The 70,061-nt window shown below is 38.2% G+C and overlaps 1 protein-coding gene, 2 long non-coding RNA genes and 25 other non-coding genes across 31 annotated transcripts; 27 read left to right on the top strand and 1 right to left on the bottom strand.

Moving 5' to 3' along the window:
* Positions 1-26,690: 26,690 nt before the first annotated feature.
* Positions 26,691-27,453, top strand: LOC149694728 (uncharacterized protein F54H12.2-like). Its single transcript, XM_089867426.1, has 2 exons — positions 26,691-26,751; positions 26,813-27,453. Exons 1-2 carry the CDS (start codon positions 26,691-26,693, stop codon positions 27,451-27,453), a joined length of 702 nt encoding a protein of 233 aa, XP_089723552.1.
* An 11,316-nt stretch (positions 27,454-38,769) lies between these two features.
* TRNAP-UGG (transfer RNA proline (anticodon UGG)) lies at positions 38,770-38,841 on the top strand. The gene has a single exon. It is a non-coding gene; the product is annotated as a tRNA-Pro (tRNA).
* Positions 38,842-38,929: 88 nt separating this feature from the next.
* TRNAP-AGG (transfer RNA proline (anticodon AGG)) lies at positions 38,930-39,001 on the top strand. The gene has a single exon. It is a non-coding gene; the product is annotated as a tRNA-Pro (tRNA).
* Positions 39,002-39,089: 88 nt separating this feature from the next.
* TRNAP-AGG (transfer RNA proline (anticodon AGG)) lies at positions 39,090-39,161 on the top strand. The gene has a single exon. It is a non-coding gene; the product is annotated as a tRNA-Pro (tRNA).
* An 88-nt stretch (positions 39,162-39,249) lies between these two features.
* TRNAP-AGG (transfer RNA proline (anticodon AGG)) lies at positions 39,250-39,321 on the top strand. The gene has a single exon. It is a non-coding gene; the product is annotated as a tRNA-Pro (tRNA).
* A 249-nt stretch (positions 39,322-39,570) lies between these two features.
* On the top strand, positions 39,571-39,642 carry TRNAP-UGG (transfer RNA proline (anticodon UGG)). Its single transcript has one exon. It is a non-coding gene; the product is annotated as a tRNA-Pro (tRNA).
* An 88-nt stretch (positions 39,643-39,730) lies between these two features.
* Positions 39,731-39,802, top strand: TRNAP-AGG (transfer RNA proline (anticodon AGG)). Its single transcript has one exon. It is a non-coding gene; the product is annotated as a tRNA-Pro (tRNA).
* An 88-nt stretch (positions 39,803-39,890) lies between these two features.
* Positions 39,891-39,962, top strand: TRNAP-AGG (transfer RNA proline (anticodon AGG)). The gene has a single exon. It is a non-coding gene; the product is annotated as a tRNA-Pro (tRNA).
* A 730-nt stretch (positions 39,963-40,692) lies between these two features.
* On the top strand, positions 40,693-40,764 carry TRNAP-UGG (transfer RNA proline (anticodon UGG)). The gene has a single exon. It is a non-coding gene; the product is annotated as a tRNA-Pro (tRNA).
* A 248-nt stretch (positions 40,765-41,012) lies between these two features.
* TRNAP-UGG (transfer RNA proline (anticodon UGG)) lies at positions 41,013-41,084 on the top strand. The gene has a single exon. It is a non-coding gene; the product is annotated as a tRNA-Pro (tRNA).
* Positions 41,085-41,973: 889 nt separating this feature from the next.
* Positions 41,974-42,045, top strand: TRNAP-UGG (transfer RNA proline (anticodon UGG)). The gene has a single exon. It is a non-coding gene; the product is annotated as a tRNA-Pro (tRNA).
* An 88-nt stretch (positions 42,046-42,133) lies between these two features.
* TRNAP-UGG (transfer RNA proline (anticodon UGG)) lies at positions 42,134-42,205 on the top strand. The gene has a single exon. It is a non-coding gene; the product is annotated as a tRNA-Pro (tRNA).
* Positions 42,206-42,773: 568 nt separating this feature from the next.
* TRNAP-UGG (transfer RNA proline (anticodon UGG)) lies at positions 42,774-42,845 on the top strand. The gene has a single exon. It is a non-coding gene; the product is annotated as a tRNA-Pro (tRNA).
* Positions 42,846-42,933: 88 nt separating this feature from the next.
* Positions 42,934-43,005, top strand: TRNAP-UGG (transfer RNA proline (anticodon UGG)). The gene has a single exon. It is a non-coding gene; the product is annotated as a tRNA-Pro (tRNA).
* A 729-nt stretch (positions 43,006-43,734) lies between these two features.
* On the top strand, positions 43,735-43,806 carry TRNAP-UGG (transfer RNA proline (anticodon UGG)). Its single transcript has one exon. It is a non-coding gene; the product is annotated as a tRNA-Pro (tRNA).
* An 88-nt stretch (positions 43,807-43,894) lies between these two features.
* On the top strand, positions 43,895-43,966 carry TRNAP-AGG (transfer RNA proline (anticodon AGG)). The gene has a single exon. It is a non-coding gene; the product is annotated as a tRNA-Pro (tRNA).
* An 88-nt stretch (positions 43,967-44,054) lies between these two features.
* On the top strand, positions 44,055-44,126 carry TRNAP-AGG (transfer RNA proline (anticodon AGG)). The gene has a single exon. It is a non-coding gene; the product is annotated as a tRNA-Pro (tRNA).
* An 88-nt stretch (positions 44,127-44,214) lies between these two features.
* TRNAP-AGG (transfer RNA proline (anticodon AGG)) lies at positions 44,215-44,286 on the top strand. The gene has a single exon. It is a non-coding gene; the product is annotated as a tRNA-Pro (tRNA).
* Positions 44,287-45,497: 1,211 nt separating this feature from the next.
* On the top strand, positions 45,498-45,569 carry TRNAP-UGG (transfer RNA proline (anticodon UGG)). The gene has a single exon. It is a non-coding gene; the product is annotated as a tRNA-Pro (tRNA).
* Positions 45,570-45,657: 88 nt separating this feature from the next.
* TRNAP-AGG (transfer RNA proline (anticodon AGG)) lies at positions 45,658-45,729 on the top strand. Its single transcript has one exon. It is a non-coding gene; the product is annotated as a tRNA-Pro (tRNA).
* Positions 45,730-45,817: 88 nt separating this feature from the next.
* TRNAP-UGG (transfer RNA proline (anticodon UGG)) lies at positions 45,818-45,889 on the top strand. Its single transcript has one exon. It is a non-coding gene; the product is annotated as a tRNA-Pro (tRNA).
* Positions 45,890-47,100: 1,211 nt separating this feature from the next.
* On the top strand, positions 47,101-47,172 carry TRNAP-UGG (transfer RNA proline (anticodon UGG)). Its single transcript has one exon. It is a non-coding gene; the product is annotated as a tRNA-Pro (tRNA).
* An 88-nt stretch (positions 47,173-47,260) lies between these two features.
* On the top strand, positions 47,261-47,332 carry TRNAP-AGG (transfer RNA proline (anticodon AGG)). The gene has a single exon. It is a non-coding gene; the product is annotated as a tRNA-Pro (tRNA).
* An 88-nt stretch (positions 47,333-47,420) lies between these two features.
* Positions 47,421-47,492, top strand: TRNAP-UGG (transfer RNA proline (anticodon UGG)). Its single transcript has one exon. It is a non-coding gene; the product is annotated as a tRNA-Pro (tRNA).
* Positions 47,493-47,900: 408 nt separating this feature from the next.
* Positions 47,901-47,972, top strand: TRNAP-UGG (transfer RNA proline (anticodon UGG)). The gene has a single exon. It is a non-coding gene; the product is annotated as a tRNA-Pro (tRNA).
* An 88-nt stretch (positions 47,973-48,060) lies between these two features.
* On the top strand, positions 48,061-48,132 carry TRNAP-AGG (transfer RNA proline (anticodon AGG)). The gene has a single exon. It is a non-coding gene; the product is annotated as a tRNA-Pro (tRNA).
* A 4,076-nt stretch (positions 48,133-52,208) lies between these two features.
* LOC149694702 (uncharacterized) lies at positions 52,209-54,631 on the top strand. 2 transcript variants are annotated; one of them, XR_016382520.1, is made up of 3 exons: positions 52,209-53,856; positions 53,931-54,321; positions 54,389-54,631. It is a non-coding gene; the product is annotated as an uncharacterized LOC149694702 (long non-coding RNA). The 2 variants fall into 2 exon arrangements; XR_016382519.1 differs by having other exon boundaries at positions 53,931-54,631.
* A 4,746-nt stretch (positions 54,632-59,377) lies between these two features.
* On the bottom strand, positions 59,378-61,800 carry LOC149694701 (uncharacterized). Of its 3 annotated transcripts, none has more exons than XR_016382517.1 (3): positions 60,153-61,800; positions 59,688-60,078; positions 59,378-59,620 (listed from the first exon to the last, which is right to left on the bottom strand). It is a non-coding gene; the product is annotated as an uncharacterized LOC149694701 (long non-coding RNA). The 3 variants fall into 3 exon arrangements; XR_016382518.1 differs by having other exon boundaries at positions 59,378-60,078; positions 60,153-60,754; positions 60,822-61,800; XR_016382516.1 differs by having other exon boundaries at positions 59,378-60,078.
* Between the last annotated feature and the right edge of the window lie 8,261 nt (positions 61,801-70,061).

Below are 70,061 nucleotides of genomic sequence, written 5' to 3'. Positions count from 1 at the left end.
CACTTTCAAATTTACCAATGAAAGAAAATCTTCACTAGTGCATAGCTTTTCGACGCCTTTAACAGTGCTAAAACGTTTTCCCGAAACCTCTAATTGATTCTTAAAGTGTTAGTGCCATAATTTTCGTCATCCACAAACCTGAAATGCGAAAAAATCCTTGAAAAATCAAGTTTATATTATATGGTTACTTTTGTATTTGGTTTCGTAGAAATTTATAAAATTGCAATAAAAGTATTGTGTTTAAAATTTTGTTAGTGTCTCAGCCTATTTTATTCAGATTCATGCGGCATTTGTAGACTCGGGAGTAACGAGCGCTCGCGCTTGGCTTTTCGCGAGATGCCGTGAGTGACGTAGCAAGGAGAAAAATCCGCCAAAAATCTTCTCGGCAAATTCGCTTCTGCCCCCAAATTTCAAGTTTTCGAAGTGTTTTTCCCTCATATTTAAATATTTATCAAGCATATTTTTGGAATCAGAAGAGTTTAAACTCTCAAAAAAGTAAGGTTTTCTTTAGATTCGAGATAATTTTTAAATCAGTTCGCTATTCCTTTAAATAGAAAAATACCCAATAGCTCATTTAACAAGATGGTCTAGCCCATAATTAAGCCACATCGTTTACGTACTCTCGCTATCCCTACTACATTAAATATACTTCTAGTGAAATATCCCCTAATATACCGGTCAAAGGAAATAATTTTTCAATGTCTGCTTGGCAAAGAGAATCAAATATCGCCACCGCCCGTTACTAAATTACTAATACTACTACTACTACCACTCACTGATGGGCGCTCTCATCTCCTACTCATAATTTTGAGTAATTTCTGAGTAAGGGAGAGGGCTTTTTTGAGCTTGTGATATGAGCAGGAGAGGAGAGGTACTACTAAAATTTGAAATTGGAGGTGAGTTTGAGATGAGAGGTGGTTTTTCAACCTCCACGAGTAACCTTTGTGGTGAGATATTTTATTTTCAAAACTCGGATAGATAACCTAGTGTTGAGAGCAATTTTTTGGATCATGAGGAGAGTAGTTGGATGTGAGATATGATTTTTTCGGTAGTCCATGAGTGGAGTGATAGGTGAGAGGCTGTAAAAAGGGCATTTTTTTTCTTGAAGTGAGTGTATGATATAAGTTTTTGGTTTTCCATGGAATGAGTGGTTGATATGAAATTGGTTTTTTAATGTGCTTTTAAATGAGTGGTTGATGAGAAGTTCTTATACTCGATGAAAGGAGTGGTTGACGAGATGTCGTTATACTTGATTATAGAAGTGCTTGGTGAGATACTGGATGAAAGTAGTGGTTGATGGGAGACTTATTTTGGGCAGTAGGTAAAAAATACAACAACTGAAAAATAGAAAAGAGAAACTTTGCACCGCCTGAAATTTAATTGAGTTACTTTCAAAGGCGAAGCCCTACTATCTCAACCATAAAATTATTTAATTATGTCGTGGCTGTCAGTTTTTTTCCAGCTAAACGGAAATTACGGGATAACGTGTTTTGAGTTTGTACTTTTGATAAATTTTGAGATTATCTTTGAAGCGACTTATGTTATTTATAGGTGTTCAAAGAATTTAAAACACGCGTTAATAAGAAAAGCTTTAGTATTCTAAGAGAGTGGTAGATTACCGACTACTGGTAATGAAGCTAGATTACCGATGGACGCGCAACGCCCTAATACGTTTTCTTTCCAATGATTCTAAACAATTTTAAATAATATTAAGACTGAATTAGAAGATATTAATAAAAGCTGCATTTGTAGACAAAAAAGGGAAAGTGTAAAAGATAAGTGCAGAAAATTAATTGCCTGAAGTACAGATATTCAAATTTTCCTTTTTGAAGAAATGATTATAAATCATCAATTATCTGAAAAAAAATTTTATCCTAGTTTTTTCACCTAAATTTCATTTGCAAAAAAATTTAAACACAGTATTTTTCTAGTAGTTCTAGAAAATAAGTCACCTTCAAGAATTTTTTAAGGGATAACTTTATACTTTGCTTATAGAAGATTCAAATACTCAGATATCGGAAAAAATGTAGCTTGATCAGATTAAAGTTTTATATTATAAAATTGGAAATATTGATATGGCATATATATCAGTTTAAATTTTTAGATTTTAAAATTAGAAATATTACTAAGCGGAAAATAACATAGGCATTTTTATTGTGATTTCACTCTTAGTGTCGAAAAAATCGGTAGATTGATCGTGATATCTTGAGAGCTACACAACACGTAAATTTTTGAAACTTCGAAAACTTTACAATTAACGAAAAGTTTTTCTGTCCATTTTATTCTCCTTATAGGGCCAAATTCTCAACCTAATTGTAAATGTTTGAGAGAAAATAAAATGCAAACGTGTTTTTTTTTAAAAATTATGCATATCTTTCATGTTAAATTATATTTAATGAAGTAAATTTGGTGAAAAAAATTAAGATAAGAATTTTATCAAATAATTGATGTTTTATAATCATGTTTTCAAAATGGAAAATTTGAATATCTGTTACTTCAGGCAATTAATTTTCTTCACTTATCTTTTACACTTTCCCGTCTTTGTCAAAAATGACATTTTTTATTAATAGAGTTTGACTTCGTCTATTTTAATTTTGCCTTTCATTATTTTTTTATCTGATTAGCTTTGATAAAACTCTATTAGATGCTCACTGAGAACAAGTACTTTGCGCCTTATTTTATAGCATTGGTGCATAAACGAACACCAAATGCTCATATATAAAAACAAAAAGTACACTTCATTGAAGCTTGCTCGAGCCATGTAATATAATAAAACACCCTTTTACAATGAGATAAGTGCTTATTTAAAAATGAGATGAGCGCTAAAAATAAAATGATGTGAGATTGAAGAAATAGTTTTGAGTTCAAAACTAAGACTTCATGAGTGTTTAAATGAGATGAGTGAATAATACCAGATGACATTGCAGGTGCTTAAAATGAGATGATATACAAAACCCGGGATAAACTCACCGAGAGATATATCTACCAGAAAAAAAACTGAAAGAAGAGGAGGAGAGGAGAGGAGAGCCAAGCTAAGGCTCTGATTTGAGGGCTTCCACGAAATGAGAGAAAATGTATATTACTGAAAGGAGAGGACTCAAAAATGAGTTTTCAATAACACTGTCGAACAGTAGTGCGCTTGATATTTGGTTCCATTTTACAAAATAAAAGAGGTGAGCCATAGAGGAGATGTTTCTATAGAAAAGCGCCATTTTGATCACGCGAGATGAGATGGCATTAAATTTGAATTTGATAAAATAAGGAGAGGAGAGGTTTAAAAATATTTCACCATCTTATGAGATGGGAGAGGAGAGCGGCGCTTTGATCAATATTTGAAAAAAGGTGTGAGTGGGAGAGGGAATAAAAATATCAAAAATGCCCATCACTGCTACCACTACTACTCGGATAAAACTATTAGTCCCATCGATACCTTGTAGCTAAGAAGAAACTAAAAAATTTCCAAAGCGCGCTTCCAGAATTCTTGCCCGCTCGGACTTTCTTTTAAAATTCTTCTCGATTTGTGGAGAAATACACGTAAATTCTAATAATAAACACCATTCTATATAGAAAACGTCGGAATTTACTTGCTTTTGCTTCTTAAAAATCCCACTCGATTTCTTTGAATTTTGAAATCGGGGAGCGGGATGATTGATGGCGTGAAACCCTTAATGTCCACGGGTGACCGGAATTTTAAAGGGAGTATTAAACCTTACATTTAAATTAAGGCATTACTAAAATCCTCTCTCTCTAGCTTTAAATATATCGAGGAAAGGTAAACCACAATTCACAAAGCTTAACCTTACCTGTACAATTAAATTCAATGCTTAAACATACAATTATAATCCCCATCCTTTTAAAATACACGAACGAAAAATATCACCTTACCACAATTCTCTCACGTTCACTCTCCCTCCCTTCAATGACGAACGAAAAGTTTTATAAAATAACCATTTCTTCGGTTAGCTCTGACATAACCATTTCTTTGGGTAACTCTGACCACATTCCAAATCGCGAAAAACTACTACCACGACCACCACTACCACCACCACCGCCGCCACCACCACCACAGGCTCGCGGGACAAACTAATAGCCTCATCGTATATATACGGTGTGGCTAAAAATTGGATTCAAAAATTGCGTTTTAAATGAGACTCGCCCCTTATAAGGAACCAGAGCTACGAGTCTACAATGCTTTTGGATCCAAAGAAAACTTTGTAACAAGAAGAGTTGTTACAAATAGGACCGTAGAACAGTGACATCTAGGGACAAATTTGAGTGGAAAATGTTCTATGACCTTCTGCTACAAGGAATACACTAAGTAAGTTACGATTAGAGCGTTTTAGGGATGACCCTTTGATTAAACTAGAATTGCCTTTCAATTTCTTAGCTTTATTTCAGGGGTGATCCCTTAAGGTTCAGTTCCATTGCTCTGAGTCCCAATCAACCGAACTCAATCCCATTCGACTGAAAAACCCGCACTTCGGGTTTTTCCGGATGTAATTTAAATAAATAAATTCCCGGGAATTAAATTAACTTAAAACAATTTAAGCCCTATGTAAAATTAACACTAGATCCAAACATTTTCTAAGTAATTATTTTAAAACTAAGGATTGTAAGAACAAAATAGTAATAAATCAGCAAAATATGACTTACATAAACCAATTGCTAATAGTTGTTTATTTTTTTATGTTATATACATCATGAAAATAATTTCTGCCAGCCGTTTTAATGTACCTGAAGTGTATAACCGCTCCAAAGAGGAAGAGACGTCCTCCTAACCAAACCTAACTTAACAGTAATTGTTTCGAAAAGGCATATTATTTGAGAAGTCAATGAAGACAAACGTCAATATTTTGGAAAAGGTGTAACATTGTTAAGTGATTTATAAAATATTACTAACCTAGCTTAACCAAATACTGGCGTTTCCAAGTCAGTAAAATTGAATTTAAAACGCGTTCATTAAAAAACGACATTTATAGAAATTAAACTACATATCATTTTTGGGGTCGCTGTTTTCGACAAATAGAGTCGTTTTAATTATAAATACCAAACCCGCCGTTGGACTAAATTCATTAAAAATATTGGCGGGATTCGGTCCAATGGGATTCTGCGCAATGGGAAGATACCACGATGAACTACATTGCGAGTTTGAACTGTCGCTCTCATTTAAACTGTAGATAACAAAAGGAAAAAAATTATAAATAGAACAGGCTAGTATATTTCTCGTAAATGCTCAGCTTCATGGAATACATGTAGAATGGGCATAAAAAGAATACAAAAAATATATAATCACTAAATCAATTGAGGATGATGTATTCCATCCTATTAGTCCTTAATTAAAATCAAAATCTAATCGTGATCGTCAATCACAACCACTTCTAAACAGGAATTACAAGATCATGCTTATATTGTGATCCGATATAACAATAATCAAAGGTTCATCGCGAAGATTTACTGCACATTTTGTCCGCGGAACACTTAGGAAATACTCGTCTAACACACTGAGTTTGTAAACAATATTCAAACATTCTAATAAAGCACATATAGGTCTTATAACCAATAGTACAATCGATTAAAAATCACTTTAATTTCAATTTCACCCTCCCTTTAACACCACAAATACGGTGTTTTTACTAGTATACGGTTGAATTCTGAAGAAAGTGAAATGGTTTGTATTAATAGGCCTAACATTTAAATAGCAATATTTAGGGTGGCCTACTGGCGTATAGTTAATGTAAGCTAAATATTATGTGTGTTATTTCAATACATTTTTGGTAACAACCTTTGGATGGTGGCTATTAAAAGGGCCGTTTGGGGGGCAGTTTAATATGTCGTGCCCAGGAGCAAAAATTAGCTTGCCTTTTCAATATAAAAAGGGCAAAAATGATATAAGGTGGCCCTCAAAAGGGCCGTTTTGGAAGTTTGTTTCCCGAACTTTTCGTTTTGGTGTGCGCCTCTGGCATCCTCCTTCCATTTGTTTTTACCCATTCTTTTGCGGGGGGGGGCTGGGTTGGTTGAAAAGCTTGTCAAAATCCAGGGACCAAAAGCTTTCAGGGGTGCGTGGTCTTTTTTTGACCGATCTATGTCGTGAACATACCTTCTGCCGCCGCTTCTGCTCATTTTCGGGTAAAGATGAGTAGTACTACCAGAAGGGAATAAGAGAGAAGGGAGACATTAGACTCTGCTTTGGTAACGAGAGTCGGACCAACCTCAAGAAAACCGCGAAAACTTTGCGCAAGTACACAGCTTTTAACCAATTTACTGCAAATATAGTTCTTTAAGTTCTCCGCGGTATCAGGCGGCCTTTTTGTCTGCTAGATTTTCAATCTCCAAAGGCTTAGGGCTGTCGATGTTTCGTTCTTGTGTAATTATAACCTCAAGTATGTATTTTGTTAAAACTAATTCTTATTTTTTAATATTTATTCAGAATAATTAGTTTCATCTATTTATTACCTTCAAATTATCTGATTTTGGTATGTTCTCAATTCCCGTGTATCTAAATTAATTGCACTGCTTGATTTCGTTTATCAACATGAAATTCGGCCATTTTTATCTCCTTCAATGTAAAGTTGCAAACAAAACTACTTTTTATTCGTCAACCGAGACGTCACCTTCTTATGTGACGTCACAGCTAAGACAGAAGTTAGATAGCCAATCAGTGAAGGGTAGTTAATTTGAGGTTAGTAGACTGTTGTTACAAGTGTAAAGCATTATGTAGATATAAAGTGTGTCCCTTCTCTCTTATTCCCTTCTGGTACTGCAAAAATATTTTTAAACACTGAATATGATTACTAATAAAAAATCCATATACCCCAACGCAGTCTTCGCAAGAATGGCCAGGTAATTGCATCCTAGCCTTTCCCCGCACTGGAAAATTCAAGTTTTTCTCCTCCACTTTCGCTTTATCTGGACTGCAAAAATAGTAAAAACGATTTTACTGCGCTTAAAATTCGCCATTGTTAAATATAATTACTCATCAAAACTCTCTTATCGCGGCATTTTCGCGGCTTTCCTCTGATCCAAGGGAACAGAGCCCCAACGGCTAGCGGACGCCTGTTTCTGCGTGTGAAAAGTTGGTTTCCGATTCTGCCAAGATAGTTTTTTAATGAAAAATACAAAAGAAAAAACCTAATGAGAACATTTAATTAAAAATATTTACGTCTTTGTTTAAGAGCTTCCAGCAGGTTGTTTACTTGCGCCTTCAAGGACTCGTTTTCCACAGACAATGTGTCAACTTTATCCGACAGCTGAACCATTTCTTGGGCCAACCTCTCGTTAGCCGTGGACAAAACTGTACAGATAATATAGGCCAGGACAGATAGGCTAAAAAAGGGCTTGACCTAGAACATTTGAACATAAAGATGAAAATTGGTACATGTGTTGTTTTTGATCTAACAAAAAATATACTAAAATTCCCCTGCTGTAGAGCACGAGCTTACGCCGCCATCTTGGAAAATGGCCGCCGGGAGTGCCAGCTACAATGTATTCCACATTCTTCTTCAAAAATTATGAAAATTGGTACACATTATGACTGCAGGGACCACATGAGCATCATAGAAAAATCTTACAGCTCTGTGTTCGATAGTTTGGTCGCCATATTGGAAAAAGGCCGCCATCAATGCTAGGTACAGTATATTTCACCATGTTGTTGGAAAATAATGAAAATTGATAGATATTATAATCAGAGCTGTGATATATTGAAACCATTCATGAGATAGTTTGGCCGCCATGTTGGAAAATGGCAGCCGGGAATGTCATTTAGATACAGTATACTTTTCAAAAAGTATGATAATTGGTAAATTTATTGTTGAAGACCGTCTAAACATCATTATTGAATATTGAAGACGTGCTGATAGTTTGGTCACCATCTTGGAAAATGACTGCGTGAAATGCCTAATATATCACCGATATATAAATTTTTTTGATATTTCTTTAGTCTTTACTGAGTAGATTATTTTCATGAACGTATTAAACACCATAAAAATAACTATTTCCAAGTCTAAGTTATCGACCCCATCTTTAAAAATAGTCACTGAAGCTATATCTGATGCAGGAATCAGAGTGGTGTGAATGGGTCTTTGACCGAAATAGCGATAGCGAACCCATCCCCACTGTTCGGGATTAAATCGTTTCCTAGCTATTGTTGACTTAATCTTTTCATTAAAAACTCTCAACGTATTTGTAAGATGTTGAATTTATGTCATTACTTTAAACCCCACCTTATCATAACCACATCCAGTTTCAGCATGTAAATGAAAGAAGTGTTCTCTGAACCTTTTATCTCAAATGCCTCCATTTGAGATTCTCTTCTTGGTGTAGTTTTGGTTTCAGATTTAAGAATGAAGACGTTCCATTTTCGGGTGTGATAGTCTAGCAAAAGAACCAAGCTATTCCGCTACTACAATAGCTAGGAAACCATTTAAACCGCGAAGAATGGGGATGGGTTCAAGATCCCGAATCCTAAGTCCCATTCACGCCACCATGAGTTAATAATATGTTAGCTCCCTATAAGTTACTCAGGCTCCATAGGCGTAATGTATCCAGCGATTTCTTCTCATTTCGCCCGCGCGGGAGAAAAACCGAATGTTGCGCTCTCTCTTGTCGAAAAAAAAATCCCGCTCGTACGGCTCCTCGACCTTGAGTCGTCGGCTGATTTTTCACCAAGGGAGTGTTTTAACAATTTTACATTAAATCATGGCGTTTGTGTCAGTACCGAGACAAAAAAAATGCAGGAACTCAATGCAATTTGCCGATATTGATAAAGAATGCTAAAGATAAGAGTTGTTATTGTGACTTGAAACCAATTATACAACTGAGCTAAATCCGATCCATTGATCTCTTAACTGTTTTCTTAATCGATGCTACTGAGCGAAATATTCGGCTGCTTAAATAGCTCCGATATCATTGGCTAGCTTCCACTACACGCGCTTCCGGGGAAAAACCGGAAAGAAGAGTAAATAAGATTTTCGTTCACATGGCGGCCGCAGAGCGTCGCATATAATCGGGAAGCCGGCGGCGCGGGAGATAACGCTGGAGTATAAAAATGAGTTGCTTGAGTAACTTATAGGGAGCTAACATATTATTAACTCATGACGCCACTCAAGACCAACGTTTAATACTCATTATCTGTAACTGCGGAACCTCTTGTGTAAAGAACTGTGGCAAGGCAAAAGGGCTTCTTGTGGCGGAGGGGGCCCGAGTTCGGTGTGCCGGTTGGTTCAGACCGTTCCTTGTCCCGTTCCCTGAAGGTTTTGCTCGGCCGCTTTGCCCCCGCCCAGGTGTTACCTTAATTGGCTCACCCCGCTATTGGCAACCCTCTGAGGGTCGCGGATACATTGTTTCGGTCGTGTGGCATTGATGTTCTTGGAGGGAAATCCTACGTCCCTTCGAGTCTCCTACTGCCTTAATCCTTCCCTGTCACCGACTACCATCTGGCTGGGGTCGCCGCTGACGGTGTCCAGCTTTTGTCACTTGCTCAAGGGGTGTTTGTTGGGGCCGCTGACCGATCCCGTGTGCCTTGATGGCGTTTCCGCAGGTTCAATTTGGAATATGATGAGCCCCCAGCTAGGTACTGCGCCTAATCAAGGCCTCTGATATGCAATTATTGTGAAAAAAATCTTCAGGCTGACGAAATGAATATGAACGAACTGTTAGAGATTTGTATTAAATCCTTAAATCTAATCTTTAACAACACGAGAATGTTTAAACCCCCATATTAAATTATATACCCTAATCAACATGTTCAGAATTACAGCTTTGAATAACTTTTCTTTCTATCAGAATTTAGGATAATAATTTTCGAGTGGCCATTTTCAAAGATGGCGTCGATAATATTGACTCGGAGATGGCTATTTTTTGGTGTATATTACGTTAATGAAAATCATCAACTCAATATAGGAATTTCGAAAAGATTTATTTGTTTGAATATATTTAGTATTTCAAGCAGTCATTTTCCAAGATGGCGCCCAAACTATTAGTAGCACGTCTTCAATATTCAATAATGATGTTTAGACGGTCTTCAACTTAATTATTACCAATTTTCATAATTTATGAATAATATACTGTATCTAAATGACATTCCCGGCGGCCATTTTCCAACATGGCGGCCAAACTATCTGATGAATGGCTTCAATATTTTATTATGAGGTTCACACAGCTCTGATTATAATATCTATCAATTTTCATAATTTTACAACAACATGGTGAAGTATACTGTACCTAGCATTCACGGCGGCCATTTTCCAATATGGCGACCAAACTATCGAACACAGAGCTGTAAAAATGTTTTATGATGCTAATGTGTACCAATTTTCATAATTTTTGAAAAAGAATGTGGAATACACTGTAGCTGGCACTCCCGGCGGCCATTTTCCAAGATGGCGGCGAAAGCTCGCGCTTTACAGCAGGGGACTTTTAGTATATTTTTGTTGGCTCGAAAATAACACATGTACCAATTTTCATCTTTATGTTCAAATGTTTTAGGTCAAACCCTAAAAGTCCTGGGCTAATATATATATTTTCTAATTTACCCAAAATCATAAAAAGTATAAAAATAAGTTATTTACCCTTCTTGTTTAAATTTATGGACATCTTGCATCCCGCGTTAAAAATTCAACAACTGATCCCTCTAATAAGTTAAATACGTAAATTGGGGATATTAGGAATTTCATTCACAGAGCAAGTAAAAGTGAAGGGTTGAATAAGTATATTACCTTAAAAAAGCAGAACTCCTGAAAATCTTATACAGACTATTAGCGGACGTTACTGAATGAGAAGTGCTGACTGCAAACCAAGACCGAACGAGAAATGTAAAATGGGGGGGGATTTTGGGAAGGAAATGGGTTCGTTTCACCTATTCTGAAGGGACTTCCAAGTGGGGGAAGTGATATTTTTGGTCGGATTTAATTTATACGTTGAAATTTTAAATCCCTCTTAAAGTCCCAAATCTCTTTCTAATTTCGAAGGGTTTATTAAGCTAATCACTCTATGTATTTAAATTTGGAAAATTTGACGGGAAATACTAAAATACAGTACTAATCAAAGCTTTTTCAGTTGTGAATGGACAGAAGTACTAAAGTTTTTAATTGCCGTGTAGTTTTTTCACTGTTTGATAATAATAGTACTAATTTCATTAGGTCTGCTAATTGAACGATTTAATTTTATAGATATTATTTTCGAGGAATATTCCTAAGAGAAGAAACTATGATTCATATTCTATTTTTCCCGAAACTTTTTCTTATCTATTGTCATTTTATTATCATCTATTTCCCCTTCTTAATAGAAACAAAGAAAGTAAAGGGGAGGAGTGGAAGCTCTCCCACACCACAAGCACAAAATAATGATGTTGCTCCTAAATTGGTACATGAGAGCTTCCGGCCCGTTTAATTTTGCTTAGCGGAAGTCGCCCTTTACCAGGAAAAAGGAGCAACAAGTTGAGGCATTCCTTCCACTCCTCCCCTATATTCTCTTTGATATAAATAACTCCACAAAATTCAAACTCTTGATGGCTCTGTATACCATTCGCTTGACGCCAGAAAACCTAGCATTAGGGGTAAGCGTGGGGGAGGGAGGGAAATTGGGAAGCTATATATTGAGTGGCAAGTCCGTGAGGAGCATCATTTCTCGGGTTTGTTAGAGGAAAATTATGTGGACGGCGAAGGCAAAGGAACTTGACGCAGAGAAGCTTCGGGAGGAGGTGCAGTCATTCCAAACAAAAGACGATATTCTAACACTTGCGATGAATTCTGCCATTAAGAAGCTGGATTTTTTTGCAGTCATTCAAAACAAATGACGATATTCTAACACATGCGATTAATTCTGCCATTAAGAAGCTGGAAAAATATGCTCCAGATTTAGAAAAACACGAACTTCCTTTCATTGGAATTATTCTTAATCCTGCACTGAAAATAGAGTACTTTAAGCAGCATAAATATTTTTATGACAGGAAAACCTGAAAGACCTTATTACATCAAAATACAATTGGTATTGCAGCCAAGAACCAACTCCTACGGAAAACGAGCTGGAAGGTGAATTCTAGAAGATTAGTTTCTCATGCATATGCATTCTTCTAAAAAATTCAAGAAGTTCTGAAATATTTGGATGAAGCTTTTTCAGGACGTACAATTGAATGGTGGAAAGTTCATGAAGTGGAATATCCAATTTTGAGCTAGCTTGCAAAGGATATCTTATGTGTTCAATGCACATCTGTTAGAATTGAGAGAACTTTCTCCGCTGATCTCATCGTTACTACACGTTGTAGACTTAATGCCGAAACTATAACGAAGACAATGTGCCTCAAGTCCTGGTTTAAATACATTAAATAATAAAGTTTCAACTTGAAGAATAAAAATTTTACAAAAAAAATGTAAATTTGTAATACTTCAAATTAATTGTTTGGTTATGGTATGGCACTTCATAATTCCAAAATACTTATTTAGTGGTAGTAGAAAATGTTAGCGGTTAATAGTGATAGTCAAAAATACCGCTACAATCTGGGTATTTTGAGCCTCTGAAATCGTACTTTTCTTCTTGATTATTTCAGAATGCGTTTTCGGTGCGGTTCAGTTCAGTTATAACTGAAAACTGATCTCATCAGTTCGGTTTCCTGGCTGAACGGAACTGATAATTTCAGTTCAGTTTCAGTTTTTGAAAATCTTAATCGAAAAGTTTCAGTTCAGTTTCAGTTTTAGTCCAAAACCAATTTGAACCGAACTGTGGGAAACCTTATCATGGACAATATGTTCGGCATAGTTTGAGCAATCATGTTTTAGTGTTTTTTGCTAGGCATCTAGATTTTTTAAAATTTTTCCGCGTCTTGCTCACGCTTAGATCTTTTATATATCTTGTGGTAATAGTGTTTTCGTTTCAGTTCTTTCCTGAGTTCTTTAGAGAACCAAACTGGGTAATTTGTCGGATGTTTACCGTATTTAGGGTTCGAATCTTCAAGGATGTACCGCATCTAGACTGGAGAATTCTTACAGCGATGTTTGGATCGAAAGCAGCTAAGAGGCAAGACCAGTCGTAGTTTCTTAATGACTCGTAAAGGCCAATATAATTTCCTTTTCGGTAGTTTTATTTCTTATCCCAGCAGTCGTCTGATAATAGAATTCCGTCAAATCGGGTTCGTAGTGAAAGTTTCCGAGGCGGATGGAAGTTATCCACTGAAAGTAAAGATAGTGTATCCAGCTCGATCTGAAGATTCCTGCCGTTTGTTAGAACAAGCTCAAGCACATAACCTTTGCAGTAGGAGAAATGATTTTCCTGCGTGAACCCAAGAGCACAAATGAAATTTAGTACTATACTGGCCTTTAGTTTTAAACCGCTTTTACAGTTTTCTGACGTTAGTTCATACCAATCCACTTTGGGGATATTAAAGTCTCCACCCACTAAGAATTCGACATCATAACTTTGTATATTTAGTCTCAGAGACTAGTATTCTACGGTGGGGACGTGGGAGGCGAAGTAGTGATTCCCTACCAGGATTTTTCTCGGAGTCCTCCCTTTCTCATTAGGATCTCGACCCACCCGCTTTTGTCCTGCATTTCTAAGTCGGGTCGTCTTTGTATCGTCAGACATTTATCTACTATTTATTGCCCCTCCTCCCTGAACATCCATCGCTGCTGCATTTTCGGACAGTACGATGGGCAATCATGTTGTTTGGAAGATTGTCCGCATCAAAGTGTGTTTCATTGAAGTAAGTTTCAGTAAACCAGCATAAGTAAAATTCAATGTCTAAAAGACTTTCTTGTAGTATATCTAGTTTCGTTCTCAACTCTCTTACATTCTGATATTTGATCGATAAATATTTCTTTTGTCCTTTTTTGGTAGTCATTAACACAAGTAGAGAGAATTATGGAATATTTTACTTGACCAACGCCTGTTATTCAGTGATATCGATGGACTCGTTCGTTATTTCTTGTATGATGTCCAAAATTTCGTCTTTCCCTTCAACGAACTTACGGCTATGTCTCAGCCATCCACAATACTCTGATATCAAGAAACCTTCCGGCCATATATCAGGATTTTTTAGGATATCAAACTCAGCATTATTCGCTACTATATGGAAGGATGAATTGCATGGTCCTCTCGTCTTAAGCCTTGTACATATCACGGACGTAACTTTATGCTGATTAATGAGCCAGTCATCATGAATTCGGCCGTTGTATTTGGCGGTACAAATACACGAACAGCGCTTTTTTTCTTAAAAATCTTTGTTCCCTCTGGTAGTTTGCCATGGAATATTGTGTTAGAATTTTTGCCAACCACTCCCAGGATAGCCTTTGGCTTCTTTTGTTTACGGAGGTTTTTCGACTCAGCTGAGTCCCTTTCCGAATTGTCCTTTGAGGTATCGATAACTGCGGAGAAAAGCGTCTTACTGTACGTAATGAAATTCGGAATATCAGGGTTTTCTTCGCGCTTTTCGTCCAGTTTGTTGAATGCTTCTTCAATTCGTAAGTCAGACTTAACTGCCGGTCAGAACTGAGTTTTGGAGCTTTAACTGCTTCAGTGACGGACATTGGATTAGTCACAAAATTTTAGAATTTGATCTCTTGAATGTTGGTGCTTCAATTCTGTCATTTCTGAGAGCTGTTCAGGATATTTTAGGAACATTTCTTGTGTTTCCGCACAGGCGTTTAGTACACAGTCTCTAGAGTCTTCCATCATACTTGAAAGTGCAGGGCCGTCTTAAGTGCTATATGAGCCCCTGGGCAGTGCAGTATATTGGGCCCCCTATACAAAACAAATTAATCGAGAAATAAAAATATTTATAATATATTATTTCCTTCAAACAAATGTCTACAAATTTAAGTCAACACAAAGTCAGAAACATTTGCGCACTTTCTTCCTTGAAAATTCCTTCTCAATTGGATCGAAGTCGTTCATTTTTTGGATCGCCATCACGTAATTCACGTTTGAACACATTTTTTGACAAATATCATGTCTTGGAATTCTAATGCTTTCTCCATCTGCTTTATACATTCGGCGTGTCTTGGAAAGGTCGCTTTCATGGTTCTGACAAGATGTCGGCCCATTTCGAATCCAGCAATCAACTGTGTTAGGATTGCCGATTACCCATAGCCTTGCATCTGTTTCCTGGAAGGAAGATGTTTTCGTTTCACATTTAGGCACTTTCACTGGTGGAATATCCTCAACTGGATCAGTTGTAGGAACAAAAGATGACTCCACTGTGGTAGTCGTTGAGGGCTTCGGTGATATTGTTGAAAGAGTAATTTTACCAGACTCAGCAGTTCTCATAGCATTTTGATGGAACCATGATGTTACCTTGCGAAGTTTGTTCGCTTTCTCTTTCTCCTGCGCAGCTCGTTTTATCTTCTGGGTACCGCTCAAAGTATTACGTTTCATTTTTGATTTGATCACTAATAATCTCTATTTATCGTTTGTCTAACATCTCAGCCATAATTTTTTTCATAACAGGCATATTTTAAACAGAGTTGTCTACTTTCAGCAGGGAAAGAAATTGACTTGTACCCCACGTGCCACCTAACAGCGAGAATGAGCGAGAAAATTCCAGGTTTTCTCTCTGCGCATGGGCAAAATGACAGTATAGACTGAGTCTGATTTAAGGTGAAGGTTTCAAACTAAATAAATAAGCCGATGTGCGGTTGTGAAGTGATGCCATGAGGAGGGGGGATAATGTAAAAGTCTAGGCAATGGGTGACTATCTTATAGGTCTCAGATTTTTAGTTTTACATTTTTCAAGTTCGAAGGCCAAATTTTTCATTGAAAAGACTGAAAGACCGATGGAAAGTAGTTTATATTTGCTAGTGGTTTTCTTATGACAAGTAATGTAAAATGAGTATTATTTGCCAATTATAGGGCCCCTGGGCCAGTGCCCAACGGGCCGAATTGATAAGACGGCACTGAGAGTGGCGCAGCAATTAGAGTTCATCTTAACGGCCGAAGTCCATTACGATGAAGAGATACCCTTCCCCGTGGTCATCCATGCGTTAGCTTGGGGGTAATCGGCGAATTGCGCGACTTCAGAGAGAGAGAGAGAGAGAGAGAGAGAGAGACAGAGAGACATATTACGCCGGATAATATATCAATTTAGAACTGAGAGGCACAAATATATGAAAGGGGTAAATATGCTTATTATTTAGTCTCATTTAAACTTGGAAATAAATTTATTTGTAATTGATCCTAAGAGGTTTTGGAACCAATAAAAGAGATTGGAATACTTGATTTTATTACTGTAACTGACAATGGTTCAATTGAAAGCAATTTTTTACACTTAAGCCTTAGTTGCGCAAACACGCGGGGAAATATTTTTAACAAGAGAGAGAGAGAGACACATACAAATTAATGCAATATTATGATTTAGGGTTTCAAGAGTAGAGTCGAGACTCGAGAGCCGTGACTATTTGATAGTGAGATTCATGATCGTGAACCGGATGCATGATACTTTATGAGAGTAACGAAACAGTCTGATATCGGATGGTGACCAAGGCGTTGGAACTTAATTCATAATTTCTAAGTTATATTATATGCTTCATTTGCTAAGTTAGCACATCATGAATGGTAACTTACAAGACAACAACTTAAAATACTGAACTACTGTAGTGATACTGTGATAGTGATAAGATACTTCACGCTGTTGATGAATTTTTATTAGTGAAGTTGCAATTTCCAAGTTGTTTTGTTAATGTTTATCATCACAATGTAGAAAAACCTCATATAGTAAAATTATAACTTCTAAAAGATTACTTCTAATTTGTTAAAACAGTTCCTTACAATGCTTTTTTAGACCAATTTATTTAAGAAACCATTTAACGGCCAGTAATCAATTAAAATAGGAATCCCACTGGACTTACTACGCGTAAAAGGTGCAGACCTTAGAAACAGATTCTGTTTATGAATCCCACCCTTTGCAATGTTTCCAGCACTTATCCTCAATAAGCACACAAAGGTAATTCTTATGAAATGATATACTATAAATTGTATGGTATGCTGTCACTTGACTAAGTCCGCAACTGCCACTCAATGTAGTTCAGTCATCTGTCAACCACAATTTTAACCATGGGATAGTATGTTATCTGCGTTTTTTGGATTGTAAAAGATGAAATCAACCTCAAATCCTATAGTCTAGTTGGAAAAGGTCTCAAAGAATTTTCTGATAGGTCCAAAAAATTTTCCAATCCCAATCAAAGTTTTGAATGTGTTTTAAATGGAGCGAAAGCAGAACTAGCAAACGAGAACAGTCAAAATGGTAGTCTCAAAATGTATAGAATCTAACGATTGTTACGATTCAATCTCAATAAAGAAATCAAAAATTATTGTTTCTAAGCCAAAGCCGGTGAAAAAATCAGCCAAATGTTCATAGGCCAAAGCCTGTAAAAGAATCAAATTCAAATGTTCATAAGCCAAAGCCTGTCAAAGAATCAAATTGAAATTTCCTAAGCCAAAGCCTGTGAAAGAATCAGATGCAAATATTCCCAGTACAAAGCCTGTGAAGGAATCAAATTCAAATGTTCCTAACCCCAAGCCTGTGATATATTGAAATTCAAATGTTCCTAAACCTAAGCCTCTGATATAATCAAATTTAAATGTTCCTAACCCTAAGCCTGTGATATAATAAAACTCAAATGTTCCTAAGCCAAAGCCTGTCAAAGAATCAAGCTCAAGTATTCCCAACTCAAAGCCTGTGAAAGAATCAGATGCAAGTATTCCCAGCCCAAAGCCTGTGAAGGAATAAAATTCAAGTATTCCCAGCCCAAAGCCTGTGAAGGAATCAAATTCAAATGTTCCTAAGCCAAAGCCTGTGAAGGAATCAAATTCAAATGTTCCTACCCCTAAGCTTTTGATGTTATCAAATTCAAATGTTCCTAACCCCAACCCTGTAGAAGAATCAAATTCAAATGTTCCTAACCCTAACCCTGTAGAAGAATCAAATTCTAATGTTCCTAACCCTAAGCCTGTAGAAGAATCAAATTCAAACATTTTCAAGCAAACGTCTGTGAAAACATCAGGCTCAAGTATATCCAAGGCAAATATTGTGAAAGAATGCGACTTAACTGTATCTAATCTAGTCAACGATCTCAGTCAAAGTTTAAAAACAAAGGATGTAGACAACGATTTTCTATCTGATGAACCTGAAAGTGATGGTAAACATATAGATAAAACCAAACAGTTTCTTAAGACATCAAAAGGAAGATGTTGTAGATCAAGAGGTGTCAAAAGTACTGCGAGTCTGATGTCAACTAGTTATCCAGCATCATTTAGTAGGTCTGGACACAATGAAAGTGCGAAAAGGGGAACTAGAGGGAGATATAGTCAAGTTTTACAACGATCATCATCAGCACTGCCCACACTTTCAAAACCTAGTTCTAGTTCCCACAATAATAAACCAGCTTTGAATATTACCTTTGAAAAGAACGTGACTTGCGCCAAAGATGAACCTGACAACGCAGAGAAATATGACTCGCAGGAAACTATGTGCGCTAAAGAAGAAGAAAATGTTTCTAAAACAGAACCAAATTGAGAATCTGATAGTGTTTCTGGAGAAAATCCTGAAATGATGCACGAAAAAGTTAAACTAGCTACATGTATCGTTCCTGAAGTCGAAATAGCTTTTACTTCGCAAGGCATTGGCCAAATATATAATTGGATTCGCTTTATAAAGAAGTTCAATACTTATGTAGGAAATAAACTAGTCGATGGAAAGGTATCTAAGATAATTGTTCTAAAGTGCTTTCATTGCAATTTGCAAAGAACTTAAACAAGGATGCAAACTGTTCAAATTTCAACGTGACATAATAGTTAGTTAAAGCTTCCTGAACAGAACCAGTAAAGCTCACAATTTAATCTTTAATTTGACTCTTTGAAGACTCAACATGAAGCTCTGAAGTACGATAAGGAAAAACAAGCACCGACTCCGAAAATTGATACTTTTTATCAACACAAAGAAAACGGAAAAGATAGACATAAATAGCCCAAGACAAAAGATGTTGAAAACGTTTATGGTAGACATGGCTGCGGTGGATGTCCTACCTCCTTCTTTCACGGATGGTACAGCTTTGGTATCGTTCCTTTCAACCGAATTCCCAATGGACCGAAATCCCATTCGACCGAATATCCCGCAATGATTTTAGATTTCCAGCCCAATGGCTATATTCCCTATGGACCGAAATCCCAATCGTCCGAATATGCCCCTAAAAAATACATGAATATAACTTGAAACACTGTAGCCGTCAGCGATTCGGTGGTGTAGTGGATACGATGTTGGACTGCGAAGCGATAGGTTGTTGGTTCGAATCTCCGAAAGGTATGTTAATAATATTAAAAGTAAATGTTTCGTGATACTAATTAAAACGCTCACTTTCATTCCTTTCAAGGCAAGAGATATATAGAATTAATAAACAAATTGTGCTTAAAATGAAGTACAGTCTTAATGGTAGTTCCATCAATGTCTTTAAATTTTAAATTAAAATTTTAATGTTTTGGTTTCGGGTGGGTTAGGTTAGGTTAGGCTAGGTTAGGCTAGACTAGGTTAGGTTAGGTTAGGTTAGGTTAGGCTAGGTTAGGCTAGGTTAGGTTAGGTTAGGTTAGGTTACGTTAGGTTAGGCTAGGTTATGTTAGGTTAGGTTAGATTAGATTAGATTAGATTAGGTTTGGTTTGGTTTGGTTCCAATAATTCGTTGATACCTTTTCCAAAATATGCTCCTTTTAATTAGCTACCACCTTTTCCAAAATATTCTCCCTTTAAATAGCTACCACCTTTTCCGAAACATTCTCCTATTAATTAGCTGCCACCTTTTCCAAAAGATTTTCCTATTAATTAGCTGCCACCTTTTTCAAAATATTCTCCTATTATTTAGCTGCAACCTTTTCCAAAACATTCTCCTACTAATTAGCTACCACCTTTTCCAAAACATTCTCCTATTAATTAGCTGCCACCTTTTCCAAAATACTCTCCTATTAATTAGCTGCAACCTTTTCCAAAACATTCTCCTACTAATTAGCTGTCACATTTTCCAAAATATTCTCCTATTAATTAGCTGCAACCTTTTCCAAAACATTCTCCTACTAATTAGCTGTCACATTTTCCAAAATATTCTCCTTTTAATTAGCTACCACCTTTTCCAAAATATTCTCCTATTAATTAGCTGCCACCTTTTCCAAAAGATTTTCCTATTAATTAGCTGCAACCTTTTCCAAAACATTCTCCTACTAATTAGCTGTCACATTTTCCAAAATATTCTCCTTTTAATTAGCTACCACCTTTTCCAAAATATTCTCCTATTAATTAGCTGCCACCTTTTCCAAAAGATTTTCCTATTAATTAGCTGCCACCTTTTCCAAAATATTCTCCTATTAATTAGCTGCCACCTTCTCCAAAATATTCTCCAATTAATTATCTGACATCTTTTCCAAAATATTTCTATTATTGCTAATAAATTGTTCGTGGTAAGAGGCGGGCTTTTAATACTCATATAAATAGTCGTTTTACCTCCAAACAAGGTTGGGTTGGGTTGGGTTAGGTTAGGTTACGTTTGGTTAGGTTAGGTTAGGTTAGGCTAGGGTAGGTGAGGTTCGCCGTAATTAAAACGTAGTTAAAATAAGTGCAGTAATACATTTTCAACTCACATTTATTTTAACAATAATAAGTTGTGCAATTAAAAAAATATTTAATGCAAAACCACACAGTATGTCTTCTTCCAGTTCAATAGAATTTCGGTCCAATGGGACTATAATAAAGTCGCACCTTTGGCTACGTTCGGTCGAATGGGACCCCAAAAAAAACCCCTTCTGTTGAATGGGAATTCGGTTCAATGGGACCAAAGCACAGCTTTCCGGTGCTTCATGAATTACTTCCTCCCAGATTTAAATGTGCAGTCACGTTTCACAATTGGTCGAGATATATCTCAATATTACACAGAAGCTATTGTCCCTCAACTAAACCAGAAACTGAAAAACCTACTAAGGAAAACAATTCATATTATGATGGATATCTGGAAAGGTCGAACTGGGGATGGAATTCTGGGAATTCGGTGCCAGTATGTTTCAAATGAGTGGATAGTGCAATCTTTTACTCTAAAATTTGCCCATTTTTCTTACGACATACGGGGGAAGCGATAGCAAAAAACGTTATTGAGGCTGTTAATAAAAGAAAATTGGAGAGTTACCAGGTAAAAAGCTGAAAAATATGTGCAGTATATGTGTGTTAAAACGATTTTATTCGTAGATTGGCACTATAATGGCTGATATTGCCTCACACATGACAAAAGCGTGCAATATAATAAACATTTTTGACGATCTGAAAGTGGCCGAGGTTCTTGAGGAGCAGAAAGATGCCGAAGAAATGGTTTTTGATGACGATGAACTCGACATTTCGAATGAAGGAGACGCTAGCGATTACTTGGATTACGAACTTTCAGGCACGTTAACGAACTCAATAAGTTAATAATAGTTGTGAATTTGTGATCAGAAAAAATATTAAAAATTATTCTAAATTTTAGATGTTGAAGTCCAAGAAGCCACGGAACATCTCACGATAAATATCGGAGCGTCAAAACTTGAGCGATTGGGTTGTGTAGACCACACTATCCAACTATGTGTAAATGCATGGATATTTTAAAATGCCAACGCGTACTGTAAACTAAGCGACATAGCTGAGTTAACAAAGAATTTGAGCCAAGACCGATGTGAGCTCGAAGTTAAATATTGAGCTCGAACTCTTTAAAACGATGAGCCTGAGCTTAGCCCCATTTTTTAAATTAACAAATTTGAGCCCGAGCTGAGCTTGAAATTTTTAAAGCGGTGAGCCTGAGCCCGAGTAGGGCTTGAAATTTTAAAAGCGATGAGCCTGAGCCCGAGCTGAGCTTGAAATTTTTAAAGCGATAAGCCCGAGCCCGATCTGAGCTTGAAATTTGCAAAGCGATGAGCCCGAGCCCGATCTGAGCTCCATTATTTGAATTACCAAAATGAGCCCGAGCTAAGACCGGCTCAATAAAAAATGTCTCGTGAGCCCGAGCTGAGCTAGGGTACCCTCGATATAAAAAACGAGAGGTGAGCTGAGCCTTATCCTTGGCACTCAGCTATGCCTCCCAATAGTGAAAAGGTAGGTCTCCCGGACCAGAATGGTTTCTACAACTACCGTAACGAAAGGGAATGAGAAAAGAGAAGAAATTTCAACGTTACAGGTTCCAGATTATCATTAAATGCTGTGCGTCGAGGGGCGATTCACTAAGGAAGATTTTCTTTTATTGTTGATTTTTATTGATGCTTTTAAAAGTGATAGGGATTCATTGGTAATATAAAATGAATGGCCATTAACGGAATAGAAAACTCGTGGCAGAAACACACTTTGAATTTTAAGCGTGAGTGTTTCGTTGTAGAAGAAATTGTGAAACCCCCGAAATGACAAACGTATTTTCGACTTATACTTTTGCTGATTCGCTGTCCAAAGTACACCCCACAACGTGAACAGAATAAATTTATTTTTCCAAAAACCGTAAGGCGTCATAACTCATCAGAAGTTAAGTCGCAATGTAGTCACCTCTGGCAGTAATAATTCTAGGGCCTGAGTTTTCTATACGAAACGGTTGAGAATTTATTTCATTCAACACAAGAACAAATAGTACAGGAAAAATAGGTTTTAACCCGCAAAAAATTGAAACAAAGCTGAATATTTCAGATCTTATAGATTTTTGTACGCTCTTTAACGTGGTGTGGTCTCCCACATTCTCCCATTGTAGGAATTTCCGCCATATTGGAAAATGTCGGACAAAATGGAGAAAGCGTTTAATAACTCCGGTTCTACTTAACCGATTAACACGTAATTAGGCTTCGATTGTAGATAACTTCAAACACATAATTCATCTCTTAAGATATTTTGCCCTACAACTAACCGGAAGTTCACAATATGACCCTCAGGATTAGCCTCATATAAAACAGGGGATTTAAAGTTTTTATGGTTTCTATATTCAGAATACATTTCCAAAATCGAGAAAAAGTTTAATAATTCTGTTTCTACTAAACCCGATTAACAAGTTATTTGGCTTCAATTGTAGATTACTTTCAAACTCATAATTCATCCTATAAGATTATTTGTCCTGCAACTAACCGGAAGTCCATAATCCAGCCCGGAAGGTAAGGCAAATCTAATTTTTGAGTATTTCGAAACGCTTTCAAGCGAAATAAATGCAAAGAGGGTTTTAAACCTAAAATATAATATTCCCATTATATTTTTACCTCTTCAAGTGACGATGACATCACGGAGAGGTATTATACTGGACGTGTGTGTGTGCAGGGAGGGGGTTTCTGTCTGGGTGTGTGTGTGTGTCGGTCACCCGGTTCGCAGTTGGCAAATCGGAGCAAACGTGTTCGCAGTTAGTAATTTTTGGCTTCTACTCCCAACGTTAGAATCAATTAGTGCGTGGCGATCGGCTAGGGTTACGAGAAACGTCTAGCCTCCCAATTACAGGGCTTAAACCAAAGGTTCATGCAATTGAAGATTTCTTATCATATTTGTGAATCAATATATACCCTAAATTTCCAAAAATTGTTTACGAGGCTTACGCTAGAATTCAAACGTCAAAAATAGCTATGTTTAAAATTATTTTAGGAATTGAGTTTCTTAAAACGATATCAGTAGAATTACGAAAAACTACTGACGACCAAAGTAAATAATATCAATTATATTTTCTTATTTATTTAAGAATAACCTATTAAATGCGTCTCGAATCGGAGAGGTTTATTTTGGTTTACCAACTTGTATATAAGTATATTTTTTATTGGTGAAGATTAATCATAGTCCTCTTCTTAAGGTTGAGCCTCAAAATCTTGCAGTGTTTACAAATTGAAGAACAGCCTGGACCAGTTTTACGGCATTCACATTTCAAGTCACAGACTTCCTTACATTTACGAGAGATGATCTGCAAGAGCTCATCTGGAGCAGGTTGTAGAGTGGTAACCATTGGTTTGAGTTCAGATCCTATACCTGTCTCCAACCCCATTACCTAGCATTTGAATGCTGATTTGCTGCCGCACTTGTTGGTGGAAGAGAGACTAATTCAAAAGCTCAATTCTTTAATCTTCATTTAAAGTATACACTTGGTTGTGTCAACTTCTTTTTCGACGCTTTAACTCAACTTTAGCCGTATTGACAAGTGTTGGCAAACAATGGTATATATTAAAACATTAATTTTTATGATGGTACAAAGGCTGTTTAACCCTCTCCCGTACTATACATTACAGCTCCGGTCAGAAGAGAAACAAAATTTGTCAGTAATAGGAACAATATGCTTAAAGGGAGACTCTCAGCTGAAAATCTTAGTGCCGTGTTTTATTTTTTCTTGGTTTGTTTTAATTAAATATGAAGTCTCTAATTTTTTCTGACTTTTCAAACATTTTTTTCAATGAAAATAAAATTTTTAAAATTTGTTAGGCTTAGCAATGGGTTTCGATTTTAGCACACTTACCTACCTGCCAATAAAAACATCTTTAGGGATAGAGCCAAATCAACCAATCCCGTGAAGTTTATAGAATATTTAGTCGTATGCTAAGTAGTTAACCAACCGATATATGGAGTGGTAATTAGGTCATTTAAATGTGCCGCAAGCCTTCTAGCGCGCTAGACTCGCGCGAGAATTCACGCGTGAGTCTAGCGCGGGGGAAAACGGGTTTTTTATCCGGGTGGGTTTCTCTGACTTCGTTTATTGGTCGATAGTGGGGGTCGCCAATTGATTAGGTCTTTGTTTATTGGTTAAAGGGTTAAGGGCGTGAACTTGCCTCTCTTTAGTTGTGACGTAATCGCCAGACTAAAATTAGAGTTTGTTTGATAAGAGAGTGCTCTCTTTATCTCGGTTATTGGCCTTGAAGAGAGCAGTGACTTCTAATGGAGATCTTCTTACACAGTATGCGTTATATAGTGACGTATCAACGATTCGAAGGGCGCGAGGATTTCCAATATATGGTCGCGTATCTTTTAGATCAATGCACTATGTATACAATACGTTTCGAACACCAAGTATCTGAAAGAGGGAAAATCGCTCGTGTTACTTAGAAATGCACGATATATGAAGATGCACCTCCTGAACATCAAGATATCGAGTACCAGAATCAGGTGGAAATTTTGAAACGATTAATATTTGATAAAAGTACCATTATTTTGGAGGATTTACATGACGGACTTTTATTTACCCGATTGGGTCACGGTATAAATCAAACAAGAGTTAAAGCCCCGGAAACGGATTCACCGGCGCCATTGTGTTTAGAAGAAAAAGCCGAACTTTACGGAAATGACTTTATAAAATATATACAGGAACTAATGAGTAAATTCGGTACTCCCGATAGTTTTTATCATGAACATTTACCCGTTTTATTTCCAAGTATATGTTAATGTAATCTTCTCTTAAACGTAGGAAGCGATTAAGGTTGCTCTCGGTGTAGTGGTTAGCGTGTTTGTTCGCCAATCAATAGGTGGCGAGATCGAACCCCGCTCTAGCCATCACATCGAGTTCAACCTGTTATTTCTAAATAAAATTGGATAACGTGAAAATCCTCATTCATTTTTAAATAAAATATCAATTATGTCGGTCAATTCTTTTTTCGTTACTCTGTTTAGTGATAAAACTAATGAATATCCCGATAATTCACAATCGTGTTTCACGGTGAAATTAGGTAAACCAATTATTCTTTCAAACGAATGGGAAATTGGTTTATCGGAAATATTAACACCGAAAATTTCAACCGTAATAGACAATACCTGTAACTCTTTCGAAATACAGGTACCTGAACAATATTTAATGAATGATGGCTGGGACGTTAGAAGAGTAGAGTTAATACCGCAAAAGTACGAAGGTTCGAAAGATAAAAATGGAAACGCCGTATTTTTTTCAATGCAGAATAAACTGGTGCGTGACTTAACCGTTCAGCTTGAAAAACAGAAAACCGTTCAGCTTGAAAAAAAGAACTTTCCCGTCAAAATACAGGTTATAGATATGTCAGTTCCGACTGGGCTTCCTATCAAGAGAGTTCAATTATCAGTCGATGCTGGTCACCAGGCCAGGCTAGCTCCTGGCCCTCTGGCTCAGGTTTTAGGATTCGAAACGGACGAGTACATTACTGGAGAATACATTTGTCCCATTCCATTGTCTCAACAAGCTAGAAATATTACGATAAACTACACCAATAATTATATCGAGATAAAATTGAAAAAAACTTTAAAACTTCAAAATCGTATGGTAACGGTAAAGATTCCTGAGGGACCCTATAGCGTCGACGCCCTATTGGAAGCTATGAATAGAGCGATACCCGAAGCTCATCAATCTCGGTTTAATTTCTCATTAAACGATAACGGTACCGTTCGAATAACGACTGATAAGGAGTGCACCGTGCTTTTTAGAGGCGTTCGTAACAAATTAGGTTCTATGTTAGGATTCGGTGACCAGACTAATCGTCTATTAGGGTCTGCAAACGCCAACTTCAAACCGGATTTAGTGAGTCAATATTTATACGTTTACACTGATCTGATATACCCCCAGTTTATAGGCTCTGGTTTCAAACTTCTTCTACGCGTCACTCCCACTAAAAACGATACGTTACTATAGAATATTATCCTATAAGATCCAACGAAATAGAAACTATCAAAATTGATATTAGAGACGAAGCTGACGCTCCTATATCCTTTATATCGGATTGCATTATTATCAAAATTCACTTCAGACGACATGTCTCGACCTAACAGGTACGTGTCCTACTATCAGGAACAGTTTCTTGGATCTGCACCAGGTGTATTAGTGCAAAAAGGCTATGGATTAGGAAGCATTTTTAGAGCTTTGATGAGAATTAGACCTATTCGCGACACCCCCTTTGGACGCTAATATTATAAGTAGTAACGACGAAAGTTATCAACCTTTAAGCTCCGTAACTGATAGTGGACCTTTGGAATTTTTGGTCCCGGGCACGAGCGAACATTATATCGACCTTTCTAAAACTAGGTTAAGGCTGAAGGTCAGGTTGCTTCATTCGGACGGCTCCACCGTACCAGCGGCTGAAAACAAAGTAGCTCCAGTTAATCTTTTATACGCCGCCCTCTTTTCCCAAATAGACGTCTTTTTAGGAGACACGAGCGTTCAGTCCCCTAACCAAGGAGCCCCTTATATCGCTTATCTCGAGAATTTATTAAATTACGGTATATATGCTAAAGAAAGCCAACTAAATCTAGACTTATATTATAAGGATAATCCGATCGATCCCGAATTCGCCTGGGTGGCAGCCAATAATAATCTTACTACGAATGGGATATTAAAAAGAGCCGAGAGAGCCAAGGTATCGAGTACAATAGACTTATACGCCCCGTTACACGTCGATATTTGTCGCTTAAATCGTTTCCTTTTGAATAATGTAGACGTTAGATTTAGGCTTATTCGATCCAAACCAGAGTTTTGCGTAATATCGAAAGAAGCCGCTGATAAGAAATATACACTCTAAGAAAAAAGCGTTCAATGGGTATTCAAACCTGAACGCAATTGTTCATTCTTGAACAGTTTGGAAATATTAGGCGTTCAATGGTGAAATGTGTGCTTGATTACACAAGATGACATTGAAGGTGTTCAATCCTGACAGTTTGCCTAGTACGATATGAGGTTTATTGACAAAACCTTCATTAAAAATCCAATAATATCCGGTAATATTACAACAGTTTAGAGTAACATACTTATTTACCGTAAATTATATATAAATTGGTCTTTACAAACTTCATTTTACAATAATATCAAAGGAAATGTCACGGGTTATTGCGTATTTCATATTTCCCTTCTATTTACATAAAACTCCAAATCGTGACTACGCAATTATTATCGGAGAAATATGAACATGGTCACATTCGTCAAGTGCAGTCCTTGGTTACTATATACCACTTTTCGTAAACGGCCCAAGGTGCGGGAGTTCGATCTAATGGAATCTCCCCATTTAGGTTACGGTCGAATGGGAATTCGGTCCATTTGAAAGACATCAACACAAATATCGAAGGTTGGCATTATGGGAGATATAATGGTCCGCTAAACTATTCAAAACTACCACCTTAAGTATGAGAATTTGTCACTGAAGCCATTCACCACTATAAGCATTCCAAATTGTCATTTACACCATTCAAAATTGAAACATTATCTGTGCCAAATTTCTAACTATACTGACCAATTTTGCGTCTCTAAGAAGAAATCTTACCACACACAGTGTTCAATAATGAGCATCAAAGTGTTCAACCTAGCACACTGTTTTGGTGTTCAATTTTGGTACCTGTATTTACTGTTCAAAACTGAACGCAAAAGTGTGCTCCCAGTGTGTTGAGGCATTGCACAATTATTTGTTCAGATTGGAACAAATATTTCTTAGAGTGTAAAGTGGTTATCGATAATACCGGACACAATTCGTTTCTCAACTTTGGAAGGACATTCTCAAGATGTTCAAAGTCAAACCACGATACAGCACTCCGTATCATCCTCAGAGTAACATCGTGGAACGCGCAAACAGAGTTCTGGGCGAAATTATTTCAATGTTCGTTAGTCGAGTTCACCGAACATGGGACGAGAACTTGCCGTTTATTCAGTTCGCCATCAATTCGACTACACATACCACAACAGGAAGAACTCGTTTCTACCTTAACATGGGTAGGGAACCTAGATTTCCCTGGGACTTGGACGTGGGTATGCCAGTAGCGGACTTTGTTGCAAGGTCCGCATCGCTCTCAGCTTTAGCGAAGCAACTTGCTTTGTCTAAAGAACTTGCCAAGAAAGCGCAAGCACACCAGAAACGCAACTACGATCAAAGGCGGGAAGGTATTGAATTTCCCGTTGGTGTACTTGTCTGGAAGGAGACGCATACCTTGTCTCAAGCGGCACGTAATGTTGCCGCTAAGTTAGGTCTCAAATGGGAAAGTCCCTACATAATCGCAAAGAAGATAGAACGATTGCGATATCAATTAGAAGACCCAGAGACTTGAGAAAAGAAAGGAATCAAGAATATCGCTCATTTAAAGCTGTACTGGTCGAATAAAGATGTCTGCCAACCGAACGGAAGCCAGTAATCCTCAACTTCAAGTAGTTCATCTTCAAGTTCTATATCGTCTCAGTCCATACCTGTACTTCAGGACCAGGGCTCTACATAAGGCACTAGTCAAGGCATTTTACTACTAAAAAAATGCCTTGACTACTAAAATAAATTGAAATCTAGGGGTTCACTAGTCAACTTGACTAGTAAAAAAAAATGTCCCAAATATTCGTAAACCACGCGTCTCACTAGTCAGTGACTACTAAAAAAAATGGGATGGGGAGGGGCTCACTAGTCAGGCTGACTACTAAAAAAATATCCTTATGTAAAGCCCTGTTCGCGTTATTCTTGAAAGAATGGACTATCTGGTAATTATGGTTTTCCATTAGTCATGGACAATAAGTCCTTTAAACGGGTAACCTGGAATGCTCTTAGTTTTTCTAGTTTTATTTAAATTCTTTGTGAGCCGAGAAATTAGGCCCCCTTTCCTACATTTAAATTTTACGGTTACGAAAGTCCCATGCGAACATACGGCTTCTATGGCCACGGGAGGATCAACCTCACAGAGACGCACATCCATAGAGCCAAATTCCATAGGGGGCTTTACTTTCTTCGCGCAGCGGGAAGATGATCCCCTTTTGGTCTTTCCGCTTTCGCGTTTTCCGAAGCCTGTTTTTGCGCGACTTCTTGTTTGTCCAGACAGCTTGTGGCATAATACCCTAAGAGTCCGCACTTATAGCATTCTACGTGACTTAAATCGTTTACCGCAAACAAGGACAGATCGTGGCTCGCAAGAGACGCAACCCCGCCAGATCCAGGATGAGGATGGGTCGTTCCTCCTGGATCACAAGTGGTGAAATAGCGGCGGAAGTGTCTTCACCCACGCGGGAAATCCGCAGCACAGGAGACTGGGTCAATAGGAGGTCCATTGGGGCAAACGGCCAACGTCGCCGGAAAGCTCGAAACTGCCATTCCTGCAGTCTAATTCCTTGGCGGCACCGCATTAGCCGCAGGGCCCCGTGGGAGATAATAGAGAAAGGCGCCGACAACATGACGGTCGCGGGAACTTGGTCCGTAGCATATGGTGCGTCATTCGTTTCAATGACCACCACAAACGTGCCCATCGGTCCCTAGAATGCGTCGAAAAGTTATTAGTTTGCGGTTCGAACAGTTTTCCACGGTTCTCGCGAGATTGCTTGACGCGAAAATTTAAAATCACTAGAAGTCACATCTGTCATTGCATGCACGCGTAAATAAGTTTTAACGTCTGGTCGAGACCGAAGAGTCTTATGCGGATATGTTGCTGGAGTGTAATAATAAATGTCCAGTTCAGGACCTCCAGGCTTGGGTATCTTCCTTATGACTACCTCACGTTTCCATCCTTTAAGAAAACGATTGACAAATCTCATAGATGGGAACTGGGTTGGACAATTCGGTGGAGGGAGAGACTTCTCCCTCGAGCTCCTATCAGGGGAGGATGGGGTAGAATGGTCTGGCGGTGTCCGATTCACTCGGATCTGAGAATATGTCATTCCGTCTGGTTCAGATTCCTCAGGCAGATCAGAGATTTCTGGAAAAGACTCTGGTATATTTTCCGACGGGGAATAAGATGATTCATCCGTGGATGAAGATGACGTTTCTCCAGACTACTCAGTTTGCGCTTCTTGGTCTTTCAACAGTCGTTGTCTTCTTTCTCGTCGAGTCTCACAACGTTCGTCACAGTACTGACTCCGGCGTCCTGAACAGGGCTCTACATAAGGATATTTTTTTTATTAGTCAGCCTGACTAGTGAGCCCCCCATCCCAATTTTTTTTAGTAGTCACTGACTAGTGAGACGCATGGTTTACGAATATTTGGGAGATTTTTTTTACTAGTCAAGTTGACTAGTGAACCCCCAGATTTCGATTTATTTTAGTAGTCAAGGCATTTTTTTAGTAGTCAAATGCCTTGACTAGTGCCTTATGTAGAGCCCTGTTGGTGTGGACGGTTACATCCTCCCCCCCAAAGAAAAGTCGCCTGCTGCAAAGCGAGTTGGACCCGTTTGTGTCAGGCGGCGCAGATTCGGCGCCATCTTTCTTTGGCCTGTGTCTTCGGCGGGCCTTGTACGCATCGCAGTGTACTTTTTTATCAGGGACCATGCGCGGTGGAGTAGTGTTGGGCCTCACCGAGGGTTCCACGGGAAACGGCGTTACCGATGCTGAATCTCCTTGCATAGATGCTTGTCAATGAGCGTCCCGTACAGTCTCCCATGGTTCTCGCGAGATTGCTTGACGCGAAAAGTTAAAATCACGAGAAGTCACATCTGTGATAGCATGCACGCGTAAATATTGTTCTACGTCTACGCGAGACCGAAGAGTCTTATAACACTGTAAAAAAAACTGTTCAATCTTGGACAAAATCATGTGCAGAGTAGTGACTCTGAGACAGCACAGATTTTTAACCAAATCTGCACAGATTAAATCATATGCTAATGTGCACATTAATTTGATTGGGCGAAGTTACACAGAAACACGGCCAGGTTTGAACGGACTACCGACAATAAACGGCAGGAAAATCAACCATCTTGGAACGGACATTCGACCATCAACGGCAGGATCATCGACCACTTTAGACTGGAAATCCGAACATATTTGAACGGAATGCAGACCATATTTGAACGGAATATCGGCCATATTTGAACAGAATATCGATCATCTTGGATCGGACAACCGACCATCGACGGCTTATACTTCGAATATCTTCAATTGGAAAACCGACAATATTTGCATGGAATATCGACAATGGCACATTTATACCACTCCCCACCTCCATGAAGGTTATATAGTAAAGCAGACATCATTTTAAACCAATTATTATACTTTTTATACAGAAATAAATCAGACAATAGTACACGTTGGTGAGATATTGCTTTATGCATTGGTGCACAGTCTTCATGGTGCACATAAAGCAAATGACCAATATTTCTTAAATGTGTATTTAACTTTCGGTTCACTCTGAACCGTTAGGACCTCCTCTGAAAGGACGCGAAGCAACACCAATTTTGGCTTCGTCCTTCGGTGCATTCAATAAAACACCTCATAGGAAACTAAAGATAAGAATTATTTACCATTGTTTCTTGGGAAGTTGAAATCTATGTTTACACTTTATATAAATGTAGTAAAGCTAAATTAAAACGTAAACACCCCAATTTAAATATTAATATCAAAAGTTTTCTTGGAATATCGAAATGATTGAGAAGTTTAAAGCTACAAAACCACTAAAAGAGTAGTAATGCCGAAACATATTTACAATATCTTCATTTAATATTTTGCAAAACGAAAATTTTATGGTTTTGAAAGAGTTCTTTTCATACCAGCACAAGGTAAAAGCAAGAAGGGAGTATGAAATAAGGAGTAGAATCTATAGGCTTATTAAGAAATATGAAATATTATTGCATAGGCCATTGCTTTGCGCCTCAAACGTTCTTTAAATAAGTTCTAAAAGTTCACACCCTAACTTTCGTTGTTGATTTTCAATATTACGAAAAACCAACTTTCAACACACTCTCGCCCTTTAACAAATAGTCAAGACAAAATTGAATTGTTTAAAATAATAACATTTTAGGTGGCACAATAATAGAGTATAATTTCGTCTCCCTGCCTTTGGCTTATGGTTAGTTGTGATACTACTCTTTTGAATGAATTTTAACTAAATATAATTTAACAAATTTACATAAGATGAAATATTTTGGTTTGAAGACGTTTTTGCCGTTTAATGTCACATGAATGATGGAGAATGCAAAAACCTACACTCTAAGAAATATTTATTCCAACTTGAAAAAATTATTGTGCAAAGCCTCAACACATTGGGAGCACTCTTTTTCGTTCAGTTTGGAACAGTAAATACAGGTCCCAAAATTGAACACCAAAACGGTGTGATAGGTTGAGCTCTTTCATGCTCTTTGTTGAACACTGTGTGTGGTAGGATTTCTTCTTAGGGATGCAAAATTTAACAGTAAAGTCGACAATTTGGCACATATAATGTGTCAATTTTGCATGGTAAAAATTGTTGAGATATTATCGGATACTATTTGATTTTTAATGAAGGTTTTATTAATAAACCTCATAGCGTATTAGGCAAACTGTCCGGATTGAACACCTTCAATGTTATTTTGAATGATTCTGTGCACCTTTCGGGATTGAACGCCTAATATTTCCAAACTGTTCAAGAATGAAAAATTGTGTTCAAGTTTGAATACCCATTGAACGCTTTTTTCTTAGAGTGTATCACGATCTGTGCAATCTTATAGCACACTTGACAGTTCATTTGATTCCCTGGCCAAAATTTGTCAGAAGTGTGCAAATTTGGCGTGTTAATTTATGATTTGTGCAACTTAGGTCAAAAGCGTGTAAACTTGGTATGCCATTTTGGGATTTGTGCAACTTAGGTCAAGACGTGCAAACTTGGTATGCCATTTTGAAACCTGTGCAAATTTGGTGAGACTCGTACGAACTTGGCAGACCATTTTGGGATCTGCCAACCTTAGGTCGAAAACGCCCAAACTTGGATTAGTTCTGGTCGGTTTTTTCTAACAGTGTATGCGGATAATTCGCTGGAGGGTGATAATTGATGTCCAGTTCAGGACCCCCAGGCTTTGGATTCTTCCTCATTATTATTTCACGTTTCCATCCTTTACGAAAAGGATTGACAAATCTCATAGGATTTACGGGAATGGGACTGGACAATTCATTTTCGTCTTCCTCAGATTCAGAGGAAGAACTGGAATCGTCAGGGTGAGATAGAGGAGAGGGTAGAGGGAGATACTTCTCCCTCGAGCTCCTATCAGGAGAGGAAGGAGGAGAAAGGTCTGGCGGTATCCGATTCACTCGGAAAACCAATGGAGGATCTGAGAATAAGTCAAATCCGTCTGGTTAAGATTCCTCAGGTCAATCAGAGACTTCTGGAAAAGACTCTGGCAGGTTTTCCGACGGGGAATAAGATAGTTCATCCGTGGATGAAGATAAGGTTGACGATGACGTTTCTCCAGACGTCTCAGTTTGCGCTTATTGGTCTCTCAACAGTCGTTGTCTTCTTTCTCGTCGAGTCTCACGACGTTCGTCACCAGTACTGACTCCAGCGTCCTGAAGTACAGGCATGGACTGTGACGCGGTAGAACTTTATGATGAACTACTTGAAGTTGAGGATGACTGGCTTCCGTCCGGTTGGCAGACATCATTGTTTGATCAATACAGCTTTAAATGAGCGATATTCTCGATTCCTTTATTTTCTCCAACGGGAAATTCAATACCTTCCCGCATTTGATCTTAGTAGCGTTTCAGGTGTACTTGCGCTTTCTTGGCAAGTTCTTTAGACAAAGCAAGTTGCTTCGCTAAAGCTGAGAGCGATGCGGACCTTGCAACAAAGATCGGTCTCGAGATCGGTTATTATTAAAATACATGGGTTGCCTGAATTCGTGTCCGATGATGCCGTGGTTGAGAAATTGGTCTCCCTTGGTTGCAAAATCAAGGGGGAGGTCGTTTGGCGTAAATTTGAAGGATTGTATCTTGGTGAGCGTTGCGTACGCGTGGTTTTACCCGAGGGGGTTTCATCACTTCCGTACGGCTTGAAAATCGCGGATGTTCTCGGGCGCGAAACCTTTTATCGCGTTCGCCATGAGGCGCAAAATCGGGTTTGTAACGGGTGTCTCGCTGAAGGTCACATTTACAAAAGTTGTCCGCGTAATGTTTGTCGTCGGTGTGAGACACACGGTCATCTTGCCCGTGACTGCCCAGAGAAGTTGGGTCAGGTCGCTATCGGTTCTGAACGCGATGTCGTGCCCCAGTCCGAAGTCTCTCCTGTCCGCGATGGGGCAGGCTTGCCCCCTGTTCCCATGTCCGATGGCGTTGCTGAAGCGGAGATTCCTAACGACACCGGTGCCATTTCTGGCCATCATGGACAGAATCTCAGTTCCAGTGAGGATATGTTCGTCGACGGTGACCCCGATGCGGAAGTTAACCCTTTTGAGTCAGTGGGGGGAGGCAATCGGGGGACTAAACATCCTCTTGGTTCCACCTCTGACTCTTCACAGAAACGTCCCCAGTTCCTGAGGAAACAGAATCCGAATCTGGCCAACGCTCGTGGGTTTACTCCGAATAAACCGCCGGACCCTTCACAGACAAAGTAGGGTGCATGGTTGTCAAAATAGGTACTTTAAATGTTCATGGTTTACGCGACGTTGGTAAGATGGCTTTATTAGTCGAATTCATTAAGGACATGGACATTGTTTTTTTACAAGAAACGCATTGGAATGCGTCGCATGTCGCTGCCTTTAAATTGTTATTTTTTGGTCAATTGTTTTTTCTCATGATCTAGTGAGTGGCTTTCGGGGGGTCGCTATCTTGTTTACTAAAAAATTGCCTATACGGTTCTTGAATGTTTCTCAAATAATTTTCGGTCGGGCTTTATTAGTCACTACCGAGTTTTTTGATGTAAGAACGTCTTTTTTTAATGTTTACGCCCCCAACGCCGAGGGTGATCGGGTTCAGTTTTTTGGTGATATCAGAAATTCTTTCCCGGACGGTAGAGTCGTGTTTGCGGGGGATCTTAATGATATTTGTAGTCGTCACCTGGACCGTTCGCCCTCGGGGGTGGGGTCCTCTGGTTTTCGGCCTACTAACGTTCAAGTTTTTAAGGATAGCCTAAGTTTGATTGACACTTACCGACTAAAACATGCTAATAATTGTGAATTTACGCGCTCGGGTTTTGTCTTTGGTAAATTTATTCGTTCTCGCATTGACTACATTTTTGTTCGTAATTTTGACTCCCATAATGTCCGTCATTTCCTTATCCGACCTTGTCCTCTTTCCGATCATGCCATGGTCATCACTCACATGGATTTCGAGGGCGTCATTCGCGGTCCGGGGACTTGGTCTTTTAATGACTCCTTACTGGACGAAGCCGTTTTCGCGACAGCCGTAAAGCGCGTCATCGCTCGCAGTCGGTCTACGCCGGAATGCCGCGATGACATTTTCCTTTGGTATGAAACTTTGAAGACTCGTCTACGTGACTATGCTATTTTTTATGGTAAATCGCGTGCCCGCGATCGGCGGCAGACTCGCGCGACGTTGGCCTCTCGGTTCGCGTCTCTCTCGCGTCTCTCTCGGACCAGTTAATACAGACTCCCGCGGTTCATCTCGAGAAGGCATTGCTTGACGTTCAGACTGCTATACGGGACTATGACTTACATAAGTTGCAGGGTGCGGTCGTCCGTTCAAATTTGGCGTGGCAGGATTTGGGTGAACAACCTTCCGGGTACTTTCTTAGTTTGGAACGGCACCGCCAATCCAGGCGGAGCCTGAAGCATCTTCAGTTGGAAGACGGTACCACCCTCGACGATAGCCTCCGAGTGCGGGGCGAAGTCTTCCGCTATTTTAGTGATCTCTACCGGCGGGCTACGACCGATGATTCAGTTACGGATCACTTTACGTCCTTCGTCAAGGACCGGCTGACACCTGCCGACAGGGATCTATGCGACGGCCCTGTTACGTGGCCCGACCTTACCGCCGCCTTACGCGCGATGGCCGTTGGTCGTAGCCCTGGCAAGGATGGGCTCACCGTCCGGTTTTGGCGGTTCGTCTTACCACTGATTAAGGACGAATTCTTGCGCCTTTTGATTGAAATCCATACCACGGGTCGGCTACCCCGGTCCATGATGCAGGGTATGGTGGTTTTATTGCCGAAGGAGGGGGACCCGTCGCTTCTTCGTAATTGGAGGCCGATTACGCTCTTAAATACGGATCGAAAGCTCATTGCAAAGGTGTTTGCCTCTCGACTCTCGTTGATCGCGCCGTCCGTCATTTCCCCTTGTCAAACGGGCGCTATTCGTGGGCGCGACGTGTCCACGACGACTCGGTACGTGAGCGATGTGATGTCTTACTTACATCTGAACAACCAGCCCGTTATACTATTGAAGATGGACCTGACCAAAGCGTTTGATTGTGTGGACTGGACTTTTCTGCTTCGCACACTTGCCTCGTTTGGTTTTGGCCCTGTGTTTCTGAAATGGATGGAGATTTTTCTCACCAGCAGCAGTACCACTATCAAAGTTAATGGCTTTCTCACCGACTTCTTCAGACTGGGTCGATCCGTTCGTCAAGGCTGCCCGCTGAGCCCGTTGCTGTATGCTTTTTCCACGGAACCCCTTTGCTTAGCTCTCGATCAGTGCCCAAGTATTGACCGCATCCGGATTACAAATACTGCTAGCCCAGTATTGTTTCAACACGTTGACGATAACACTTTGCTATTCGCATCTACGGCCGCAATATCGCACGTCGTTCGGCGTTATGAGGAGTATGGCCTGGCTTCCGGTGCCAAAATAAACCTTGAAAAGAGTTCTGGCCAATGGATTGGCTCCTGGGCTACTGACTCGGCGACCACCATTTCCGGGGTGACGGTGTCATCTTATCCCCGTAAGTTTCTAGGGGTTCATTTAATCCACGATGTGACCTTGTCGAATTCCCTTAATTGGGATGATAAACTCCCTGGGTTTATATCGATCCTTCGTGCCTTGAAACGCCGCCAGTTGACCGTTATGGGCAAGATACTTATCCTCAACTGTCTTGTCGCTTCAAAACTTTGGCATTTGGCGAGGGTTCTTCCTTGCCCTGCGTCCTTCCTATCCGAATTGAAGAAACTATTTGTGGAGTTTATTTGGGGCTCAACTTACCACGCTATTGACTACGTTACTCTTACACGTCCCAGGTCCGAGGGGGGCTTTAGCCTGGTGGATGTTGCTCTCAAATGTCAAGCCTTCCGTCTGCATGAGGCATATGGTCTCCTATTGGACGAGTTGCCCCCTTACGATCGGGCCATTCATATCTTACTGCTCAAGGAATATGGAGGTGGGCTTATTCCTTGGTACCACGCCTTTCGCTTACCATTTCGACAAAGGTGCCTCGCTGCCACGCCGCCTCGTTATGGCGAAATATTGCGCAGTTGGTGGTCGTTTTTGCAAAACCGGACCTTGAACGTCGCACCGGTAACCAACCCTCTTGAAGAATCCCTCTTCTTTAATTCTCGCATACCGCTGCCTCATTTATCATTGTTACGCGTCTACGAACCATAAACCTCTCTCATTTTGGCAGGCTGCCTTGTTGTTAATTAGTATTGTTAAATATGTATTATGGAAATATCGTTGTCAATTAGTTGTCAAAGCGGGCCTAGGTATCGTCCTGCCATTTCGTGTTCCAGTTTTGCTTGCCAGAGTACGTTCCTTTGCCCACAAATATATTGCATTATTATTGCATCGTAACAAGTTTTCTACCTTAGCTACTACCGTAACAAGGTTGCAGATGTTGTTTTAGTCTTGTAGCGTTAACTCCAGGAATTAATGCTGTAACATAATCCTTCTTTTAATTCAATTTAACCGTTCTAACCACTTACATATTACATTGTAATGTTTTCGATGCTTTTAATAAAAAAAAATACTCGCTTAGGGTGCGAGTAGTCCCGGGTTCAAATCCCGGACGGACCCGAGTTTTTGCAGAAGTAATTAAGTGACTATTTAAATGCAACTAACTACAGGGTAGGTCTATGAAATGAGCATGTTTAGTTACACACATGGTCCGTTGGTCTAGGGGTAGGATACTCGCTTAGGGTGTGAGTGGTCCCGAAATAAAATCCCGGACGGACCCGAGTTTTTGCCGAAGTAATTTAGTGACTATTTAAAAGCAATTAACTACAGGGTAGGCTTATGAGTTGAGCATGTTTGGTTACACACATGGTCCGTTGGTCTAGGGGTATGATACTTGCTTTGGGTGCGAGTGGTCCCGGGTTCAAATCCCGGACGGACCCGAGTTTTTGCAGAAGTAATTAAGAGACTATTTAAATGCAACTAACAACAAGGTAGGCCTATGAGTTGAGCATGTTTAGTTACACACATGGTCCGTTGGTCTAGGGGTATGATACTCGCTTAGGGTGCGAGTGGTCCCGGGTTCAAATCCCGGACGGACCCGAGTTTTTGCAGAAGTAATTAAGAGACTATTTAAATGCAACTAACAACAAGGTAGGCCTATGAGTTGAGCATGTTTAGTTACACACATGGTCCGTTGGTCTAGGGGTATGATACTTGCTTAGGGTGCGAGTGGTCCCGGGTTCAAATCCCGGACGGACCCGAGTTTTTGCAGAAGTAATTAAGAGACTATTTAAATGCAACTAACAACAAGGTAGGCCTATGAGTTGAGCATGTTTAGTTACACACATGGTCCGTTGGTCTAGGGGTATGATACTCGCTTAGGGTGCGAGTGGTCCCGGGTTCAAATCCCGGACGGACCCGAGTTTTTGCAGAAGTAATTTAGTGACTATTTAAATGCAACTAGTTAAATTGTAGGCTTTCGAGTTGAACATGTTTTACATACACACATGGGCCGTTTGTCTAGGGGTATGATACTCGCTCAGGTTGCGAGTAGTCATGGGTTCAGATCCCGGATGAACCCGAGTTTTTGCCGAAGTAATTTAGTGACTATTTAAAAGCAACTAACTACAGGGTAGGCCTATGAGTTGAGCATGTTTGGTTACACACATGGTCCGTTGGTCTAGGGGTATGATACTTGCTTTGGGTGCGAGTGGTCCCGGGTTCAAGTCCCGGACGGACCCGAGTTTTTGCAGAAGTAATTAAGAGACTATTTAAATGCAACTAACAACAAGGTAGGCCTATGAGTTGAACATGTTTAGTTACACACATGGTCCGTTGGTCTAGGGGTATGATACTCGCTTAGGGTGCGAGTGGTCCCGGGTTCAAATCCCGGACGGACCCGAGTTTTTGCAGAAGTAATTAAGAGACTATTTAAATGCAACTAACAACAAGGTAGGCCTATGAGTTGAGCATGTTTAGTTACACACATGGTCCGTTGGTCTAGGGGTATGATACTCGCTTAGGGTGCGAGTGGTCCCGGGTTCAAATCCCGGACGGACCCCAGTTTTTGCAGAAGTAATTTAGTGACTATTTAAATGCAACTAGTTAAATTGTAGGCTTTCAAGTTGAGCATGTTTTACATACACACATGGGCCGTTTGTCTAGGGGTATGATACTCGCTCAGGTTGCGAGTGGTCATGGGTTCAGATCCCGGATGAACCCGAGTTTTTGCCGAAGTAATTTAGTGACTATTTAAAAGCAACTAACTACAGGGTAGGCCTATGAGTTGAGCATGTTTGGTTACACACATGGTCCGTTTGTCTAGGGTTATGGTACTCGCTCAGGTTGCGAGTGGTTCCGGGTTCAAATCCCGGATGAACCAGAGTTTTTGCAGAAGTAATTAAGAGGCTATTTAAACGCAACTAACAACAAGGTAGGCCTATGAGTTGAGCATCTTTAGTTACACACATGGTCCGTTGGTCTACGGGTATGATACTCGCTTTGGGTCCGAGTGGTCCCGGGTTCAAATCCCCGAGGGACCCGAGTTTTTGCAGAAGAAATTTAGTGACTATTTAAATGCAACTAGTTAAAATGTAGGCTTTCGAGTTGAGCATGTTTTACTTACACACATAGGCCGTTTGTCTAGGGGTATGATACTCGCTCAGGTTGCGAGTGGTCTTGGGTTCAGATCAAGGATGAACCCGAGTTTTTGCAGAAGTAATTAAGAGACTATTTAAATGCAACTAACAACAAGGTAGACCTATGAGTTGAGCATGTTTGGTTACACACATGGTCCGTTGGTCTAGGGGTATGATACTCGCTTTGGGTGCGAGTGGTCCCGGGTTCAAATCCCGGACGGACCCGAGTTTTTGCAGAAGTAATTAAGAGACTATTTAAATGCAACTAACAACAAGGTAGGCCTATGAGTTGAGCATGTTTAGTTACACACATGGTCCGTTGGTCTAGGGGTATGATACTCGCTTAGGGTGCGAGTGGTCCCGGGGTCAAATCCTGGACGGGCCCGAGTTTTTGCAAAAGTAAGTTAGTGACTATTTTAATGCAACTAACTTCAGGGTAGGCCTATGAGTTGAGCATGTTTAGTTACACACATGGTCCGTTGGTCTAGGGGTATGATACTCGCTTTGGGTGCGAGTGGTCCCGGGTTCAAATCCCGGACGGGCCCGAGTTTTTGCAAAAGTAAATTAGTGACTATTTTAATGCAACTAACTTCAGGGTAGGCCTATGAGTTGAGCATGTTTGGTTACACACATGGTCCGTTTGTCTAGGGGTATGATACTCGCTCAGGTTGCGAGTGGTTCCGGGTTCAAATCCCGGATGAACTAGAGTTTTTGCAGAAGTAATTAAGAGGCTATTTAAACGCAACTAACAACAAGGTAGACCTATGAGTTGAGCATGTTTAGTTACATATATGGTCCGTTGGTCTACGGGTATGATACTCGCTTTGGGTCCGAGTGGTCCCGGGTTCAAATCCCGGACGGACCCGAGTTTTTGCAGAAGATTTTTAGTGACTATTTAAATGCAACTAGTTAAATTGTAGGCTTTCGAGTTGAGCATGTTTTACTTACACACATAGGCCGTTTGTCTAGGGGTATGATACTCGCTCAGGTTGCGAGTGGTCTTGGGTTCAGATCAAGGATGAACCCGAGTTTTTGCAGAAGTAATTAAGAGACTATTTAAATGCAACTAACAACAAGGTAGACCTATGAGTTGAGCATGTTTAGTTACACTCATGGTCCGTTGGACTAGGGGTATGATACTCGCTTAGGGTGCGAGTGGTCCGGGGTTCAAATCCCGGACGGTCCCGAGTTTTTGCAAAAGTAAATTAGTGACTATTTTAATGCAACTAACTACAGAGTAGGCCTATGATTTGAGCATGTTCAGTTACACCCATGGTCCTTTGGTCTAGGGGTATGATACTCGCTTTGGGTCCGAGTGGTCCCGGGTTCAAATCCCGGACGGACCCGAGTTTTTGCCGAAGTAATTTAGTGTTTATTTAAAAGCAACTAACCACAGGGTAGGCCTATGAGTTGAGCATGTTTGGTTACACACATGGTCCGTTGGTCTAGGGGTATGATACTCGCTTTGGGTGCGAGTGGTCCCGGGTTCAAATCCCGGACGGACCCGAGTTTTTGCAGAAGTAATTAAGAGACTATTTAAATGCAACTAACAACAAGGTAGGCCTATGAGTTGAGCATGTTTGGTTACACACATGGTCCGTTGGTCTAGGGGTATGATACTCGCTTTGGGTGCGAGTGGTCCCGGGTTCAAATCCCGGACGGGCCCGAGTTTTTGCAAAAGTAAATTAGTGACTATTTTAATGCAACTAACTTCAGGGTAGGCCTATGAGTTGAGCATGTTTGGTTACACACATGGTCCGTTTGTCTAGGGGTATGATACTCGCTCAGGTTGCGAGTGGTTCCGGGTTCAAATCCCGGATGAACTAGAGTTTTTGCAGAAGTAATTAAGAGGCTATTTAAACGCAACTAACAACAAGGTAGGCCTATGAGTTGAGCATCTTTAGTTACACACATGGTCCGTTGGTCTACGGGTATGATACTCGCTTTGGGTGCGAGTGGTCCCGGGTTCAAATCCCGGACGGACCCGAGTTTTTGCAGAAGTAATTAAGAGACTATTTAAATGCAACTAACAACAAGGTAGGCCTATGAGTTGAGCATGTTTAGTTACACACATGGTCCGTTGGTCTAGGGGTATGATACTCGCTTAGGGTGCGAGTGGTCCCGGGGTCAAATCCTGGACGGGCCCGAGTTTTTGCAAAAGTAAGTTAGTGACTATTTTAATGCAACTAACTTCAGGGTAGGCCTATGAGTTGAGCATGTTTAGTTACACACATGGTCCGTTGGTCTAGGGGTATGATACTCGCTTTGGGTGCGAGTGGTCCCGGGTTCAAATCCCGGACGGGCCCGAGTTTTTGCAAAAGTAAATTAGTGACTATTTTAATGCAACTAACTTCAGGGTAGGCCTATGAGTTGAGCATGTTTGGTTACACACATGGTCCGTTGGTCTAGGGGTATGATACTCGCTTTGGGTGCGAGTGGTCCCGGGTTCAAATCCCGGACGGACCCGAGTTTTTGCAGAAGTAATTAAGAGGCTATTTAAACGCAACTAACAACAAGGTAGACCTATGAGTTGAGCATGTTTAGTTACATATATGGTCCGTTGGTCTACGGGTATGATACTCGCTTTGGGTCCGAGTGGTCCCGGGTTCAAATCCCGGACGGACCCGAGTTTTTGCAGAAGATTTTTAGTGACTATTTAAATGCAACTAGTTAAATTGTAGGCTTTCGAGTTGAGCATGTTTTACTTACACACATAGGCCGTTTGTCTAGGGGTATGATACTCGCTCAGGTTGCGAGTGGTCTTGGGTTCAGATCAAGGATGAACCCGAGTTTTTGCAGAAGTAATTAAGAGACTATTTAAATGCAACTAACAACAAGGTAGACCTATGAGTTGAGCATGTTTAGTTACACTCATGGTCCGTTGGACTAGGGGTATGATACTCGCTTAGGGTGCGAGTGGTCCGGGGTTCAAATCCCGGACGGTCCCGAGTTTTTGCAAAAGTAAATTAGTGACTATTTTAATGCAACTAACTACAGAGTAGGCCTATGATTTGAGCATGTTCAGTTACACCCATGGTCCTTTGGTCTAGGGGTATGATACTCGCTTTGGGTCCGAGTGGTCCCGGGTTCAAATCCCGGACGGACCCGAGTTTTTGCCGAAGTAATTTAGTGTTTATTTAAAAGCAACTAACCACAGGGTAGGCCTATGAGTTGAGCATGTTTGGTTACACACATGGTCCGTTGGTCTAGGGGTATGATACTCGCTTTGGGTGCGAGTGGTCCCGGGTTCAAATCCCGGACGGACCCGAGTTTTTGCAGAAGTAATTAAGAGACTATTTAAATGCAACTAACAACAAGGTAGGCCTATGAGTTGAGCATGTTTAGTTACACACATGGTCCGTTGGTCTAGGGGTATGATACTCGCTTAGGGTGCGAGTGGTCCCGGGTTCAAATCCCGGACGGGCCCGAGTTTTTGCAAAAGTAAATTAGTGACTATTTTAATGCAACTAACTTCAGGGTAGGCCTATGAGTTGAGCATGTTTAGTTACACACATGGTCCGTTGGTTTAGGGGTATGATACTCGCTTAGGGTGCGAGTGGTCCCGGGTTCAAATCCCGGACGGACCCGAGTTTTTGCAAAAGTAATTAAGAGACTATTTAAATGCAACTAACAACAAGGTAGGCCTATGAGTTGAGCATGTTTAGTTACACACATGGTCCGTTGGTCTAGGGGTATGATACTCGCTTAGGGTGCGATTGGTCCCGGGTTCAAATCCCGGACGGACCCCAGTTTTTGCAGAAGTAATTTAGTGACTATTTAAATGCAACTAGTTAAATTGTAGGCTTTCAAGTTGAGCATGTTTTACATACACACATGGGCCGTTTGTCTAGGGGTATGATACTCGCTCAGGTTGCGAGTGGTCATGGGTTCAGATCCCGGATGAACCCGAGTTTTTGCCGAAGTAATTTAGTGACTATTTAAAAGCAACTAACTACAGGGTAGGCCTATGAGTTGAGCATGTTTGGTTACACACATGGTCCGTTGGTCTACGGGTATGATACTCGCTTTGGGTGCGAGTGGTCCCGGGTTCAAATCCCGGACGGGCCCGAGTTTTTGCAAAAGTAAATTAGTGACTATTTTAATGCAACTAACTTCAGGGTAGGCCTATGAGTTGAGCATGTTTGGTTACACACATGGTCCGTTTGTCTAGGGTTATGGTACACGCTCAGGTTGCGAGTGGTTCCGGGTTCAAATCCCGGATGAACCAGAGTTTTTGCAGAAGTAATTAAGAGGCTATTTAAACGCAACTAACAACAAGGTAGGCCTATGAGTTGAGCATCTTTAGTTACACACATGGTCCGTTGGTCTACGGGTATGATACTCGCTTTGGGTCCGAGTGGTCCCGGGTTCAAATCCCCGACGGACCCGAGTTTTTGCAGAAGAAATTTAGTGACTATTAAAATGCAACTAATTAAATTGTAGGCTTTCGAGTTGAGCATGTTTTACTTACACACATAGGCCGTTTGTCTAGGGTTATGGTACTCGCTCAGGTTGCGAGTGGTTCCGGGTTCAAATCCCGGATGAACCAGAGTTTTTGCAGAAGTAATTAAGAGGCTATTTAAACGCAACTAACAACAAGGTAGGCCTATGAGTTGAGCATCTTTAGTTACACACATGATCCGTTGGTCTACGGGTATGATACTCGCTTTGGGTCCGAGTGGTCCAGGGTTCAAATCCCCGACGGACCCGAGTTTTTGCAGAAGAAATTTAGTGACTATTTAAATGCAACTAATTAAATTGTAGGCTTTCGAGTTGAGCATGTTTTACTTACACACATAGGCCGTTTGTCTAGGGGTATGATACTCGCTCAGGTTGCGAGTGGTCTTGGGTTCAGATCAAGGATGAACCCGAGTTTTTGCAGAAGTAATTAAGAGACTATTTAAATGCAACTAACAACAAGGTAGACCTATGAGTTGAGCATGTTTGGTTACACACATGGTCCGTTGGTCTAGGGGTATGATACTCGCTTTGGGTGCGAGTGGTCCCGGGATCAAATCCCGGACGGACCCGAGTTTTTGCAGAAGTAATTAAGAGACTATTTAAATGCAACTAACAACAAGGTAGGCCTATGAGTTGAGCATGTTTAGTTACACACATGGTCCGTTGGTCTAGGGGTATGATACTCGCTTAGGGTGCGAGTGGTCCCGGGTTCAAATCCCGGACGGGCCCGAGTTTTTGCAAAAGTAAGTTAGTGACTATTTTAATGCAACTAACTTCAGGGTAGGCCTATGAGTTGAGCATGTTTAGTTACACACATGGTCCGTTGGTCTAGGGGTATGATACTCGCTTTGGGTGCGAGTGGTCCCGGGTTCAAATCCCGGACGGGCCCGAGTTTTTGCAAAAGTAAATTAGTGACTATTTTAATGCAACTAACTTCAGGGTAGGCCTATGAGTTGAGCATGTTTGGTTACACACATGGTCCGTTTGTCTAGGGGTATGATACTCGCTCAGGTTGCGAGTGGTTCCGGGTTCAAATCCCGGATGAACTAGAGTTTTTGCAGAAGTAATTAAGAGGCTATTTAAACGCAACTAACAACAAGGTAGACCTATGAGTTGAGCATGTTTAGTTACACATATGGTCCGTTGGTCTACGGGTATGATACTCGCTTTGGATCCGAGTGGTCCAGGGTTCAAATCCCGGACGGACCCGAGTTTTTGCAGAAGAAATTTAGTGACTATTTAAATGCAACTAGTTAAATTGTAGGCTTTCGAGTTGAGCATGTTTTACTTACACACATAGGCCGTTTGTCTAGGGGTATGATACTCGCTCAGGTTGCGAGTTGTCTTGGGTTCAGATCAAGGATGAACCCGAGTTTTTGCAGAAGTAATTAAGAGACTATTTAAATGCAACTAACAACAAGGTAGACCTATGAGTTGAGCATGTTTGGTTACACACATGGTCCGTTGGTCTACGGGTATGATACTCGCTTTGGGTCCGAGTGGTCCCGGGTTCAAATCCCCGACGGACCCGAGTTTTTGCAGAAGAAATTTAGTAACTATTTAAATGCAACTAATTAAATTGTAGGCTTTCGAGTTGAGCATGTTTTACTTACACACATAGGCCGTTTGTCTAGGGTTATGGTACTCGCTCAGGTTGCGAGTGGTTCCGGGTTCAAATCCCGGATGAACCAGAGTTTTTGCTGAAGTAATTAAGAGGCTATTTAAACGCAACTAACAACAAGGTAGGCCTATGAGTTGAGCATCTTTAGTTACACACATGGTCCGTTGGTCTACGGGTATGATACTCGCTTTGGGTCCGAGTGGTCCCGGGTTCAAATCCCCGACGGACCCGAGTTTTTGCAGAAGAAATTTAGTGACTATTTAAATGCAACTAATTAAATTGTAGGCTTTCGAGTTGAGCATGTTTTACTTTCACACATAGGCCGTTTGTCTAGGGGTATGATACTCGCTCAGGTTGCGAGTGGTCTTGGGTTCAGATCAAGGATGAACCCGAGTTTTTGCAGAAGTAATTAAGAGACTATTTAAATGCAACTAACAACAAGGTAGACCTATGAGTTGAGCATGTTTGGTTACACACATGGTCCGTTGGTCTAGGGGTATGATACTCGCTTTGGGTGCGAGTGGTCCCGGGTTCAAATCCCGGACGGACCCGAGTTTTTGCAGAAGTAATTAAGAGACTATTTAAATGCAACTAACAACAAGGTAGGCCTATGAGTTGAGCATGTTTAGTTGCACACATGGTCCGTTGGTCTAGGGGTATGATACTCGCTTAGGGTGCGAGTGGTCCCGGGTTCAAATCCCGGACGGGCCCGAGTTTTTGCAAAAGTAAGTTAGTGACTATTTTAATGCAACTAACTTCAGGGTAGGCCAATGAGTTGAGCATGTTTAGTTACACACATGGTCCGTTGGTCTAGGGGTATGATACTCGCTTTGGGTGCGAGTGGTCCCGGGTTCAAATCCCGGACGGGCCCGAGTTTTTGCAAAAGTAAATTAGTGACTATTTTAATGCAACTAACTTCAGGGTAGGCCTATGAGTTGAGCATGTTTGGTTACACACATGGTCCGTTGGTCTAGGGGTATGATACTCGCTCAGGTTGCGAGTGGTTCCGGGTTCAAATCCCGGATGAACTAGAGTTTTTGCAGAAGAAATTTAGTGACTATTTTAATGCAACTAACTACAGAGTAGGCCTATGATTTGAGCATGTTCAGTTACACCCATGGTCCTTTGGTCTAGGGGTATGATACTCGCTTTGGGTCCGAGTGGTCCCGGGTTCAAATCCCGGACGGACCCGAGTTTTTGCCGAAGTAATTTAGTGTTTATTTAAAAGCAACTAACCACAGGGTAGGCCTATGAGTTGAGCATGTTTGGTTACACACATGGTCCGTTGGTCTAGGGGTATGATACTCGCTTTGGGTGCGAGTGGTCCCGGGTTCAAATCCCGGACGGACCCGAGTTTTTGCAGAAGTAATTAAGAGACTATTTAAATGCAACTAACAACAAGGTAGGCCTATGAGTTGAGCATGTTTAGTTACACACATGGTCCGTTGGTCTAGGGGTATGATACTCGCTTAGGGTGCGAGTGGTCCCGGGTTCAAATCCCGGACGGGCCCGAGTTTTTGCAAAAGTAAATTAGTGACTATTTTAATGCAACTAACTTCAGGGTAGGCCTATGAGTTGAGCATGTTTAGTTACACACATGGTCCGTTGGTTTAGGGGTATGATACTCGCTTTGGGTGCGACTGGTCCCGGGTTCAAATCCCGGACGGGCCCGAGTTTTTGCAAAAGTAAATTAGTGACTATTTTAATGCGGCGCTAGTTTCGTACTAATCAATTCCAGGAAAAATTCTATTGTTAAATTCTTACTATCTACGTAGAGATTAATGCTTTTGGCATATATTCTATAGACCCATACTTATAGAGAGTATCATAGACTTATGGTGATAACTTATAGCGTATGAATACAGTTGTATTGTTATAGTGAAATCAATTCTAAATAAAGGAATAGGGTAATAGAATTTAAGCTTAGCAATAACAATGGAATCAAAATTAAGCCGAGTATATTACGATTCTGAAAACCCTCTTAGTTACGGAAGCGCAAATAAATTGAAACAAGGAGTAAAAAGTATTTCAAAAAAAAAATTGAGACTTGGCTTCAGTCTCAACCCACATACACTATTCATAAACCAAGGAGAATAAACTTCCCTCGAAATCAAACTTATGCTACAACAGCTGATGAAGTATTTCAACGCGATCTAATTGATCTACGACGTATCAAAAAGCATAACAAAGGGTTTCAATACATTTTGACTATAATAGACGTATTTTCAAAATATGCCTGGAGTTTTCCTTTAAAGAATAAAACTAGTAGAGAAGTTTTAAGCGCATTTCAGAAAGCTATCAAAGAGAGAAAGCCTTTGCGTATTAATGTTGACCAATGCAGTGAATTTTTATCAAAATTGTTTAAAGAATATTTGAAGAAAGAGGGTATTCAACTCTATACAAGTGTTGGAAGGATAAAGTGCGGGGTTATTGAAAGATTTAACAGAACTTTAAAGGATAAAATATTCAAACTATTTACAAGAACCAAAAAATATAATTATATTGGTAGTTTGCCAAAAATCATGAAGGCCTATAACTCTAGTACGCATTCAAGTATTGGTTTCGCTCCAAAAGATGTTAATATCGAAAATGAACATTTAGTATGGCAGCGTTTGTATGGCCATCAAAAACCTGCTAAACCCCCAAAGTTAAAGATTGGTGATTTTGTCAGACTGTCAAAGAGTACCCCTCTTTTCGAAAAGGGTTATAAAGGCTATTGGACGAGGGAAATATTTACCGTATCAAAAGTTCTTTACAGAAATCCAGTTTGTTACGTAGTTAAAGATTACAACGACGAAGAAATAAGAGGTGCCTTTTACGAATGCGAACTTCAAAAAGTGGTCTACTGATATATGTCTATTGGCAAATAAATAAATGTTCATTTTAATCTAGTTAACCATGTCGAACGATTCATTTTATGTTACACTAGTAAGTTCGGCTTCTATGAATGTCTTTCCGGATAACAGGCAATCTCATTTTAAAGTTCAGTTACCAGCTCCTTTAAACTTAGTTGGTAATTGGCATGTGGGGCTTGCCGAAGCATTTTTACCCCAGGCCTGGGATAATGTATCCGTCGAGTATTTATATTTCAATGCTGGAGTACATGACTATACTGAAAACAGCTGGGACCAGTATAAGATACAACTTGTCGCGGGAAACTTGCGTGGAGACGAAACCGATGTTTATAAGAGTTTAATTAAATCTATTAATAATACCATACCCCCCGAAATACGACGGTCGGTTTATATGTTTATCACCTACAGTGATGACAATGAGAAGGCTTTTTGCGCTCTGAGAGCTAAAAATGGATATGAAGTTCAAATACCGGAAGAAATGGGTAAAATCTTGGGCTTACCCTTCATGGATTGGATCAAAGAGAGATACACTTTTCCCGAAGAACTGATTAAAAGAAAGAAAGACGATCCTTTAGAACTAAATAGTTCCAATAATTTTTTACATATAAGAAAAAGAAAAGGCCCAACGAATCCAAGGGAAATTACTCTGCAAATTCAACCCGTCCAGTATAACCACATTGAAAATGTTATTGAAGCAATGCGCCACGCAATTCCTCGAGAACACAGTAGTAATTTTGTAATTAAGCTTAATCCCGCCGGAAAAGTAAACGTAAAATGTGAAAATAACTATTATTTGTGTTTTAACAAAAATCAGTCTGGTCTAGGTAGACTATTAGGGTTTCATATGGACCAAATGGATAGACCCCTTATGGATGAAACTGGAAAAAGTGTAGCCGATATAGACAAGGGTACGGCTAGTTTGTATATTTATACAAATTTAATTCTACCACAAGTGGTTGGTGACGTTTATGCCCCTCTTCTGAGGGTTATACCAATAATAAATGATAAATCTTCTAGCTTAGCTGTACATAGGTTTCAAAACATTGATTATTACCCTTTAAGATGTCCATCATTTGAAATGATCGAAATTGATATGAGGACAGATTTCGGAGAAAATATTATGTTTAAATTAAACAAGTCCGTCATAAAACTTCATTTCATTCTCAAGCATGTCACGAAGTAACATATATCTAAACTACTACTTAAGCCAAACCGGAAATGGTCTTAATCACTTCCGGGGGCCTGTATTTCAAAGAGGAAACGGACTCGGAAGCATCTTCAAAAGTTTAATTAGATATATTACACCGATTTTTCGACCAGCAGGTAAAGTGTTAGGTAGGGAAGCTCTCAGAACGGGGTCGAGAATAGCAGGGGATCTCGTAGCAGGAAGAAACCTAAGAGAATCATTGAAATCAAATTTGAGCGAAGCAGGATCAAATTTTCTACAAAAGGCTAGCCAACACTTGGCTCAACAACAAACGGGCCAAGGACTTCGCAGAAAGCTGAAGCCTAAAAAGCGATCAAAAAAGAGAAAAAGAACGAAAACCGATTTTCTCGATTAAAAATAACAATGGTTGAAGGAATGATGTCTGAACTGGATTTGTTCGCGGAGCCACCAACAAATTACAACATAGAAAATAGTGATTATGCTATGTATAAAGCGTTGGCTTCGCTTTCTGATGATGGACCAATTGAATTTTTTATCCCTGGATCTAATGACGTCTTTATGGATTTGTCTAAAACCTTATTGCAAGTTCGAGTCAAACTAGTTAAGGAGGATGGATCTTCTTTAACTTCCCAAGACAAGGACGTTGGTCCTACAAATTTATTACACGCATCTTTATTTAGTCAAGTTGACGTATTTTTTGGAGATACGCAAGTTAATACACCAACGAATGCCTACCCATATTTGGCATTTTTTTAAACACATTTAAACTATATGGTACAAGTGCTAAAAAGTCCTATCTTTCTTCAAAAATGTATTACAAAGATGACCCTGTGGACGCTAGTAAAATTTTTTTACCCGCGTCAAACAACGACAAGAATGGAATGCTGAAACGAAGAGATCGGGCTGCCCTATCGAAACGCATTGATATGTTGGGTGATTTACATTTGGATGTATGTCGAATGAGTCGATTTCTCATTAATAATATTGATGTACGGTTTCGCTTCATAAAGTCAGTTAATGAATTTGCAATTATATCTACAGCAGCACTTAATCCTAAATTTAAAATTAAAATTGACGATGTTACATTATTTATAAAAAAGATTAAAATAAATAATGAGATTATGTTAGCTCAGGCGATGGTACACGAAAAGCACAATGTAATTTATCCAATTAACAGAACAGTGTTAAAATACTTTTCCATCAGTAGCGGTTCCACTGACATTATACGAGAAAATGTCTTTATGGAAAGACAACCATCACGCGTAGTTATCGGCTTAGTTAGAACAACAGCCTTTAATGGAGCCCTAGATTTGAATAGCTTTGAATTCAATCATTTTAATTTAAGCTACTTGGCACTAACAATTGGAAATCAAACATATCCCAATCCTCCGTTTACACCCCACTATGCCGTTAACGAGTATTCCAGAGAGTACCTCTCAAACTATTCGGCCTTGGATTTGTTCAAAAGTAATAAAGGAAACTGTATTACCTTCGAAGAATTTAAAGAGGGTAACGCTCTGTACGCGTTCGATCTTACACCGGAAGAACAAGCGGGCGCTAGTAGTGTAACCCCCCACTTCGTACCTCCGTAGGTGTAGAATGTAGGTGTAGAATGTAGGTCAAGGTCACCAGTGTAGGTCAATGACCTATGACGTAATGAGTGACGTAATCAACGCCCCCTCGCCGCCGGGGAAGCCCCTTCGCGGGGAAACCCGCGCGCCCCCTCGCGGGAAAATACCGCGCGCCGCCTCGCGGGAAAACCGCGAAATTTGAAAACCGCGCGCAAACTCGGGGTGAGTCTGCGCATGCGTATGACGGTCTCTTCAACTGTATCTGTGACGTCATTGGCGAGAAAACACCGTGCGCCGTCTATTGGGAAACTCCTCTCTTCTACAACTGTATCTGTGACGTCATTGATAAGAGAGAGATAGCTTTAAACGTACATTGACAAGGGTTAAATCTTCTACAACTGTATCTGTGACGTCATTAATAAGAGACGAGAATGGATAGCTTGAAACGTACATTGACAAGGGTTAAATCTTCTACAATTGTGACGTCATTGATAAGAGACGAAGATGAATGGATAGCTTTAAACGTACATTGACAAGGGTTAAATAGAAAATCTTTCTTTGAGAAAGTGTAATTATGGAAAATAAGTTAAGCCGAGTGTATTATAACAGTGAAAGTCCTCTCAGTTACGGTAGCGCAAAGAAATTGAAACAAGGAGTGAAAAATGTTTCGAAGAAAAAAATTAAGACTTGGCTTCAGTCTCAGCCAACATATACCATTCACAAAGCAAGGAGGATATACTTTCCAAGAAATCGTACTTACGTTACAACAGTCAGTGAAGTATTTCAGTGCGACTTGATCGATCTACAAAATCTTAAGAAAATAATAAAGGGTTTCAATATATTCTAACTATTATTGATATCCTCTCAAAATATGCTTGGAGTCTTCCTTTGAAAAATAAAACTAGTAAAGAGGTTTTGAAAGCTTTACGGAGAGTTATTAAAGAAAGCCGTTACGAATTAATGTTGATCAAGGTAGTGAATTTTTATCAAAATTGTTTAAAGATTATTTAAGAAAAGAGGGAATAAGTTTTTATACTAGTGTAGGTGCAACTAAATGCGGAGTAATTGAAAGGTTTAATAGAACTTTAAAGGATAAAATCTTCAAGTTGTTAACTAGAACGAAGAAACTAAATTACATTGATGCCTTACCAAAAATAATGAAATTCTACAATGCAACTGTACATTCAAGTACTGGTTTCGCTCTTATTGATGTCAATGAGAAGAAATTCCACCACAGAATTTGTATTAGTCTTAGACGTCGATATGATGCCCAACGATAACCTCCACGAAATGTTCCTGGAGTATGCCTGAGAAAATAGGCTCTTTCTCGAATCTCGAAAAGATGATAAAACTGTTTACGTTGTACCCGCATTCGAAATGAAAGAAATAGCCCAAATACCCAAGGATAAAACGGACAACGTTTGGAAATGATGGGCGCCCACCTCTTTTACATTGAGCTTTGTTGGAAATGTCAGAAACATATTGACTACGAAGCCTGGTATAGAGAACCAATGACTAATAAGTTAGCTGTCATTTTTGAAGTCTTGTGGAGAGATCCTTGGGAACCTTCTTCTTCAGCAGAAATTCAGCGCCTTATCATGATGAAAGGTTTAGACAATATGACTTTAATTTAAAAGTCAAGTAAGACCAAGATACCACCGTGTGTAGAAAGAAGAAACCATCGATAACTAACCCATTGATTGATATCTTTGTAGGTTTGCGAATTACACGTTGTAAGATACTAATTTTCAGTTTTAAATAACGCTTTTTGTCATCCATTATGGCCTGAAAATGGCCAACTCATTCCATAAAGAAAAGGATACCGATCAAGAAAAGAGCCGTATCTTATTTCGACAGTTCAAAACTGAACTAAAGGAAAAATATCCAGACTCCTCCAGGAAGTGCTACTGATCTCGAAGCTTCCATTTACATGAAAAAAAGAAGTAATTTATCAGGTTAGTTTTAAAGAGTAAGTAAAAAGAAAATCAAATCTACCTTCCATTGTGTATAAAACACTGGTCCCGGAAGCTTTGGAACAGATTTTGGCTGTTATGAAAAAACTGTCTCCATTGAGGAACTCTATTTAGATAATATAGGAGTTAAATGGTGTATATTCGTACAAGTTATTCTTATAATGACGTTATTTAATGTAAAGATTTGTATTTTAAAATAGGGATTTTGCTCATAAACTTGCATTGGTTTTGATAAGTAATCCAAATGTACCTTTTCATACTTTGGACCTATCAAATAACCTAAAAGAAGATAAAGGTAATATATTTACTAACGAAAAAAGAAATATCAAAGACAAATAACAACAATAGCTCTTCATTGTATTTCTTAATGAAATATCTCTTGTCAATTAATTGTAAAGAAAAACAGAAAATAAATGTTACCAATAAACATTGTGGTGAACTTTTTATGAGGATATTATTTCTGCATTTTTCATAATAGCGCTGAACTGCCTATCTGTACGAGGTTGAATTCAGGGTTCGTACAAACCTGGGAAACTGGGAAAACTAAGGCAAATAAATAACTTTCAAAAATTCAGTGTTTTTCTTCTTGGCGGTCTAGTGTAAACATGTTTTACTGTGCTTTGGTGTGTTTTATTGTAGTTTTGTTGTGGTATAGTGTAGTTTTAGAGTGTTTTATTGTACTTTTATTGTGTTTTATTGTAGTTTTATTGTACCTTAGTGTATTTTTTTGTGTTTTACTGTGTTTTATTGTAGTTTTTTTGTATTTTATTGTAGTTTTATTGTACTTTTAGTGTATTTTATTGTGTTTTATTGTACCTTAGTGTATTTTATTATGGTATAGTGTAGTTTTAGAGAGTTTTATTGTACTTTTATTGTACTTTTAGTGTGTTTTACTGTGTTTTGATTTGGTTTTATTGCGTTTTACTGTGTTATGGTGTGTTTTTATTGTAGTTTTAGTGTATTTCAGTGTATTTTGTTGTAATTTAAGTTATTTGTCATAAATTCACAAAGTTTCTGTAAGACTCAATATCATATTGAACATAATAATACGTGGAACAAAGTATTTAGTTTATTATTAGTTTATTTAGTTCATTATTAGTTTATTATTATTAGTTAATTTAGTTTATTATTATTATTTATATATATTATGCATTTATAACATTAAAGTAAAACGAAATAAATTTCCTTACCTACATCCCCAATATAACTCCAAAATTATTATGATATTTTTCGTTTGAATCAACTAACCATTCCACGAACATCTGTCACGACAAAACGGAAACAGTAGGTGTACCATTTTTGAACGCTTTTCTCCCAATACCAGTTCAGTATAAATCTCTTCAACTAGAAAGTGTATTTTATTGTCCTTTTCGTGTATTTTATTATGGTATAGTGTACTTTTAGTGTGTTTTATTGTACTTTTAGTGTATTTTATTGTGTTTTACTGTATTTTCTTGTACTTTATTGTAATTTTAGTGTATTCTATTGTGTTTTACTGTGTTTTACTGTATTTTCTTGTACTTTATTGTAATTTTAGTGTATTCTATTGTGTTTTATTGTGTTTTACTGTGTTTTATTATAGTTTTATTGTACCTTTGTGTAGTTTTATAGTGTTTTATTTTACTTTTAGTGTATTTTATTGTGTTTTACTGTATTTTATTGTAGTTTTATTGTACTCTTAGTGTATTCTATTGTGTTTTACTGTACTTTATTGTATTTTCTTGTACTTTATTGTAATTTTAGTGTATTCTATTGTGTTTTACTGTGTTTTCTTGTACTTTATTGTAATTTTAGTGTATTCTATTGTGTATTTTATTGTGTTTTACTGTGTTTTCTTGTACTTTATTGTAATTTTAGTGTATTCTATTGTGTATTTTATTGTGTTTTACTGTGTTTTATTGTAGTTTTATTGTACCTTAGTGTATTTTATTGTACTTTTAGTGTACTTTTAGTGTGTTTTATTGTACTTTTAGTGTATTTTATTGTGTTTTACTGTATTTTCTTGTACTTTATTGTAATTTTAGTGTATTCTATTGTGTTTTACTGTGTTTTACTGTATTTTCTTGTACTTTATTGTAATTTTAGTGTATTCTATTGTGTTTTACTGTGTTTTATTGTAGTTTTAGTGTATTTTATTGTACTTTTAGTGTATTTTATTATGGTATAGTGTACTTTTAGAGTGTTTTATTGTACTTTTAGTGTATTTTATTGTGTTTTACTGTGTTTTACTGTAGTTTTTTTGTACCTTAGTGTAGTTTTAGGTTTTCGTGACACCTTAAGCAATATGGTTTTTTGTTGGGGCATGCAAAAACATTTTCTAATTTAAAATAGTCTTTTACAACGTGATTACCGTGACACCAATCGGGAATATTGGGCGGTAATTGTGAGGGGCGCGTCATAACATAATTGTACTGTAGAAATGAAAGTTTATAATGCGCTTTAACTCGAAAACCTCTTGTGCCGAAAGATAGTTTAAAATGTTTGAATCGAGACACTCACCGGTTGCAGCGAGTGATTCTTCCAACAGTTGCTGGTTATAGACTTCGTTCCATAAAATACTATTAAGCTAGCTAGGATCCGAGACTTCGTTATACCTGAAGGTGAATAATATAGCGCCTATACCGTGTTATATTTTGCTCCGTTATAACTAACAGGTGTTTTTATAAAGCGAAAACAAGGTTAGTTGGCGTCAAAGATAATTTGAAATATACGTATAACGAATAGGTTGGTTCTCTATACCTCAAGGTGAATAATATAGCGCCTATACCGTGATAAAAATATATTTTTATCACGGATAACCTTGACGTCATACGTTTATTTCAAATTATCTTTGACATCAACCAACCTTGCCTTTGCTTTATAAAAAAAACTGTTAGTCATGTCTTTATCGAACATACCTTCTCTGTATACCTTGGCTAAAGTAGCGTCGCGCGAAACTTTTAATATACTATACGAGTATGAACTCGCTTCTCGGCATGATCTTTATTCGGGTTGTTTACCAACTCATATCGCTACTGAACTGGAAGAATCACTCGCTGCAACCGGTGAGTGTCTCGATTCAAACATTTTAAACTATCTTTCGGCACAAGAGGTTTTCGAGTTAAAGCGCATTATAAACTTTCATTTCTACAGTACAATTATGTTATGACGCGCCCCTCACAATTACCGCACAATATTCCCGATTGGTGTCACGGTAATCACGTTGTAAAAGACTATTTTAAATTAGAAAATGTTTTTGCATGCCCCAACAAAAAACCATATTGCTTAAGGTGTCACGAAAACCTAAAACTACACTAAGGTACAAAAAAACTACAGTAAAACACAGTAAAACACAATAAAATACACTAAAAGTACAATAAAACACTCTAAAAGTACACTATACCATAATAAAATACACTAAAAGTACAATAAAATACACTAAAACTACAATAAAACACAGTAAAACACAATAGAATACACTAAAATTACAATAAAGTACAAGAAAATACAGTAAAACACAGTAAAATACACAATAGAATACACTAAAATTACAATAAAGTACAAGAAAATACAGTAAAACACAATAAAATACACTAAAAGTACAATAAAACACACTAAAAGTACACTAAAAGTACAATAAAATACACTAAGGTACAATAAAACTACAATAAAACACAGTAAAACACAATAAAATACACAATAGAATACACTAAAATTACAATAAAGTACAAGAAAACACAGTAAAACACAATAAAATACACAATAGAATACACTAAAATTACAATAAAGTACAAGAAAACACAGTAAAACACAATAGAATACACTAAAATTACAATAAAGTACAAGAAAATACAATAAAGTACAGTAAAACACAATAGAATACACTAAGAGTACAATAAAACTACAATAAAATACAGTAAAACACAATAAAATACACTAAAAGTAAAATAAAACACTATAAAACTACACAAAGGTACAATAAAACTATAATAAAACACAGTAAAACACAATAAAACACAATAGAATACACTAAAATTACAATAAAGTACAAGAAAATACAGTAAAACACAGTAAAACACAATAGAATACACTAAAATTACAATAAAGTACAAGAAAATACAGTAAAACACAATAAAATACACTAAAAGTACAATAAAACACACTAAAAGTACACTATACCATAATAAAATACACGAAAAGGACAATAAAATACACTTTCTAGTTGAAGAGATTTATACTGAACTGGTATTGGGAGAAAAGCGTTCAAAAATGGTACACCTACTGTTTCCGTTTTGTCGTGACAGATGTTCGTGGAATGGTTAGTTGATTCAAACGAAAAATATCATAATAATTTTGGAGTTATATTGGGGATGTAGGTAAGGAAATTTATTTCGTTTTACTTTAATGTTATAAATGCATAATATATATAAATAATAATAATAAACTAAATAAACTAATAATAATAAACTAATAATGAACTAAATAAACTAATAATAATAATAAACTAAATAATAATAATAAACTAAATAAACTAATAATAATAATAAACTAATAATAATAATAAACTAAATAAACTAATAATAAACTAAATACTTTGTTCCACGTATTATTATGTTCAATATGATATTGAGTCTTACAGAAACTTTGTGAATTTATGACAAATAACTTAAATTACAACAAAATACACTGAAATACACTAAAACTACAATAAAAACACACCATAACACAGTAAAACGCAATAAAACCAAATCAAAACACAGTAAAACACACTAAAAGTACAATAAAAGTACAATAAAACTCTCTAAAACTACACTATACCATAATAAAATACACTAAGGTACAATAAAACACAATAAAATACACTAAAAGTACAATAAAACTACAATAAAATACAAAAAAACTACAATAAAACACAGTAAAACACAAAAAAATACACTAAGGTACAATAAAACTACAATAAAACACAATAAAAGTACAATAAAACACTCTAAAACTACACTATACCACAACAAAACTACAATAAAACACACCAAAGCACAGTAAAACATGTTTACACTAGACCGCCAAGAAGAAAAACACTGAATTTTTGAAAGTTATTTATTTGCCTTAGTTTTCCCAGTTTCCCAGGTTTGTACGAACCCTGAATTCAACCTCGTACAGATAGGCAGTTCAGCGCTATTATGAAAAATGCAGAAATAATATCCTCATAAAAAGTTCACCACAATGTTTATTGGTAACATTTATTTTCTGTTTTTCTTTACAATTAATTGACAAGAGATATTTCATTAAGAAATACAATGAAGAGCTATTGTTGTTATTTGTCTTTGATATTTCTTTTTTCGTTAGTAAATATATTACCTTTATCTTCTTTTAGGTTATTTGATAGGTCCAAAGTATGAAAAGGTACATTTGGATTACTTATCAAAACCAATGCAAGTTTATGAGCAAAATCCCTATTTTAAAATACAAATCTTTACATTAAATAACGTCATTATAAGAATAACTTGTACGAATATACACCATTTAACTCCTATATTATCTAAATAGAGTTCCTCAATGGAGACAGTTTTTTCATAACAGCCAAAATCTGTTCCAAAGCTTCCGGGACCAGTGTTTTATACACAATGGAAGGTAGATTTGATTTTCTTTTTACTTACTCTTTAAAACTAACCTGATAAATTACTTCTTTTTTTCATGTAAATGGAAGCTTCGAGATCAGTAGCACTTCCTGGAGGAGTCTGGATATTTTTCCTTTAGTTCAGTTTTGAACTGTCGAAATAAGATACGGCTCTTTTCTTGATCGGTATCCTTTTCTTTATGGAATGAGTTGGCCATTTTCAGGCCATAATGGATGACAAAAAGCGTTATTTAAAACTGAAAATTAGTATCTTACAACGTGTAATTCGCAAACCTACAAAGATATCAATCAATGGGTTAGTTATCGATGGTTTCTTCTTTCTACACACGGTGGTATCTTGGTCTTACTTGACTTTTAAATTAAAGTCATATTGTCTAAACCTTTCATCATGATAAGGCGCTGAATTTCTGCTGAAGAAGAAGGTTCCCAAGGATCTCTCCACAAGACTTCAAAAATGACAGCTAACTTATTAGTCATTGGTTCTCTATACCAGGCTTCGTAGTCAATATGTTTCTGACATTTCCAACAAAGCTCAATGTAAAAGAGGTGGGCGCCCATCATTTCCAAACGTTGTCCGTTTTATCCTTGGGTATTTGGGCTATTTCTTTCATTTCGAATGCGGGTACAACGTAAACAGTTTTATCATCTTTTCGAGATTCGAGAAAGAGCCTATTTTCTCAGGCATACTCCAGGAACATTTCGTGGAGGTTATCGTTGGGCATCATATCGACGTCTAAGACTAATACAAATTCTGTGGTGGAATTTCTTCTCATTGACATCAATAAGAGCGAAACCAGTACTTGAATGTACAGTTGCATTGTAGAATTTCATTATTTTTGGTAAGGCATCAATGTAATTTAGTTTCTTCGTTCTAGTTAACAACTTGAAGATTTTATCCTTTAAAGTTCTATTAAACCTTTCAATTACTCCGCATTTAGTTGCACCTACACTAGTATAAAAACTTATTCCCTCTTTTCTTAAATAATCTTTAAACAATTTTGATAAAAATTCACTACCTTGATCAACATTAATTCGTAACGGCTTTCTTTAATAACTCTCCGTAAAGCTTTCAAAACCTCTTTACTAGTTTTATTTTTCAAAGGAAGACTCCAAGCATATTTTGAGAGGATATCAATAATAGTTAGAATATATTGAAACCCTTTATTATTTTCTTAAGATTTTGTAGATCGATCAAGTCGCACTGAAATACTTCACTGACTGTTGTAACGTAAGTACGATTTCTTGGAAAGTATATCCTCCTTGCTTTGTGAATGGTATATGTTGGCTGAGACTGAAGCCAAGTCTTAATTTTTTTCTTCGAAACATTTTTCACTCCTTGTTTCAATTTCTTTGCGCTACCGTAACTGAGAGGACTTTCACTGTTATAATACACTCGGCTTAACTTATTTTCCATAATTACACTTTCTCAAAGAAAGATTTTCTATTTAACCCTTGTCAATGTACGTTTAAAGCTATCCATTCATCTTCGTCTCTTATCAATGACGTCACAATTGTAGAAGATTTAACCCTTGTCAATGTACGTTTCAAGCTATCCATTCTCGTCTCTTATTAATGACGTCACAGATACAGTTGTAGAAGATTTAACCCTTGTCAATGTACGTTTAAAGCTATCTCTCTCTTATCAATGACGTCACAGATACAGTTGTAGAAGAGAGGAGTTTCCCAATAGACGGCGCACGGTGTTTTCTCGCCAATGACGTCACAGATACAGTTGAAGAGACCGTCATACGCATGCGCAGACTCACCCCGAGTTTGCGCGCGGTTTTCAAATTTCGCGGTTTTCCCGCGAGGCGGCGCGCGGTATTTTCCCGCGAGGGGGCGCGCGGGTTTCCCCGCGAAGGGGCTTCCCCGGCGGCGAGGGGGCGTTGATTACGTCACTCATTACGTCATAGGTCATTGACCTACACTGGTGACCTTGACCTACATTCTACACCTACATTCTACACCTACGGAGGTACGAAGTGGGGGGTTACACTACTGGCGCTGAACATTTGTCAAGAAACAAACAGGGAAGCCTAAGAATATCTATGAAGTTCAAATCTCCGCTAGTCCATAACGTAACTGTAATAGTGTACGCCGAGTTCGAATCTGAAATTATTATTTCTAAAGATCGTACCGTGATTTATAACCCATCGGGATAATGAATACGGTGGAAATAATCGAAATTTTAACGTGTGAACCTGTAACAAGACCTTTTTTCCTCGGTGTATTTGCTTTCGATCAAAACCATTACCGCCAAAGCAAGCTAAATATTGCTTTTGTCTAAATACGGAACCTTCATCGAGTCCAGGACTTCATTGGTTAGCTATATATGTAAATAATAGTGTAGGGAACTTTTTTGATTCTTATGGAAATGATCCCTCTTATTATAATCTTAGCGATCTTTATGTCTACGCTAAAGAATGGTTTATAAACCCTGTACCTGTTCAATATCCATTATCTTTAACATGCGGTTTACATTGTATTTTTTATCTAGTTAATGCCTGTTACGGTTATAATCTAAACGTTATTATTCAAGATTTATATAAACCAAATGATTTAATGTATAGTGAAGCTTTGGTTCTATTGTTTTTATGTAATCATTTGTTGAAACATCAAAATAAATATTGCAATCAATAAAAAAACGTTTATTTATATTTTCTTTCCATAGTGTAGTGGGTACAACAGTTTTTTATCTTTTCTGGTTTTACGTTTAGAATGAAGAGGCGAATATAGTTCTTGAAATTTTTTAAATTCATCTAATGATTGAGCCACGCTGTTTTTACGTGGAGTTTTTTTTCTTTTGGGTGGTGGAGACTTAGCCGCTATAGCCGTAGCCGTAAATGGCTGCCATGTCAAGGTGGACCCGCTAAGTGGTGCTTGAAAAATGGTGGAACCCTGTGCAGAAGCGGTAGGCATAATGGGGGTAGTTGCGTGTATTCCTGGTAGGCTCGGAGTAATGGGTAAAGTAGCGGTAGAAGTAGAAACCACCGGGGTAGAAGGTAGCGCTGGATAAGTTGTAGGAGGTGCCGATACAGTTTTACGGTAATGGGTTGTACTAGTTTCTTCATATTTAAGTATTTTTGCAGGGTTTCCAAGTATTCTCTAAGTTTAGTTTCTGTAGACCCGGACTTTCGAAGAATGTTATGCATTTCTTGATCTAGCTCAGATAATTCTTTATCCACCGGATCCAAAATGGTATTGGCAGGCACCAAAACCATTTTCTTCATGTTAAACTTTTTATAGCTGAGATAGCACTAGGGATAATACTAGCCAGTAACATTGGCCAAAAGGCTCCGCCTGATTGATTAATCATCAACTGACGCTTCTTACTTAATGGCAAAGACTTTTGAGCCAATAGCCTTATAACTCTCCTGTGACGTTTTAAATGATTTTTTAGTTTGGAGGTCAAAGGTATCCCGCCGTGTGTAATGTTAAAACAAATATTACAAAGCGTCTTTAATTGATCTTTGGTACTGTTTTTTAGAATGTGTTTTCTTTGAATTTTATTGCTTCGTTTAAGCAAAGTTAGGTAGGGGTATTTCTTACGAAGTGAGACCGGCAGAATCATTGTATTAAATAGATTAAAAATGCGCCGTCACTCTTTCTTATTCGTCGATAAATACGTACATATTTCCATCTGGAGGGAGGACATTTGTTCTAACTCGTAGACATTCATCCGTGGCTTGATGACAGTCAATCAAAATGTACGAGTGCGGCTTTTCAGTAGCAATGGCGTAGGCCTTCACTAGAAACTGACTTTTTCTAGGAAAAACTTGCCTACTTAAAAATTGTATTGGCGATGAATCCCTGGGACATTTGAATATTAAAATATAAACGCAATTTAGGCTAATCAATCTAAACTCTTTATTTTTACTAAATAAGCTCTGTGTAATTAAAATTATGCTGGTATTATAGTGGTGACTCCCCTTAATAAACATATCAGCTATTTCTTTACTATTACCACATTCTGAAGCTAAATCATCCAACACCAGGAGGTTATTTTGATTTCTATTCCAAAATTCTTCGTTATTCGGAGGTAACCCTTCCAAAAATTCTATTTCAGGGATTTCCCTTTTCAGATCATCAAATTTATTTTGGTAAATTGAATAGCAATAAACTATCCGATCTGGTTTTGGACTAATCATGCATATTCTATATCTTAATAAATTAAAAACCCACGATGATTTACCACACATGCTAGAGCCTGCGCATAACATCTGAAAGGGCGCCACAAATTTTATTCGACACGCCATGGTTAATAAATGTAATTAAAATGACACAAAAAATTCAACACTCGAATATTTTATTGCTCAGTTCGAATTGTATATATTTTGAGTAACATTTTTTCCACCTTTCGAATATGATCTTTAAACCTTAGCGCATCGTAAAGGGGGTAATTACGTCTATCTTCGATAGGTATTTCAAACACAGTTACATTTGGTGAAAAATGTACATTCTTTTTAGATCTACTCATCCTGAGTTGTCTCTGTTAAGTAACCATATGCAAATGTATTAAAACCCTTAACTACGCGCTTCTTAAATGTATATCCAAATGTCTTTTCCATTTTTTTATTTATTATTGTTGCAGTATATTTATCTCTACGTACATTAAAAGGAACGGCTACTTTAATTCTTTTCGATTGATTATGAATACTTTCAAATATGGAGTCAAAATTTACAATATTTTCATTTATTCGATTTTGAAGACTTATGCCCTTTACTTTCACGATAGTTTTGTTGTCTGTAGTTTTCAGGGCGTAACTTTTTGGAGCATTGCAAACAAATTCTAAAATTGATTCCTCTCCCAGTTCGTTTACCCAACACCCCAAGTTAATACCGGTGGGGGGTATGTAGTCCCCCTCTTTTGCAACAAAGATTACGCTATCAGTATCCATATAAAGTACACGCTCATTCAACTTTGCAAGTGTTTCATAAAGAGTTAATCTACCATAACATGAAACAAAGCGTGCAACATATGGGTTCCCCTTATAATATGTGGGTTGAAACTCGTCCTTAAAACTATACGTTAACAAACATAGCTCTACGTTTAGGGGCCTTAAATCTATAAGTTCTTTTGTGTCGTCTACTAAAATGCCAATTAGATCTTTATAATCGTCTATTATGATAGACTTTGGTTTGTTAGTATTTAATCCAAATTTTCCCCATAGTGAGTTCAAACAAATTTTTGAGATTGCTCTCATAGCAGGGTTTTTAGTTACCTCATCCATTTCGATTTTGATTCCTTCAGTCTCATAAATTGAATCTAGATATTCCCTCTTTTCTTCGAAGGCTTTAACTGAGGAGGGGAACCCCGAGTTGGCCTGCTTAAGCTTTAAAAATTTATTTACGTAACCACCGAAAAGTCCGTCGCTTACACCTTTTTCATATTTGAAAGTTTCTTTATAATGATGCACTTCTGATATTTTTAAAAGCTTGTAGCCCATTTCCATAGCTTTATAAATTTCTGGGGTACACCACACGCCCGAAATTGACCTTTCACCATCGCTATGACTACAAAGTTCAGTATTTTCTTCGATTACACAAGATTTACATAAAGGAAAATACAATCGCCCATTATGTCTGTAGGGTAATACAGGAATGTACAGACCATATGGGGGTAACAATGTCGCCGACATGATTCCAAAATAAGCGTCTTTCCGATAATCAAAATTGAATTGAATCACCTCAGGGAAATGCTTCGGGTAAATACCATATTTATTTTGACTAGGGTATAAAGACATAATGTCAAAATATAAAATACGTTCATTTTTACTTGGATCTGCTTTATAGTATAACTTTAGGGGTTCGCATCTTCCTCCATAAAGCGCTGATCTTGATAAGATAGGGTCACACACTTCGACTGAATTACAAAATTCCCTAAAATCTGAATTTTCAGCCATCAGTTTATCGTAATCACATTCCCACATAGTAATGATCTCAGCCCTAGGATGAAGCTCTTTAATGTATTGTATTCTATCAAGTCCTTTTTCGTAAATAACTTTATTGGTTTCCTTAACTACGCTATTCCACTCACTTCCTTTGTAACACTTTTTACACGCGTGATATAAACAGCCCATGAATTCTAAAATTATTTCCGGGTCACTACAATAACCATCAACTGCATATGGTCCAATTTTCTTTTCTCCTGATGCTGACATTACAGTTTGAATCTCGACGTTTCTTTCCTTACTTACCCATGCCATCCATTTTATGGCTTTCTTGCTCTGGTTACCTGAACCACGGAATCCAGGGTTTGGAACGACACCAAGGGTATTCTTCTGTAAGTATGTGTGAAGATACACCGAAGTACAAGCTCCAGCTATGGTTATCGCACCGCAATTCATTGGGTCTAAACCCGTTACTGTTTTGAAATGGTTACGAAAACAGTCTACACCCTTCTGAAGGACTTGGACATCAGCCACGCAATATTCTTGTAACTCTAACATGGCACTAAAAACGGGTTGTTTTGACTTTTCACTATACCACTTTTCAAAAGCTATGTTATCATCTTTTTTCATAAACTCTGGCTGAAAATAAGATTTATCGGGAATTTTTCCACAATAATCTAAATTGTTTTTGTTTAAAAAGATATATGGGAAAAACTGCTTGCAGGTTGAACCCAACTGAAATGTCTCCGAAAAAGCCCTTAATGGTATAGCCAGAAAGGAAAAACTACATATAAATTTTAAATTTTGGTTTTTAACAAACATTGCTAGCAGTTTTGCTCCATCGAATATAATTTCTATTTTTCCATAATTATGGATTAACCATTGTAAAATGAAAAACCCGTCATAGGCTCTCATGTTATGAGCAACAATAGTAACATTTTCAAACCTAGGTTTGGTTACTCTACGTCTTTTGTTGTCTCTTGTAAAAACAATTTTTTCATCTACTTGGGTTAGGTATTGCATAAATTTGTCTACGCAATCTAGTCCTCTAAAAATGTTATAATCGTAAACATTTTCCTCTATTTGCATAGCAGAAACTAGAAGTATTGGGGTATGAAGGGAATTATCTACTATACATTCGGTATCGAAATAACAATAAGTTGTTTCCTTATACTTTTTAGTAAGGGGTTGGACATAACAAAGCCTAGGCGGGTGTTCAATTTTACATTTTGGGCATACTTTACTACATTTGTGGTTTTTTTCAATTTCCTCGCAGCAAATTTTGCATCGTTTTACTTTTTCACAAATTTTATTAGTTCTATGTATTTGGAAGCATTCGGGACCTTTAAAATACCTATTACAATCTGGACATTTCACGACGTCCAAGGATGGGCTCTCGTGGAATGTCTCAGAGTAACATCGCCAACATTTTGTGGGTTCATTATAACATTTATGATTTGAGGCCCTAAATACATTACTAAATGTTACTAAGCATTTGTTACAATAAGAAACACATCCGAACATGGCTGCTAAACTTTTAATAACATGCATATGTGTATCTACAAGCAGAAGGAAAATTTTTTTTTCAGCGTAAATTTCACCTTCATAAATTTTCTTAAAATTATTTTCAGCGCTAAACACTATAATTTGGTATTCGGGTTCTAAGATTTTTTGAAAAGCCGAAATCTGTTCTATACTAACGGGTCCTACCGGTAAGTTAGCTTCATGGTGAAGTTTTAGGGCCTCTTCCCTCTGTAGCGGTCTGTTAGGTGCCTGTATTCTACGGTATCGATTATAGTCGAAACCAGATCTATCTTGTTTTTGTTGTTTTAAATAGGTTAAGTCCGCAACCATTTTTCCGCACACTATGCTTCGAGCTACGCAAAGATCGTCATCGTTTAAAATTGGTAAAAAAGTCCTCCCGTTTTTCATGTAATGTTCTAGTGATAACATCGATCTATTTCTGACTGATTTTCTACCCGATATTGGAATATCAGTTTTTAGAAAAATTGCATCAATTCTAATATCACCGTCTAAAATGAAATTACGATTTGATTGACTAACTTGACTTATAGCACCAAAAAGCCTATCAACTGTCAGTTCGTTCAACGCCATAAATCTTAAATTTATGGCATTATCCAGCTGGTCACTTCTAACACAAAACCTGACTCTGTTGTAGTCTCTACCCGCGTTGATAATAGTCTCAATGATTGATTGAAATATGAGTTTCAATTTTTCATATAGTTCCGTCACACATATTTTATCAAGGTTTTTAAAGATAATTTTGTATTCGTAGGATGAACAGTTAAATTTCCTAGATCTGGCTACATTTACTTTATCTAATTCATAAAAGTTTTCTGCTCTAAAAATAGAAAGGTCTAGTGGTTCATCATCAGACATTTTACTACTTCAACGTAACCTTCTTCAAGATGCTCGATATTAGTTCTACTACTTCCGGTATATCGACGGCCTTCAAATCCAGTTGCTTCTCGCGCTCTTGGCCCCTATATTTCGTTATTAGACAACCCTTTTCTTTTATTTTCTCGATTTCCAACATCCCAGGCAAACAGGAACTTTGCGGTAACTTATTCAGAGATGCTAATTTCAAAACCTTAACTAAGTCGTCTACTATTTCAATGGGTATGCATACCCCCGATTTAAGGGGTATTCTGAGTAGAGCGTACTTTCTTATGTCTACGTATAATTTATTATTAAACTTGCATAGTTTAACTCCTATTTGTTCGGATTGACTAAACTGTAGTTGAAGAGTCTCCCAAGGGTTGCTGCTTTGAGCCTAGATAACATAAAACTATGGGGTAGTAAGAAAAAGTACCAAAAATATATATTTATATATATTACTTACCATTTTGAAGAATTTATTAATTTTAGCGGGGAGATTAAGCGAAAGCAATGAGGATATTTTGTAGTTCGCGGGGCGGTGGGTGCGGTATTTATATTGTTCAGACTTCTTAAAGGGAGTGTAAAAGGTAATTTATGTAGTTTATCATGCCTACCGCTTTTGTACGTGAAAGCAGGGGAAAATTGGCGCTACATACTTAAACGAATAGAGAAATAAAACTTAACAACCATACCTTTAAATAAAATTAAAATTTCTTGGAACTCAAGCCTTAGAAACAATGACGTTTTAGTTAATTCGCAGTTCTGGCATAGAAGGATTTTTCTTGGAATTATGACTCAACGCAACAATTAACTTTGAAGTCTAATGAGCCTTATATATGCTTTACTATACTTAAACTACCTTTGCCAAAAAATCTAATATCACCTCCGTCATACATTGTATAAATAGTAGTTATTGGAAAAATAGACTTATAGTTTCACACTCAAAGATCACAGGTAACATTAGGTCGATTGGTAGCGTATTGGCTGCTAAATATGGAATTCGAAAGATCCTGGTTCGATTCCAGTTATCGGTAAGTAACCTTTCAATCGACCTAATGTTACTTTTGGCGAATATTTTTATCTAATTTACAGTAGGTATTTAAGGGGAAATTTAAAACTTAAGGGCACATACAACATTCAGTTATTAACTTTAAAGCATCTCTTCATATATTTAAAATCAATATGGAATCTCGGTCACCCATGTCTTTGAGATCCATAGCCATTAGAGCCATGGTAGTAACAATGGAATTCGTTTTAGCTAATACGGAGCAAACCTTTAATGATATTAAGAAAACAATTCCACGCCAACTTTGGGGAGTATCTGAACAGGTATTTTGGAAAGCAGCTATTGGTGAACGAGGGAACCTGGGCGAAGAGGATCTATACCCCGAAGAAATGCCAAATTGGCTTTGGATCACAAAATCAGAAATTGAATTCGAAGTGGATAATCGCTTGACTTTTGCTCAATTTCAAGCTACGCAAAGGAATAGAGTTACCATCCCCTTCTTTTTATTGGATGGGTACCACCACATAGAATATGACTATTTTTTAAAAACATGGAGAAAAGGTGAAAGGAAATGCCAACGTAGAGTTTGCAGAGACTGTTTTGTCTTTTTTAGCGATATGGACGAACCAAATACGAAATATCTAGCGGTAAAAACTCATACAGTAGTGCATCGAGACGACATGATGGTAGAAGTAATTTGGGACGTTCAGAAAAGTTTCTGTAGTAATTGCATAAAAAAACCTTTATTTAATATGTATAGTGAGGAATTTTGTTCGCATAATACCGGCTGGCATACTATTAGCAATCGTAGATCATTTACATTTAGAGACCAAGAAGAGGTAACTCATACTAAAGTGGCTCGTGTATCTTTTTTACATTAATTTTTTTATTTATTTATTGTAAATTGTAGTATAATAAACTTAAATTCTCAGTCAGATACATTGTTTTCATTTCTAGAG

The sequence above is a fragment of the Phalangium opilio genome, unplaced genomic scaffold (genome assembly GCF_054372755.1).
Source record: "Phalangium opilio isolate 3A_F unplaced genomic scaffold, DU_Popi_V2 ptg000022l_1, whole genome shotgun sequence".
Classification (NCBI taxonomy): Eukaryota; Metazoa; Arthropoda; class Arachnida; order Opiliones; family Phalangiidae; genus Phalangium; species Phalangium opilio.
Note: the sequence above shows the minus strand (reverse complement) of the source record. Positions and strands in the feature narration are given on the sequence as shown.

Coding starts and splice junctions, on each gene's coding strand:
- LOC149694728 (XM_089867426.1), top strand. CDS start 26,691: ATGTCTCGACCTAACAGGTACGTGTCCTACTATCAGGAACAGTTTCTT. Junction 26,752..26,812: donor GTTTCTTGGATCTGCACCAG/GTGTATTAGTGC, acceptor GATGAGAATTAG/ACCTATTCGCGACACCCCCT.